Consider the following 72089-nt stretch of genomic DNA (forward strand, 5'->3'; position numbering starts at 1 on the left):
TGGCCATGGAATATATTGTGGTCTTACTCCCCCTTTCTCGAGCAATGGAAATTGGGATGCATAGCCCTCTCTTCTCTCATTGTTCTTCTGTCTATTGCAGGGGTAATATTCCTGCATCACCATCTTCCTGGCAATGTCCTGAGCCTGTCTACATAGGGCGGTGAAGACACCCCCCTCTGACCATGAGATACTTCTTCATGTCGGTCAGACTGTGTGGCTGACTCTGATTGATGCCCTCGGTGCAGACTCGCCAGTGTCTGACCATCTTATTCCTTTTTCCCTGGGGAGTCGTCTTTCGCTCTATCTCTCTTCCTCATTTTCCTCACTCTCCTCCCTTTCCGAGTCAGACATTGTCTGTCCCCAACTAGTGTCACTTCTTGTGTCCTTCTTACTCCTACTTATTTCTAATCTATCCAGGGATAGTTCTCTATTCCTACTACTTCGGGAGACATCCTCAGTGTCGTACAGCTGAGTGCTCTCCAGGCGTTCGTCTTCCCCCTCCCCTTGGGGTGTTTGTTATAACACCATTTCATCATATACTCTATCGATCGTTTCTCCGATGCTTCTGATGTTGAAGTCATCTTCCATATTTGCAGTAGACGTGCCTGGTATTGAATCGTACGCAGGAAAGAATTATTCTATATCTTCCCAGCCTACCACTGGATCAGGTTTTTTAACCTCTCTCCCCAGATATTCAAGATCGCATGCTCTCTGTCTCAGCTTACTTTCTATGTTGTCATCAAATTCTCTGTGCTACTTTCTTCTTCCTTTTTGTTTTAATTTCTACGTTCATCTGCCCTTCAAATTTCCTCATCTCTTCATCTCTTTATTCTTATTCTCTTTATTCTTTTCTCACGTATCCTTTGCTCTTCCTTTAACCTTTGCTGTTCCTGTCTGTCTTGATTATTGACTGCTCTTGGTTTGCGATTGAGCTCTCTTGCTCTTCGCGATATAGCTGTTCTTGCCTTTGTCTGTCTTTCTTTCTTATTCTTTCATCTCTCAATTCCTTCTCTTTCCCCTTTCTCTGTACCTCATCAAACCTCTCCTTTTGCTTTGTGTCATCAATGCCCTTACCATCAAGTTTCAGTAAAATTTGCCTTCCCATCCATTCGTTTTTTGTGAATGCTATCTCATCAGTTCTGTCTTCGTTTCCCTTCCATCTCTTCCCCTCTCCTTGTCGAGAGATGCACTTGTCTGTGCCTGATCTCTTCTTTCGTCATCGTGTCTCCCCTTGTCCCGTGGGACTGTTGAGGTAATATTCTTATCCTTATCTTTCCCTTGATTTTCGTCAATAATTTGCGTAGGTGACTCATATGCTGGGTTGCTGTACCCCGTGGCTGCTTTAAGTTCTCTCAGCGGGTATAATCCCTCGTCCTTACTTTCTTCAACTTTCGTTTCAGATGGTGCTAGTGGCGCGATAGGCGTCTCATCCCCCGCTGTGCATACATTAACTTTCCAATCTATTGGTGGCTCTTGTTCCTTTCCCTGTTCATACATTTTCCAAAGCTCCAGAACAGCAAGGCGTTTTTCTAGCTTAAGTGACATGCAACTTTGTCATCATATGTTGCAAGATGGCTTTAGATAAGGATCCACCTAGTGGCCATGGCATAAACATTTTGTGGGCAGTCCCTTTAACCCACTCTGTGCTGTATTTCTTCAGTTTGGCTGCGTGTTTCGGCAACTGTTTGCATAAGTGTGTCAATGGAGTTATGTCCTCCATGCTCCAATCTGCCTTTTCCTCTTATATAACACTTCTGAACACTTTTGTGTGGCTTAAACAGTTCCAATAATATGAGCGAGCACCAAACACTGCAAGCTCCAATCCAAATTTTTCACCAAATTTTATATCTTCTAATTTACACAAAAAACATCAATTCATATGCGATTTTAACTTAGCTGTTAAATCGTGTAAAATGTAAATAAGTTTTTTCAAAGAAAATTTTTGATATATGATGTGTCAACAAAAAACATATAAGACAGGTGCTTGACAGACTAGACGAACACTGACCAGTCACAATTAACTGTATCTCTAATCATTACCCCTTCATGGAGTCTAAACATACCCCTTTCATGATGTCTTTAACCGTCGTGGTAGTCTAATCGTTCCCCCTTTAGCTGGGACTCTGGGTACAAGTTTCTTCTTGCCACTTGTATTAAAAGTGTAGAAATAAGGCGAATCCTCTCACTTCTCGGGTGTCTTCCCTGGTAACCTCTCACTTCTCGGGTGTCCTCCCCGATAACCTTTATTTACTTAATTATTCTCAAGTCTTTATCCCCTTATATATATACCATCTTCTCTACTTCTAACTATATTTAGTTTTCCCACTTCCCTCCGTTACCTTTTTCCTTTACTTGTTCTAAATCATGCACTTTTGGCAGAACATTTAGTCTTTTTGACTCACCGTTCGAATGTTCCTCTCTGGACCCTCGGGATCACTGCCTTCGTTACCGCCTTCTTTGGTTTTTTGCCCCACTCAGCTGCCCGTAGGAAAGGGAAGGGATGTGTGGGAAACACGGGTCCCTTCAAGCCCTGGTCTGCAGTCTTTCTTATACTACCACTGTCTACAGGGAGCTTCACAGTCTACTCAGCTGAATGGCAAAGGACTTGTGATATTGCTGAAGACCTAGAGTTACTTTATGTCGACGGTCAATGGGTGTCTTATTCTAATCAATAATCGATAATCGATAAACCATCAATCTCTGCTACCAAGTGTACTCTGGAGACCCCCGGCCGGCCCATAGAGCCAAGGTTTGCTCTGAAGTACTTTAAGACGAGATAGCTGCACCCTTGAGATGGATGGGGGTGCAGATTTATTACTCCAACACCAATCAATAAGGACAACTCAATGGTTTGGCAAAGGGAGTCTGTTTAATGACAAGTACAAAAAACGGGAAGTCATAGAAATCAACTCCAATGAACTTCATAAAAATCATAGCATTTATACTGAAAACTCGTCATAATTGATGTATAACCCTCAAAAGTTAATATGCAATTCTATTGGTTAGGAAAAGGTAACTTTAATATAGGTACTATATCTGCATATGGTAACGGAGTGAGGGGATTGGGTAAACACTGTCAGGTGGGCGTCTAAGCCCTTCCTTCAAGTATGACTACTGTAGACGTCACTAAAAGTAAGATGTCCCATTGGTTCCACTAACTATAGGACCCTAGATTATTTGGTCCATTGTGATTGGGTTGGCACCAACCCCATGCATAAATTTCCACTTTGCTTAGCAGCATGCAGAACGGTTAGCCAGGTGCAGGGTGACCCTCAGCTAGCCGGCCTTCCTCCAATTAAGGTTACAATCAATCATCACTTCAGCAACTATGTCTCAATTATTTTACTGTGGTTGGCCTCGAAACTGCATCTTCTGTCTGGAAATGTTCTGATATCTCTGCCTGGGCGGATGCTTAGCGTAGGTATGAACTCGTGATTCTTCTTGCTCAGCTTGTCACGTGCTACCCACACCATGAATTTGTCTAGTTTCTCTCAATTTGTGCATTTAATTCTTATTCAGCTTGCCACCTGCCTACGCCTCCTTATCTCGACCTTTCAAGGACAGGTTATCCTATTCTTAGGTTTCAATTATATGCAGCTACTGTTCATTTCTTCTATTGATATGACCTTGGCTCTCCTGACACGAGTTGCATCTGCTGAGTTTCGATTCAGACGTCTCTTCTCGTTTTGCTAGAATATGAATTTTGTCTTATTTGGCCTCTAGTAACCTGAGTTGATTCTGCTTTTCGTGCAAAGTGGAATTGCACTTATAATACTGTGCTTTGTTTTGAGGTAGATTCTGTATAATGGCACTTGCCGCGTTATTCTTCTACTTAGCATAGCAAGCTGCACTGTTTTCTTAGATTTCTTGCTGTTCCAAGCATATGTACAGGTGTTAGCTGGTTGAATATCTCCATCCTGCTTACAGCTTAAGCTTCTTTTGTATTTCAACATCATTCTCCTCCTTTGGGCTCACAATATCTTTATTCGTGGCGTTTCGTCTCTGTGTGTCATTTTTTGGTTGTCATTTCTTCTATCTGTGAGTCTGTCTGGGCCCTCGTGATGTCACCATTCGTCTTCCATTAAGGCCTTTTTGGTTTCTTCTGGGACGGTTCTTAGGCAATCTTCATTTCGTCGCATATGGTGGTAGGGTTTTCTTAATGGATACCTTACTGTCCATGGTTTTCTTGGTATCGGTACTTCTGATAGGTACTGGGCAGAGCCCTACTGCGGCTCTCTGCTGATTTATCTTCTCATCATAAGTCACATATTTTGGTGTGAACGTTCCTGGTACTTCAAAATGGGCGACTGGCGTGGAGGCTTTATTTGGAACCTCCTCTACACCACTAACCTGGAAACTCACATCTAGGTGTGGTCTTTTAACTGCCCCTCTCCCTTAGACCCACCTTACATAGTAAAGAGGAACACGAAAAACTCTAACCCGATAAGTGGTTTGCTCCCTTGACAAACCCCTGCGAAATACCCATAACCCTAGAACCCTATCAAGCCTGTGATTTCTCCACCACCTAAATCCAACTGCAGCATAAGAGCTCCACAGTCAATCCCCCCCTACCAGCAGCTCCCCACCACGACCGGATTACCACCAATGTATCAAGCCACAATACCACCAAGATTACACCGTTATACCTACCATCACAATGCAAGGAAGATAAGAACTGCCACAATCCAAACCCCAAAAGGTCCTACAGGTGGGCTACTGACCCTGTGACCCACACTCAAACCTCCAGAACAACTTACCAGTAAGGGCCACAACATGCCATGACACAGAACAGGACGACACCAAAGAAAAACAGATCAAGGAACAAACCAAATGGAACCACACCTCCTTGCAGTAGACACTGCCACAAATACAGAACACTCACCAACAAACACTGTGGGCAACAGAATAAACATCATGAGAAAAGTCCCTATGTCTAACACGGTACCTCGCAAACGACCACTCACCTGAAGATCTCAACACCATGAACCTCGCTAGACACACCTGAAAACATACTGGAACCACGCAGGAAAAGAAGAGAAACACCCAGAAGGGAAAAGAACGAAACCGACACCCTCACTCCACATATCAAAAAAACACAAAGACACCTCCACCAACTGCAGCAAAATATAGAAGAGGAAGCGTAAGAAAACAGCAACCCAATAAATAATCTAGAAGTCCATTTCAAACAACGAAACAGATTGGACTAAACTCTCACCACATCTCGGGAGCAACATGGAAGCAGACCAACATAACATCTACGAGACAAAGCCGATGTTAAAAACTAAACTAAACCACATTGCAAGGATCACTACAAACTAATCAATGCAAGATTAATGTCCGAACATGCCACTGAGATCTACAACCTACTTTGCGACAGAGGTATCGAGATCCTATTTGTCACAGAAACATGTCTAGACGACAACTACAAAATCACACTACACAGCTGCCTCCCAGAAAACTTCAAGTGCTCACAGGTAAAGAGGAAAGAAAAAAGAGGAGGAGGACTTGCAATAGCATAAAAGGAGCATTTGAAAATAAAAACAGGTGAACCACTAGACACCAAAAACTGCAAATCCTTAATCATTCATTTGACAGTGAACGCCAAAACAAACCTCAAATTCGTTCTGGTTTACAGACCACTGACATAGGACGCAACATTCGCGGAGACCTTTACAGAAGCCATCACCAACCTTGCCATTGAACATGAACATCTGATAATCCTCAGACACTTCAAAATCTGGTTCGAAAGAAGAAAACTCTAACTAAGAGCGCTAGTTAAGCAACTGATGACCATGAAACTACATGAGTTAGTTAAAGGAACAACACACACATCGGGACACACACCCAATGCAATCTTTGCCAACAAAAAAGTCATCACCACGGCACCACCAATACAGATAATCTGGAGCAACCACCTCATGATCCCATTTGTGATCATGCTACCCATGAAAGCAGCCAAACAACCCAGTAAACTTCTGACTGTCATAAAAAGAAAGTGGAATACCATCAAAGACTGAACTTATTTGAACAACTTGAACTCACAAAACCATCAACCACAAACCAGGATGAAGCCGACCTCGATGGAAAAACAGAACTACTGCATAAATGGAGCACCAAACCCATCGACAATATCTCCAAGGAAAAACCATTCACCCCATCATGCAAGAGAGCAATGGCAAAATGGTTCACCTCCCTCCTCTGCGCAATGAAAAGGACAAACAAGAAGCTAGGAATAGAATGGAGAAAAAAAAGTGACCAGACAAAAAAATTCACAATTTCAACGACAAATCCGTTCATAAAAAATAGGAAATTCAAAAGGCCAAAAAGAAATACTACGACAACCGAATCACCATAGCTGCAAATACCCAAAAGATCTATTCAACATCATAAACAAAATGAGGAACCTACTAGGCTGCAACAACATTACAGTGTCATCACTGAAAATATGAAACGATGTCGCAGACCACTTCAAAAATAAAATCAGCATTATCCACCAAGTCACACAAAGCAGACCAGTCAACCAAAATACACAACCCTATCCCCCAACCGAGGATCGTCAGAACAAACTCCAAATCTTCCCCCAAATACAAGTAGAGACATTCAGCAAGCTGGTATGAAATAGCAACAAGAGTCTCAAAAAATAAGTGGGCACCACAAGGTAAATTCACTTGTATCTGGTATTTCATAAGGTGAGAATAGGATGGAATAAAGTCAGAAGGAATCTTACAGGAGCTGGCTGTGATGAGTCCAGAGACACCCTGACTCGAAAACATGTGAGGCAGGAGACTAAGTAACAAACTTAGTCACACAACCGCTCTCCGTTGTACCCGACCTGGGTAATCTCATTCAAAACAGAGTATTCTTTCTATGTATATATATGCTCTGGGGAGCAGATTGTGTATGATTTCAAAATAATTCTCAAAGTAGATCCGAGTTTTGATGAAGTAAGTAATGTTTTATCAACAAAAAGTTTCAGAGATCCAACACTAATACAGTCTTAGTGAGGATGCGGCTAACACATCTCAAGGTAAGTGTAGACTTTAAGTGCCAATGCATTTCGGAGAAATATACTCCTTCGTCAGGGGAAGTCTACACGATAGTGGTTTAAAAATAGAAATGTATACATCACAAATTCCAACAATTCAAACATAATGCCAAAACATAAGTATAAATAATCATAAAAGAAATGAAAACAATAAAAATAAAAAGCACGTACCGGCAAATGGGTGAGTTCAAATAATGTTGAAAAGCATAGTAGGAGAAAAGGTAATGGGAAAAGAACAATGAATATTAGCACAAAGGAGTGGTGGAAAAATGCATGTAAGGTACGTAACACAGTACAAATTAGGACAAAATGTACCTCTTGAGTAGAGTGTAGACAAGGGTTTAAAAAGCAACTGTATGAGTTGCTGCAGTGTGTGCAGGGAGCACACACGCGATCCAACGGAAGAAAGAAATCCGGTGGCAATCTGGAGATTAAAAGCATGTGTAAGTGCACCTGGTAAATGTGCTAGCCTAAACTGTGGAGGGGACAGAATAAGAGCATACCTTGCCTATAACGCAGCAGCTCCGACTGTCATCTGGACGCCGCTTAGCATCGATGGGTAGAGGCGTTGCTATGGGAATGGATGTAAATATACCCACGTGACCGCATCGCGCCTGGTGAATGGCGCGATGCGGCAGATTACAAAGTACCTCTGCAGGTGAGGTCATGAGCTCAATATAGAATGAGAGAAGGAATTCTATGACCAAAGCACGGTCATGGAGGAATACTGGAGGTAATTACAGGCAAAAAATAAAAATAAAAAATCATAGACATAGAAGAGATACTATCCGTATCAATGTAATGAAAAAATTGCAAAGATGATCATGAGCTCGATAATAAGTGCAAAAAGAAATTCTGTGACCAAAGCGTGGTCATTGAGGAATACTGGGGGTTATCGCCGGCAAAAAATAAAAATAAAAATCATAAACATAGAAGAGATACTAGTCTCATCAATCTGATAAAAAAATTGCAAAGAATAAGTAAACTGAGACACAATGATGCGTGTGTTACACAAATCAATACTGTACAAAATCTATATTGAAACATCCTTGAATAATTAGAAAAAATGAAATCCTGTCGCGGGTGGTGGCACTCATTGAATGCCACCTTGGGTCCCAGACCAAAAAGTCCGGGAGTTGCGACCAGGGTAATCGGGACAGCTGAAATAACATTCAACAACTGGGATTGTTTATACGTGGAACATGGTACATAGGTATGTTGAGTCCACTGCTGAACAGCAATGGAATATTACAAAACTACAAAAATGCAATTTTAGCACAGATGGTGGTGCACATTACATGCCACCTCATCAGTGATTGTCCAATAACCAAACAGCTTGCTACACGCAAAACCAAGTAGACCAGAATCATATTAACGCAGTGTTGGATGAACACGTCTAGTATCTATAGGTCAGCAGTGTAAGAAATGCAAAAGAAATGCAGAAGTCCTCGAAGGTATATCAAAGAAGTACAAAACAACATCTCATTAAAATATAGTGCCCAATATGGAGTCCAAATGTGGAGTCCATCTGGCACTAAGTATAACTGTGATAGTTAATTTCTTCGTTGAGCCCATTAGGATAAAGGCTCCCCAATGTGTCGAATCAAAATGTTTCTCTTCTGTTGAGTCGCAGACCCAAGTCCTCATGTGGATTGACTTTATTCAGCACTTCTAGAATGAGGAACCTAATTTGGGTCAAATTATGGCATTTCTCGTTCCAGTGGCGAGCTACTGCTGAGTTGGGATTTGAATTACGGATACAGGACCGGTGCTCGTTCCAGCGCACTTTTGCTGCTCTTGTGGTTTGGCCTACATAATATTTCCCACAGTGGCACTTGATGCCATATATAATTTTTGCACTATCGCAAAGTCCAAAAGTCTTAAGGAAAATGTTCCTGCCTGTGCGTGGATGGTATACAGTGTCTCCCTTAATTACCATATTACAGTTGGCACAATGCAAGCAGGGATACGTCCCAGTGCATTGGGTGATCGGTTCCTTCTTTGGGGGTCGTGTATGAACCAGTTCATCACGCAAGTTCCTGCTCCTCTGGTATGCGAATACTGCCAGTTGGTCAAACAAATTATGTACCCTTACATCATTCTTAAAGATGTTCCAATGTTTCCTGATGGGATTTTTAATCTTGTTGCTTTGGATAGAGAGCCTAGAGAACTATACAGGTGATTTGAGTTCTCTTTGAGGTTTGGCAGTGTTAGATAACAAAGTGTTACGATCGAGGGCATCCACTCTCTGGGATGCTAAATGAAGTTCTGTTTTTTTGTATCCACGTGCTAAAAAAATTTCTTTCATTATAGATTGTTGAGCTAAGCAATCTTCGGGATCACTCACAATCTTCTTGACATGCAACAGTTGACTATATGGCAAGTTTCTAAGTAGGCTAGGTTGGTGAAAACTCAACCGATGCAGTAGATTATTGTGATCCGGGTGTTTCCGGAACAGTGTGGTGCTGTAGCCCGTCTCACTCTTCATTATTTGTACATCAAGAAACATGATTTTGTCTCTGGATATTTCACTGGTGAACTGGATACGTTGGTCAATGCTGTTCAAGTATTCAAAAAATTGGATGAATGTAGCCTCAGTACCTATCCAAATACCAAAATGTCATCAATATAACGTGACCATAGATGTATACTCTGACTCCATTATTGTTTGTTGAGTACATGATCCATTTCAAATTTGTGCATAAAACAGTTCGCATAGGATGGTGCCATAGTGGCACCCATAGATGTCCCGGAGATTTGCAGAAAGAACCTGTTGTGATATTGGAAATAGGAATTATCCGCAATGAACTGGAGGAGAGCCAATATGAATTATTTTTGTGCACGGACCTGTGGTGTTTCCAAAATAATCATTGTACAGATTCAATGCCTAAATCGTGGGATATGGAAGTATACAGGCTTCTGACATCAATAGTGAACAACAGGTGATCTGGTTGGAAGGTGATAGTGTTGAGCTTCTGTAGGAAATGGGTAGTGTCTCTGATGTAAGTAGAAGTGTTCTAGATTAGTGGTTGGAGAAAGAAGCCAACGTACACTCCCAGTGGTTGATTGATACTGTCCATGCCTGCGACTATAGGTCTCCCTGATGGTTTGGTCGCATCTTTATGGATTTTGGGTAATGTGTAAAAATGTGGAATCCTCGGGTGATTATTGTTCAGAAATTTGCGAGTATGTTCATTTATCCAGTCAAGTTCCATTGCCCTGTCGAGTAGTGTTTCGAGGTTTTGTTTGATAGACATGGTGGGATCGTGATCCAAGGGGGCATAGATGATTTGATCTTGTAATTGCCTGATGCATTCGGCATCATAGTCAGTGGTATTCATTATGACAAGCGCACCCCCTTTGTCAGCTGGTCATATCGTTATATCTTTGTCACAGTAAAAATCCTTGATTGTTTTCATCTCACGGGGGTTAAGGTTCTTGTGAGGCGGGGTTTTGTAGCTGATCCGCTCGAGGTCTCTGGTAACAAGTTTTTAGAAAATATCAATTGATGGTACTGAGATGGGCGGTATGAAAGCGCTCTTGGCCCTAAATTCATGGAAATCAGGAGCCTTCGATGCACTCTCGTGAATTTCTAGTTCTTCAAAAACACTTTAAGTTTGAGTTTTCTTACAAACTTATACAGTTCGATTTTAGTATCAAACAATGTTGTGCTGTGCATAGGCACAAAACTTAGGCCCTTTTGAAGTGTATCTTCTTCCATCTTACTTAGAGTTTTATGAGATATGTTGATAATTAAGTTTTCCTCAGTTGCAGTCGTGTTTGTGGCTTGTTTCTGAGATTTCCTCCTCCTCCTCCTCCTGCGTGTTCTTTTGGGTGAGCGCCTAAAAAATCCAGGGTAATAGGTGTTTGTGTAGATGGAATACCCATCGGACAACACATCTAGCTCTGATTCAGAAGCACAAAAAGACTCTGATGCTCAAGAGGAACAGGCATCCAGTGATCCCAACTGTATGACTGTACAGGAAACCTCAGAAACAAGCCACAAACATGACTGCAACTGAGGAAAACGTAATTATCAACATATCTCATAAAACTCTAAGTAAGATGGAAGAAGATACACTTCAAAAGGGCCTATGTTTTGTGCCTATGCACAGCACAACATTGTTTGATACTAAAATCGAACTGTATAAGTTTGTAAGAAAACTCAAACTTAAAGTGTTTTTTGAAGAACTAGAAATTCACGAGAGTGCATCGAAGGCTCCAGATTTCCAAGAATTTAGGGCCAAGAGCGGTTTCATACCGCCCATCTCAGTACCATCAATTGATATTTTCCAAAAACTTGTTACCAGAGACCTCGAACGGATCAGCTACAAAACCCTGCCTCACAAGAACCTTAAACCCCATGAGATGAAAACAATCAAGGATCTTTACTGTGACAAAGATATAACGATACGACCAGCTGAAAAAGGGGCTGCGCTAGTCATAATGAATACCACTGACTATGATGCTGAATGCATCAGGCAATTATAAGATCAAACCATCTATGTCTCCTTGGATCACGATCCCACCATGTCTATCAAACAAAACCTCGAAACACTATTTGACAGGGCAATTGGAACTTGACTGGATAAATGAACATACTCGCAAATTCCTGAACAATAATCACCCGAGGATTCCAGATTTTTACACATTACCCAAAATCCATAAAGATGTGACCAAACCACCAGAGAGACCTATAGTTGCAGGCATGGACAGTATCAATCAACCACTGGGAGTGTACATTGACTTCTTTCTCCAACCACTAATCAAGAACACTTCTACTTACATCAGAGACACTTCCCATTTCCTACAGTAGCTCAACACTATCATCTTCCAACCAGATCACCTGTTGTTCAATATTGATGTCAGAAGCCTGTATACTTCCATACCCCACGATTTAGGCATTGAATCTGTAGAATGGTTATTATTGGAAACACCAGAGGTCCGTGCACAAAAAGAATTCATACTGGCTCTCCTCCAGTTCATTGCGGAGAATTCCTATTTCCAATATCACAACAGGTTCTTTCTGCAAATCTCCGGGACATCTATGGGTGCCACTATGGCACCATCCTATGCGAACAGTTTTATTCACAAATTTGAAATGGATCATATACTCAACAAACAAGAACGGAGTCAGAGTATACATCTATGGTCATGTTATATCAATGACATTTTTGGTATTTGGATAGGTACTGAGGCTACATTCAACCAATTTTTTGAATACTTGAACAACATTGACCAATGCATCGAGTTCACCAGTGAAATATCCGGAGACAAAATCACGTTTCTTGATGTATAAATAATGAAGAGTGAGACAGGCTACAGCACCACGCTGTTCCGGAAACCCATGGATCGCAATAATCTACTGCATCGGTTGAGTTTTCACCAACCTAGCCTACTTAGAAACTTGCCATATAGTCAACTGTTGCGTGTCAAGAAGATTGTGAGTGATCCCGAAGATTGCTTAGCTCAACGATCTATAATGAAAGAAATTTTTTTAGCATGTGGATACAAAAAAACAGAACTTGATTTAGCATCCCAGAGAGTGGATGCCCTCGATCGTAACAACTTGTTATCTAACACTGCCAAACCTCAAAAATAACTCAAAACACCTGTATACGTCTTTAAGTTCTCTGTCCAAAGCAACAAGATTAAAAATTCCATCAGGAAACATTGGAACATCTTTAAGAATGATGTAAGGGTACAGAATTTGTTTGACCAACTGCCAGTATTCGCATACCAGAGGAGCAGGAACTTGCGTGATGAACTGGTTCATACACGACCCCCAAGGAAGGAACCGATCACCCAACGCACTGGGACGTATCCCTGCTTGCATTGTGCCAACTGTAATATGGTAATTAAGGGAGACACTGTATACCATCCACGCACAGGCCGGAAAATTTTCCTTAAGACTTTTGGAACTTGCGATAGTGCGAACATTATATATGGTATCAAGTGCCCCTGTGGGAAATATTATGTAGGCCAAACCATAAGAGCAGCAAATGTATGCTGGAACGAGCACCGGTCCTGTATCCGTAATTCAAATCCCAACTCATCAGTAGCTCGCCACTGAAACAAGAAAGGCCATAATTTGACCCAAATTAGGTTCCTCATTCTAGAAGTGCTGAATAAATTCAATCCACATAAGGACTTGGGTCTGCGACTCAACAGAAGAGAAACATTTTGGATCGACAAATTGGGGAGCCTTTATCCTAATGGGCTCAACAAAGAAATTAACTATCACTGTTATATTTAGTGCCAGATGGACTCCACATTTGGACTCCATATTGGGCACTATATTGTAATGAGATGTTGCTTTGTACTTCTTTGATATACCTTCGAGACTTCTGCATTTCTTTTGCATTTCTAACACTGCTGACCTTTAGATACTAGACCTGTCCATCCAACACTGCGTTAATATGATTCTGGTCTGCTTGGTTTTGCGTGTAGCAAGCTGTTTGGTTATTGGACAATCACTGATGAGGTGGCATGTAATGTGCGCCACCATCTGTGCTAAAATTGCATTTTTGTAGTTTTGTAATATTCCATTGCTGTTCAGCAGTGGACTCAACATACCTATGTACCATGTTCCACGTATAAACAATCCCAGTTGTTGAATGTTATTTCAGCTGTTCCGATTACCCTGGTTGCAACTCCTGGACTTTTTGGTCTGGGACCCAAGGTGGCATTCAATGAGTGCCACCACCCGTGACAGGGTTTCATTTTTTCTAATTATTCAAGGATGTTTCAATATAGATTTTGTACAGTATTGATTTGTGTAACACACGCATCATTGTGTCTCAGTTTACTTATTCTTTGCAATATTTTTATCAGATTGATGCGAATAGTATCTGTTCTATGTTTATGATTTTTTTTTTGTTGTTGCCCGCGATAACCCCCAGTATTCCTCAATGACCACACTTGGGTCACAGAATTTCTTTTTGCACTTATTATCGAGCTCATGATCATCTTTGCAATTTTTTCATTACATTGATACGGATAGTATCTCTTCTATGTCTATGATTTTTTTTTTGCCTGTAATTACCTCCAGTATTCCTCCATGACCGCACTTTGGTCATAGAATTCCTTCTCTCATTCTATATTGAGCTCATGACCTCACCTGCAGAGGTACTTTGTAATCTGCCATATCGCGCCATTCACCAGGCCCGATGCGGTCACGTGGGTATATTTACATCCATTCCCATAGCAACGCCTCTACCCGGCGATGCTAAGTGGTGTCCAGATGACTGTCGGAGCTTCCGCGTTATACACAAGGTATGCTCTTATTCTGTCCCCTCCACAGTTTAGTCTAGCACACTTACAAGGTGCACTTTAACATGCTTTTAATCTCCAGATTGCCACCGGATTTCTGTCTACTGTGGATCGCGTGTGCTCCCTGCACACACGCCAGCAACTCATACAGTTCCTTTTTAACCCCTTGGCTATACCCTACTAAAGAGGTACATTTTGTCTTAATTTGGACTGTGTTACGTACCTTACATGCATTTTTCTACCACTCCTTTGTGCTAATATTCATTGTTCTTTTCCCATTACCTTTTCTCCTACTATGCTTTTCAACATTATTTTAACTCACCCATTTGCCGGTATGTGCTTTTTATTTTCATTTTTTTCATTTCTTTTGTGATTATTTATATTTATGTTTAGGCATTATGTTTGAATTGTTGGAATTTGTGATGTGTAAATTTCTATTTTTAAACCACTATTGTATAGACTTGCCCTGACGAAGGAGTATATTTCTCCGAAATGCATTGGCGCTTAAAGTCTACACTTACCTTGAGATGCGTTAGCCGCATCCTCACTGAGACTGTATTAGTGTTGGATCTCTGAAACTTTTTGTTGATAAAACATTACTTACTTCATCAAAACTCGGATCTACTTTGAGAATTATTTTGAAATCATACACAAGCTGCTCCCCAGAGCATATGCATACATAGAAAGGATAGATACTCTGTTTTGAATGACAATACCCAGGTCGGGTACAACGGAGAGCGGTTGTGTGACTTAGTTTGTTACTTAGTCTCCTGCTTCACATGAAATAGCAACAGAGCAAGCTCACCCATGGATCCCTGCCCTCCAGACATATACTAATCAATCCTCACACATGGCACACCCCTGGAATGCTACAGAAACCTCTTCAGGCTATCACTCGCAAGAGGAAAATTACTGCAATCATCCAAATTGCAACCAGACTACTGCTGAGACTACCAGGAATGGACCGCATCACCCCAGCGCTAAAAGTGCTACCTTGGCTACCCATCAAACAATGAATAAGATTCCAAATGCTGTGCAAAAGACACAGAGCAATCTACGGCCAAGGAGCAAAAGTCCCAAAAAATAAAAACTATCTACCTACTGGCAAAACCACTCAGATCAAACAACGACATCTGCCTAGCACCAAAACCATTAAAAAAAAGAAAACTTGGGTTGGGTTGTTGTCATTCTACTATCTGGCAGCAAAATCTTGGAACGGCATCTGAAAAGAGATGTTAATGTTAATGTTAAAGGATATTAGTACCGCGCACTATCACCATCGGAGTGGTCCCCTGACATACGCAATACAAAGGATCACCTAAAATTCAGAAAACAACTTAAAACCTGGCTCTTCACCCCAGAATCATATGGGAATGACTAGGAAGAACAAAGACTCAACCGGAACCAGAGCACACCTCAACAAGCATACATGGAAGGAATGAGCCAGGAATAAGCCAGTGAAAGAGCCCAAGACAGAACCACTCCCTACAATACACCACCCTAGCCATTACCCTATAAACAAGAACACCAGCTGCAGATGGGGGGAGCATTAACCAACAACTGTCATCGATGGAGGCGTTAGTGTGCCCGGCCCTCGGTGGATGGGGATCCCACACAAGATACCTGGGGAAGAAACAAAACCCCCCCAACCCTATCCATCTGCAGTGTGGGGGTGGGGAGGGTCCCTCACAACCCCATGCCCACAAACCACTAGAAAATAACAGAGGTAAGCCACCACCATACACAGTACCTGGTGAATAAACCGCTACAAAATGCCCAGCACACAGCACGGACAGAGACCATGAGCAACAAGGTAAGAAAACCCCCATTAACCCAACCCTAAAATCCTCAGCCCTGTTTACAACTCGCAAATGCAAACCAAACAACTTAACCACCTATCTGCACAGCAATCCACAGGCACGTCACCACACTGCAACAGCAAACAAACCACACATCGCACTGCACAACAGCACATGGGAATCTACCGAGTCGTAAATCACACCCAAGCTCGAAAGGTGCAAACTGAACTGGGACTGTCAACAGAACATCACAACTCTCGATCTATCTAATCAAGCTATACCCTACTAATCCCCCCTCGCCCACACTCTTACATTTCAGATCCGCCAGAGTGCCAGGGCACCACTCCGGTGGTGATAGTGTGCGGTATAAATGATCTTTCACATTAACATTACATCACAGCTCTCTTGCTCGTTTACCCGCTCTGTCCTAACTTACCCGCCACCCTCCTTGCTTTACAGATCAGTCTCAGCACCAAGAGACCACGCAGGTGGCAACAGTGTGCGGTATAAGAACCTTTCATATAACATATCGTGACGATTCTCAAAAAATTGGCCATTTGAAAATTGCACAGTGGATGCCCTTTATTAGGTACGGAATTTTACGCAATGCGCATGTCACCTTATTCGCAAATAAGTACTCTGCATTTCTGAGGGTTGGGGGTTGCCGATGGGCACACGATGCACTGGCCAGTACCGCTGCGTACATTAGTGTTGGTAGCACGCTGTCAAAACTAATGGGTATGATCGGTGCCCAGCACTCGAGTGGGTGACAGGGTCACATTTCGCAGTGCCACTAAATGACCTGTCAATGTGGGATGTTGACATTAGAAAAAGCAATGTCTAGCAATGCGTAATAAAAACACAGGCGGGACAGTAGCAGTTGAGGCAGCCGCTGTTCCACTTACAAAAAAGGCATCCCAGAGTCAGAAATGGCCGCTTGATTCATTGCGCATCACTTAATGCATTTGCCAAACAGGCGCAGGAGAATTTTGATTTCTGCCCCTTTCAAAGAGCATCTTGTTTGCGAATTCTGATGCACTTTGAAATGCACAAGAACACCCCCTTCACCACTACGTTTTGCGCATTTGAGATCTGGCCGTGCACATCATATGTGATGCAGGCATTGCGATGCCCTGTGTTTTAATTGGGAAAAGCTTTTCTCCTGCAAGTGAAGGGAATTCGCTTACACCCTTACGACCCCAACTCCCCCACCACAAAAAGTGCCCTTTCCCCTCAACTGCACGTGCCAATCCCATTCTTGTTATATTTATAGGCCTTGTTAGTAGGCTGTGGTCCCGCCTGTGGTAGGCTGCATGCAGTTCTCTGTCATGCCTGTGAGGGCGCTGCCATCTCTTGCATTTGCCCCATTCCTGCTAAATATCTTTCCGCCTCTAGACCCCAGCACGGCGCCGCGCTCAGTGCGTGTTTAATTACAGCCGAGCTCTACCGTGCCCCTGCAGTGATCGCTCAGCACCGCCGTCCCCAGGGTCGGCCGCATTCACAGTGCTCGCTGCTCAGCCACCTCTTGGTGGCAGGCCGTCCATCACCGCTGCTCTCGGGGCTGCCAACATTTCAATTACAAGATATGTACTGTAATGGGGCGAAGGAGGGTGGCAGAGGAAGGCGGGAGGAGAGGAGGGGGGAAGAAAGGAAGCAGGGCTGGTGGCTCTGGAAGTCATCCCTGGGTGAAGCAAGGTGCTTAGAAAGAGGCCTTGCCTAGGTGAGTGTGGGCCCAGGTGAGTGTGGGCCGCAACAAAGAGCGGCAAGAAAAAAAGAGATGAACAGGAAAAATAAAAGGTTGTATTTATTAAAATAAATATATTTATATATATATAATAGAGTACTTTCTAATATAACTATGTAAGCAACTGTTTTAAGCATTATTCATGGATCGCTTATTGTAACCCTCAAGCAAGCCTTCTTAAGTATCCTTCATAGCGCCTCGATGCCCGTGGGCTGTAGTGCGCTCTACAAATCCCAAAAATAAATAAAATAAATAAATATATATTATCACATCGCGCGGGTCCAACTTTAGAACACAAAGATAATTTGGTCAATTAAAAATGCATTTTTAGTTGCAATGGCCAAACATACAATAAAAATGAAACACTTGACAGCGAAGCAAACAATTGATCTCGGCCATACACTGTTTTTTCGGAACTAAATCTAGCACAAATTGGCACGCGGACATCAAAATGTCAGAGGTAGCGGAAGGAACATCACATGACCCTTGACATATGTCATTTGACCCCACCCCAAAGGGATATCACAGCAAGCGATGGAACATGACCTTTCACCCCTTGACAAAAAAGGAAGTGGCATCATATAGCATTGTTCCTAAGTTATCGATGGAAAATATGGTTACAATTGTCAGGTTGTTCTCCTGGCATGCTGCCCACCCACATCGTTATGTTGGTGGACCACCGTTGCGGTCCTTCGTCTTTCCGTGGGCCAGGGAAGTGATGTCGGGGTGGGAGGGGGTTGAGAGGGGTCCGGCAGTCGATGTCGTGTATGTTAATAAAGAGGTTGTTTCTCTACCCCGGCTCCCACATGATCTATCATCACGTCGGTTAGAGGGGCCGAGTAAAACCTCACAACTGGCGACGAGGGGTGTTCGACACCCGCCCGTGCCAGGGAGGACCGCGGTCGAGCGGCAAGGCGCGTCGGCGCTCCTCCTCGAAAAGCGGCCCCTGCTTCGAGGCCTCATTAGGCGCCGCAAGGGAAGCGGGTGAAGGATTCAGAGAGCACGAGCACGGATGTGCTCAGGGGGCCACAAGGCAGCCCCGGGGACAGTGAAAACGTTGCGGGCGGTCGCCCCACCACTCCCCATCACCCGCTACATGCCGCAATAAGGGAAGCTGCACGCGTGAGGAAGCGCGCCTTCCCCCACAACCACAAGGGGCCCTCACATGTTCACCTGCTACAAGGGCAGTAGCACGTGAATCCTGGCCACAATATAACAGCATTCCAGGCACCACAGAGCAACAGGGCAGCGTTTGATCACCGGGCTGCATCAGGCAAACCTCCAACACCATGTCAGCCCCGACAAGCCCAACAGCATCGTCATCAGGAGGCTCAGGAACCATGGCAGTGGATCCACAGCAGACACAAGGACCAGACAATACCTCTCAAAACATGCCTTTACCCGGTCCATTTGATGTCAGGGACGCCAGGGACACATCCAATCTGGGACCCAGGTGGGTCATATGGCTAAGGGACTTCAAGTTTTATGCTGGGGCAATTGGTCTAATTGATGACGCAAGGCTGAAAAACACACTATTTATGACAGTGGGCCCAGCGGTCAGGGACATAGCAGGGGAGCTGCTGAACGTAGACACTGTCACCTACGGATAACTGCATGGGAAACTATCTGAATACTTAGCCCCTCATACCAATATTGACTATGAGCGCCATGTGTTCCATACCACTAGACAGGAAAAAGGAGAGTCGCTGGACAATTTTGTGATGCGCCTTCGCATCAAGTTGAAATACTGCGAATTCCACAGGTATACAAATGAGGAAGCATTGAGATCCCAAGTCATAGCAGGCTGCATATCACAACCATTCAGGAAGCAACTGCTCCAAAAACAAAGATCTCTCGAGGAAATCCTCGCTTTAGCCAGAATGGTAGCAGCAGTGGAATCGCAGCTGGACAGCCTTGGCAAGGTCACCATACAACAAACATCATCCAACTAGAATACCATCTACAAACTCCATGCCGCCCCCTCCTAAAGCGGAAGACGCACAGATGCCACATGCTACCGATGTGGATACGAATACCCACACGTGGGTGAGTGCCCCGCTATTGGACAGAAATGTGCCAGCTGCGGTGGATTGGACCACTATAGGGCAGTTTGCAAGAACGCGCCAGGGCCAGCACCTAGCAGACCAAGACAAAGCGAAAGAAGGAGGGGCTCGCGGCTCAGCCCACCTACCGGAAGAGGGGATGAAGAACAGATGGGGCCACGACGAGAGGACAGGACCCAGAGGAGCTTGTATGCAAGAGAAGACAGAAAATCATCAGACGGATCCAGACGGTCCCAGAGGATAAGATTCGTCCGTTACATCGAAATGCGATCTCCGTCCGCAGTGAATCCCAGTCGTCAGAGGATGATCAACGAAAAAAAGGGTATGTGTGGGCGCTCAACAATGCCATGGCCACCCAACACAGTCCTACGCTCACACTACAAGTTAACAACACCCCACTTGAATTCCTCATTGATACAGGGGCACCAGTCAACATTATAAGCGAACAAGCATACAACTCGCTCAACTGCCCTCCGAAAATCCGGAAAGCAACGGTGGATATTTACCCATATGGCGCCACCACCCCACTACCCTGCAAAGGGACTATCTCAGCATGGTGCGTACACAAATCACACGCTGCAAAGATTCCTTTACACATTCTAAAGACTGAAACCAACAGCGGGTGCATCCTCAGCTTTAAGACGGCTGTCGAAATGGGCTTGGTACACATACTGTATCAACTCATGGCCCACAAGTACTTTGCCAGACCTGAAGCAATAGAACAAACATTCCCCAACCTGTTCAAAGGACTGGGAAAACTGAAACACAGGAAGGTACAGTTGCACTTAAACCCAGACATACCACCAGTCGCCGAACATTATCACGGGATACCCGTGAATATACAACACCAAGTCGAAGAAGAACTGCACAAGCTCATCAAACTCAACGTCATTGAACCGGTCTCAGGTCCCACCCCATGGTTATCCCCCATCATTCCCGTCCCCAAAAAGTCACCGGACGGATCAATACGCCTCTGTGTAAACATGAGGAGGGCTAACGTAGCAATTGAAAGGGAGAGAGATCAGGCGCCCAGGATCACTGACATGATCCACCTCCTCCATGGAGCACAAGTTTTCTCCAAACTAGACCTCACGAAAGGGTATCACCAGATCGAAATAGCGCCCGAGTCCAGGTATATAACGACATTCATCACACACCTGGGTCTATTCCAATACAAGAGGCTCAGCTTCGGGATATCTTCTGCGGCCAAAATTTTTCAGGAAGAAATACATAGAGTCATCAGACACGTACCAAACTGTCTAAACTATTCGGACGATGTTCTGGTCTTTGGGAAGACAAAAGAAGAGCATGACACGGCTCTCCACAGGGTGTGTGAAGCACTGGAAGCGGTCGGATTAACACTGAACAAAGCCAAATGTGAGTTTGGGAAAGGCTTGTTAAGATTTTTTGGCCACATATTCTCCAGTAAAGGAATGAGACCGGACCCGTATAAAGTGACCGCTCTTAACTCAGCCACACCCCCAACAACCGCGACGGAGCTGAGGTCGTTCCTAGGACTGGCCAGCTACTGTTCCAGGTACCTGAAGGACTATGCCACTATTAGTAACCCTTTGCACCTACTAACACGAAAAGATCAACCCTACACCTGGTCCACAGACTGCCAGAGGGCATTCGAAGCGATACGTGATGCCATCACGAAAACGGAGGACATGGCCTACTTCGACGCGGAGCGACACACGGAAGTAATCGTCGACGCCAGCCCCATTGGCCTGGGCGCCATACTGACACAAAGAGATCCGCAGGTACCCACAAATACATACATAGTGGCATACGCCAGCAGGAGTCTAACCCCCACAGAATAGGCGTACTCACAATCGGAAAAGGAAAGTCTGGCGGTGGTATGGGCATGTGAGTACTTTCACCTATTCCTGTATGGTAAGGAGTTCACCATAATAACGGATCACCAAGCCCTACTCACAATCTATGGGGATCCAAAGTCAAGAATGCCCCCGACAATAGCCAGATGGGGTCTGCGTCTCCAAGACTATAAGTTTACCATCAAGCAGCGCCCAGGAAAAGAAGATAATCCGGCGGACTATCTATCACGCCACCCAACCGGCCCCGCCAATACGCAACCATCCATAGCAGACGAATATCTCAACTATGTCGTCCATCACCTGCAACCCTTGCCAGTGGGGTGGGCAGAAATCATCACACAGTCGGAGCGAGATCCGGCGCTACGAGTCATACGCCACTGCATACAAGAAGAAAGTAGAGCACACATGCGGCAACAAGTGAAACAGGAATCAAAAGAGGTACAAGAAGACGTCAAACACATAGACCAAGTCCGAGATGAACTCTCCATAGTTGATGAATATGTCATCTTAAAAGGATGTAAAGTACTCCTCCCAAAATCACTACAAACCAGGGTGATACAAGTAGCGCATGAAAGTCACTGAGGGGTGGTTGCCACCAAGAGGCTACTAAGGCAGAAGGTGTGGTTCCCCGGTCTGGACGCAATGGTAGAAGACATAATTGCCAACTGCCCAACATGTGTACAAATAACACCACCCCCACACCCATACCCGCTACACATGTCACCTCTACCGGGACATGTGTGGGAGGAGCTAGTGGTGGACTCCTTTGGACCTCTGAGAGACGGCACGTACATACTGGTGTTAATAGATGAACATTCAAGATTCCCTGAGGTGCAAATAGTTTACAGCACTGCTGACGCTAGCGTCATCCCAGCACTAGACCGAATGCTGTCCACATAGGGAATACCCCGGATCATAAAGTCTGACAACGGAGCACCATTTATGAGTCAGGACTTTGAGAACTTCTCAAAATACATGGGATTCCAACACAGGAGGATATCACCCAGATGCCCTCAGGCGAATGGCATGGTCGAAAGATTCATGGCCAACATAAAAAAAACATTACAAATAGCGGCCGTACTCAACAAACCTTTTGAGCAAGCATTGTATCAGTTCCTCAGGGACTATAGACATACACCGCATAGCACGACAGGAGTGTGCCCGGCTGATTTGATGTTCAGAAGACCAATCCAAACAAGACTTCCGGAAGACACTCACTCAGCAGAGGCCACACCGCTAGAACAGGCGGCCCGGGCAAAAGATGATAGAGCAAAGGCCAAAATGAAAGTGACAGCTGACCATAAAAGGAGGGCACAAGAGGCAAACATCGAGCCAGGGGATCAAGTATGGATGCGACAACCGAAACAAAGAAAGGAGGACGCCACGTTCGCAAAAGACCCATTGACTGTCACCCAGAGAAAAGGGACAATGATCACGGCACAAAGAATGGACCAGTCCTCAGTGACTCGGAACATATCGCACTTCAAACCCCGAACAACAAGCCAGCAAAACACACAGGACCGAGCAGAAGACAGCAGCGACGACAGAGGTCGGGATGCCCCCTATCTGGGTGACAGCAAGGTTTCTAAAAGTGATGACAGCACCGTGCAACAGGAAGAGATGGGAAGGACACCGCAAAACTCAGGCAGACCTCAGAGAAGCCGCATAAAGCCTCACAGACTCATAGAGGAGATGGAGTGAGAAAGAGGCAAGGACCGTGCATGTTAAAAAGGGGGGAGATGTCAGGTTGTTCTCCTGGCATGCTGCCCGCCTACATCGTTATGTGGGTGGACCGCCGTTGCGGTCCTTTGTCTTCCCGTGGGCCAGGGAAGTGAAGTCGGGGTGGGAGGGGGTTGAGAGGGGTCTGGCAGTCGATGCCGTGTATGTTAATAAAGAGGTTGTTTCGCTACCCCGGCTCCCGCGTGATCAATCATCACGTCGGTTAGAGGGGCCGAGTAAAACCTCACAACAATATCACTATAATGTGATATACATTTCAAACAAGAATGGATCGCCATATGTATCGTTAAGATCAGTGTATATACGCCCATATTACCAAATTACTGTGAATGCAAGCAGACGCCCATGTCCAAATGATAATGATGTGTTATTATATAGCATTAACTCTTAAGCGCTTTACATAGAACAAATATACATACAGTATCACCCAACCTGTGTTGGTACTCATTTATCAACGTCAGAAGGATGAAAGGCTGAGTTGTGATAACAACAGGCTAAATCAGTGACTCACCCCGTGTAGTGTGCCTGAAATAGATATGATATGATATGGCATTTATAACGCGCCTATACACAAGTGTTTCAAAGCGCGACAAGGCAAGGGAGGGGGAACAAAGGGAGGACAGACAACGATCCTACTAGGCCAAATGTCATTCAGATTGCACAAGTGCGTGGGAAGGGACAGTGCAGTACATGGGAGTAGATAATAACAACAAGTAAAAGTAACAGCCAGTGGGTGGCAAGTGCAAGGGTAAGTGCAGACATCAGGTGTCAAGTGCTGGTAGGCAGACTGTAGTGATACAGAAACAGCCCCCAAGTGCGGGGTTGCCAGGCGGGCAGTGCAGGTATGTGTGACTGGCAGAGGGAGGGACCAGGGCCCGCGCTCAGCGGGTGTCCAGGGAACCAGTGCAGTTCCGGTTACTGCCAGGAGGTCAGCAGGGGAGAGGAGGAGAGAAAGCAGAAGCAAAGAGAAAGGTTTTGAGGTGTCTGCAGAACCAGAGATGGTTCTCCTCCAGTTTAAGGGAGGCAGGGAAGCTGTTCCAGAGGGAGGCCCCAGCTGAAGAGGGACCTTTAATGAGACCTTTAATGAGTCTAGCAATTATTGTATAGATATCTAGAAGACACATTATTTGTTATTCCTATTCTTTCTTATTTTTGTCCCTGCTGAAAGTTTTAGACTTGTGGAACCCATGTTTTTTTGTTTTTTTTAAGAGACCTGAAAAAGAAAGCCAGCCACTGCAGAGGCAAAGAGCCACAAGGTGCTGGTCACAGCCCAGGAGCTTGCATAACAAAAATAATAATAACATGTTTCCTTTTTTTAACATTTTTTTAGGGGTAGCAAGGGAGACCACAGGGGGAGCAAGGGAGACCTCAGGGGTCGCAGTTGCGACCCCTGCAACTCCTAAATGACATCCCTGCGCAGACCGGCTGCTGAACTGAGAAGGAAAAAGGATAGACAAAGATTCAAGATTGCCAAAAACTGCAGATAAAACAGCAAAATAATATTAAAGGAAAGAGCCAGGAATGGGCAGAATAAAATAAAGAATGGTCAGCATACGAGGGTATCTTCCTGTTTTAAAACCAAACCTGAAGGATAGTAAATATCCCCCCTCTCTGTCATCCAAAAAATTATCCCCTCACCCCATCATCCAAAACTCCTTGGGAAAGTCGCTGGAAGACATGATCTTTATTTATTTGAAAATCAGTTTATTGTTTTTATTACCACTTACACAACAAAAGAAAAAAGCACAAGAGAAAGGGATTCATCACAAGTTGGGCCATATCCCTTAAATGCGGCGGTAACGGAATTAGCACTGCCAATAACGCTCTCCCTGGATCACGACTCAGTGTAAATACCACCTGACATAAAATGAACCAGCGCTTTTACAGCCAGCGCAAATAACGTCCTCAACACAAAGCGCAATTACAGCGGTATCACAAGTCCATGTGGGCGGAATTAGCACTAACATCAGGTTCCAATACAGCCGAGATGTAGCTGAAGGTAAATGAACACAGGTGCGAGATATGAAGCCACAGGTGCACCCAATGCACTCCATGGGGCTACATAAGGAACGTAAAGAGGTTTGGGAAACCCTCTACCGGTACGAACACAGCCTATTGACCCATTCTTGGGTGCATGGCCCCCGGGAGGGTCTCAACCACACTTTAGCTCACTATGCTTTCCACAGAGGAGACATTTCCATACACATATCAGTCTTTGTCCCCACCACAGGTAGTCCAGCACCGAAATGGTAGGCAATTCTCCTCTGAACAAGAGTACCAACAGCAAACCCAAACACGTGTTTCGGCCTATTAAGGCCTCATCAGTGAGGTGGAGCTGTGCCTCTCTAAGCACAGCGAGCAAGGGATCCACGTCTGGATTGACCTGGTAATTTAGGGTGAGAACGCAAAGTACCCAAAATTAGCATAAAGAGGTCTGGGAAATCCTCTACCGGTACAAACACGGCCCATTAACCTGTTCTTGGGTGGATGGCCCCCGGGAGGGTCTCAACCATGCTTTAGCTCACTATGCTTTCCACTGAAGAGACACATATCAGTCTTTGTCCCACCAATAGGTAGTCCAGCACAGCTCCACCTCACTGATGAAGCCCGACTAGGACGAAACACGTGTCTGGGGTTGCTGTTGGTACTCTTGTTCAGAGGAGAATTGCCTAGCATTTTGGTGCTGGACTGCCCCTGGGCAGGACAAAGACTGAGACTGAGATGCAGGGATATTTCTCCTCTGTGTAAGGGACATTGAGCTAAAGACTTGGTTGAGACTCTCCCAGGGAGGATCCACCCAAGAACAGGTCAATGGGCCATGTTCGTGCAGGTAGAGAGACTCCCAGACCCCCCTTTGTTTTACCTATTAAGTAACTTTGGGTTTCACCCTAAGTTACCAGGGGAATCCAGCCGTGGACCCCTTGCTCACTGTTCTTAGAGAGGCAAAAAAAAAGGCACAGCTCCACCTCACTGATGAGGCCAGACTAGGCCAAAACATGTGTCTGGGCTTGCTGTTGGTATTCTTGTTTAGACGAGAATTGCCTAGCATTTCGGTGCTGGACTGCCCCTAGGCAGGACAAAGACTGATATGCAGGGATATCTCTCCTATGTGTAAGGCACAGTGAGCTAAAGACTTGGTTGAGACTCTCCCAGGGGCCATCCACCCAAGAACAGGTCAATGGGCCGTGTTCGTGCTGGAAGAGAGACTCCCAGACCCCCCCCCCATTGTTTTACATATTAAGTAACTTTGGGTCTCACCCTAAGTTACCAGGTGAATCCAGACGTGGACCCCTTGCTCACTGTTCTTAGAGAGGCAAAAAAGGCACAGCTCCACTTCACTGATGAGGCCCGATTAGGCCGAAACACGTGTCTGGGGTTGCTGTTGGTAGTCTTGTTCAGAGGAGAATTGCCTAGCATTTCGGTGCTGTACTGCCCCTGGGCAGGACAAAGGCTGATATGCCAGGATATTTCTCCTCTGTGTAACGGACAGTGAGCTAAAGGCTTGGTTGAGACAATCCCAGGGGCCATCCACCCAAGAAAAGGTCAATGGGCCGTGTTCGTGCTGGTAGAGAGACTCCCACCCCCGTTTGTTTGACATAAGGAACACCACTACCCCAAAAAACTGTTTCCAACACCATGCTACCATTACTTGCTGCGAGCTGCGACATGCAGCTGCTTATGCTGCTCCTGGAAGTAGAGATGCAGATCAACCAGGGCAGGGACAGGGAGTACAGGTGGTGGGGAGGAGTAGGGTGAGGAGAACCCAAGCAAGGTGTGCACCAATCCCAAGGGCCAGGCTCTCACCCTGAACCCTCACTGACACCCAGTTGGTGACTCTGTACCACCTCAACAGGCAGATCATACCGGAGATGCTCAGCACAATACAGAATGACATAGGGAGTAGGATAAACATCAAGACAGCCGTGCCCCCACTGCTGAAGCTGGTGCCCGTACTCCAATTCTTAGCTACTGGCACCTTGCAGCACTCTGTGGTCATAATGCACTGCATGGCACAGCCCAAATTCTGTGCAGTGTTAGCCCAGGTGCTGGATGCCCTCCTGTGGCACGTGCATCAGCACATTGCACTGCCCACCACCCCCGCCCAGGTAAACGCCATGAAGGCAAATTTGTATGGCATAGCCCAACTGCCAAATGTAATAGCAGCCCTGGACTGCACCCAGGTTTCGTTGGTGGCACCCAGGCCAACAAAGCAGTCTACAGGAATTGGAGGCACTGCCACTCCATCAATGTGCAGGTCACCTGCAACCCCAACTTCTTCATTATGCACTGCTACCCAAGTTCCACCCACAACGTCATGGTTCTACGGAACAGCACACTGATAGGATACATGGAGAGGCACAGGGGACAATGGACATGGATAGTGGGTGAGTAAATCTGCCAAATTGGGAGGGGGGTATGCGCTGAATGGCACAAAGCATGTCCTGAAAAGAAAATGCAAGTATAGTACCTGGGCGGCCCCAGCGCCACCAGAGTACAGTCCAAGGTGCATGTACGTGTTGGCCACACCTTGACGGACATTCTGTAAAACACATACACCATCATTGTAAACCACGCACATGACTACAGTTACCAGAATGCATCATGCATGATCCTAAGCAATACAAAAAACATTTCCTTGCCCAACTGCAGACCTGCCAGTGCCACAGACATGTAAACATGTACACCCACCCTGCAATGTTGACCAACTTCCCCAAGATCATCAGGGAAGGCCGATGGAAACCATGCATGCCACAGGCAAGAGAACAATATGCAGGCCCAAAGCCACCTACAGGAACACATGCCACCAAGAGACACATTACCAACCAACTACAGCAATGTCACAGGGTACATGTGAAGGTCAAAGAATGCATGATACCAGTGACACAGCATGCTGAGATATTGTAGAGGCACATGCCATGTGATGAGTCCCCATATGCATGCACATGATGTCCATTGCCCCGATACAAAATATTAGACCACCATCACACATTGACTGATGTGTGACCCTCTCCCGATGCAGGTGACTCCGGATATCTGTAGCTGGCCTGGCTGATGACCCCTGTGCGTGGTCCACGAACACGCCACGACATGGAATATAACCACACACATAGCAGGACCTGCGTGTGCTTTGAGCAGACCGTTGGACTCCTGAAGGCACACTTTTGCTGCCTAGATCGCTCAGGCAGAGCCCTTATGTATGCTCCTGATACACTAGGCAAGATCGTGCTTACATGTGCTATGTTGCACACCATTTGTGTGAGGCGGAATGTACCCCTACCCTCTGACGTGGACACGCCAACCCCAGAGGATGCTGATGCAGTTCCTGAGGCAGGTGCCAGACCAGGCAACGTCAGACTTGACATGAGGGAAGGGAGACTGGCTCACCAGGCACTGATTGACAATTTCTTTTGAATCATTTCCCTTGAACAAGTTATGCACCACTGTGTGACTGTCACATTTGTAAATAAATTCCACAATTACACAATCACAAATATCCTTGCATTGATGTAGTTCAACTGTTTTATAAGTTCACACTATCCCTCCTACCACCAACTCCACAGCACACTATGCCCCCTCCCCCACCAACTCCCCAGCAAACTATCCCCACCTCCTCTCACCACCAACTCCCCAGCACACTATGCACCTTCCCCCTCCCACCACCACTGCCCCAGCACACTATTCCCCTCCCACCTCCAACTCCCCAGCAGACTATCCCCTCTGCCCTCTCCCGCCACTACAAACTCCACGGCATGGCCACTCAGGGCGAGTGATGTCACAACATTATTTCCATGGCCTCTCCACCCCTTCTGTACCCGGTGATCTGGATCACATATGGCGCAGGGACTGCCACCTTGACATGCTCTGCTGGGAGTCCCCGGTTGGTGTTGTGGAATTGGAAGGAAAGAACCCAGGCCCCAGGAGCTGTTGGCGTTCCAGCTCATTGCTTCGGCGGATGGCCTCAGCAAGTGCTGAGATGCCTTCCGCCATCTCACAGACCCTTTGACCAAATGTCGTCAGTGCTGCCGTACTGGCAATTATCCCCCTCTGTGTCCATGCACTGTCCCACGCAAATATGCGTGTGGCCCCCTGGAGGCTGTCGCGTATGGTCGGTCTGCATGTGACCTCTGTGGGAGCGCCCAATGGCCTCCATCTCCCTATGTCTCTGTTCCATGTGACCAAGCCTCTACAGCCAGCAACATGCCAAGGATGGCTGAAGGCTGTGTTGGAGAGGGCCTGCACTTTGGGGGGGGTGCTGTTGACAGGTGAGCCAATTGACAAGGTGTCAGTGTCTGTCTCAGGTGTATGAATCCTGCGGTGGAGTGGTGGAGGGCTGCAGGCAGAGACTGCAACCACGGGCTGTTGGCACCTCCGACTGTGATGTTACCAGGGTGCTGTCCCCCTGTGTCTCACGGTCACTCTGTTAGGTAATGTATCCTCCGTAGTGGTGCCCACAGCTGGGGTGTGACTGCAGCTGCCATGGCCATGCTTCTGGTGGGCTGGGCGGGGATGTGGGTCTTGTCCTGATGTGATGCAGTGTCACACTGTGGGACATCCACCCAGGCATGCCAGTGTGCCACTTTGAGGGGTGGTGGTGGTACTGGTGGGTCCTGATTGCTGGGATGTCCCACTCCCAGATGGGTCTGCCGCCTTGTCGTCCTCAGATGCCTCTGGCATAGCTTGAGTGCCTGTAGGGGACATGGGTAATGTCATCAGGCTTCATTCCCCCATGTGTATTGGCATGCAAGACATAAATTACATTGTGCTAAGTGGGATCCCCAGGCAAATGGGCTGATGTGCATAGTTGTCAGGGGTGTTTGCATGTGGTTTCTCAATGATTGGGACATATGTGAATATGGGTGTGTTTCACATGGCCAGTTGGTCTTTGCCCTGTGTGTGGGGATGGCAAGGCCTCCGTGATGGGGCAATTGTTATATGGCATGCATGCTTCGGATCCCATATACATACATCCCCTCCACAGGTCCCACTGTAATGGGGGGGTGGCTTGTTACATTGCACTGGCACTGCTTTGCTTCCAGCATGGGTGTGCAGTGCAGAGCACTTGGATGGATCCCTTTTCTCCCCTCCCCACTGTTGTGACTCACAGGGGTGGCCTTGGTGCACGGGCACAAGGCTGCTGAGGTTGTTGATTGATGTGGCACCCACTCAATGCACCCTATTGCCATGCCCAGCTCTGGGGTATGGCCACTAGGGCGTCTTCGGCTAGCCTGTCATTGTTGCATGCACATGTGCTAAGGGGGGTTTGTCTTTCTTCCACCTCTCCTCCCATGAGGTGAGGACCAGTGGCTCCACAGTACCTCAGCCGATTGTCATGCTCTCCCGCCAGTGTTGGGCCAGCAGTCCGTGCACACTGACCCTCAGGTCGTTCCTTTGCTTCCTGCAGTCCCCCCCATCCCGGGGGGACACTGGCTACTGCTGTCACCTTCTGGCTTATGGAATGCCAGATGGATGTCATCTGCTTTTCTGATGTTTGCCGTTGCCTAGGCCCATAGAGTTCATCATGGTGTACTACCACTTCATCTGCAAGCACCACCAGCTCCCCCTCACAGAATTTGTCTTTCCTTCGGCACTCTTGCCTCTGACCCTCTCCCAGGACATCCTGTCTTGTTTCCAGATCTGGATGGATACAGGAAGTGGAGATATTTGATGGAATGTGTTTTTCAAAATGGCCGTTGTGATGCTTCCCGTTCCGGCGGTGGCACAATTTCCACTGGTGCTATTAGCACCGGTTTGCCGGTGATAGCGCTATTAGTGCCGGTTTTTGGGTGGTAGCCCTTATTTCCGTGCAGTTACCGCCAGGCACAAATAGCATTACCGTTCGGAGCTGGGGGCACGTCCAGGCCAGGTTGTGATACACTGTTATCAAACTGCACAGCAGTAACACTATTTCCACTCAGAGAAAAGTGCGTCGGTTTACCACCCAACTCGTGATGAGGCCCAAAGGCAGGAGCAAACGTGTTAACAGCAATTCTTTAGAATCACATCAGTGGGTCATATGATATAAAACCATTATATTAAAAAAAGACAGTCACAAGGGGGCAGCAATTAAACGCAGAGATCTACATGGAGCCCATGGTCCAAACACATCCAATACCTCCCCTTTAGCGTCCAGTACTCCACATAACACAATCCACCCATATTCTTGGTCTGTGGCGACCACAGTGCTTTAGCATGAGAAAAATTGTACAGTTGAAGGCAAACCAGTTCCCTTCACGAATAGTAGAACCCTTTTCTGTCTCCCACACAAGAAAAAATGCTGTGACTGACAATATAGGAAGTCCGATTTCCATTAAAAACTTACATTCCACACACTCATATTTCCCCCCATCACACTCAGCCCTGCTTTGCCAACCCGGCTAGCGATGAAACCCTGCACCCCTTTTTAGGGGGTCTGAGATCGGATAAAGTTTGCAGCAGGTCTCACACCTAGTACCACCAGTGGTCGAAGTGGGGGGAGAGGTTGGGAGCGGTGCTCCTCTACTTTTTAAAATTAAGTTTTAATGTTCCTATACTTTTATTTTAATAAGAAATCATTGGTTTCTTTTAAAACAAAAGTCTAGGAAGAAGTTGAACTTTCTGCACTTTCAGTGCAATGCACTGAACACACACTTAAATTGCAGGCCCATTTGTTTGGGGGTTTTTATTGTGCTTGGGAGGTGGTGTGGCAATTGGATTTGTGGGGAGTTGAATTAGGCCAGTTGGGAACATAGCTCTACTACTTCTTTTCGTACACTTCGACCACTGAGTGCCACACATTGTAGGAACCTGCTTCCCCCTCACCTCCTCGCCATCTATCACACACATCCATCTCTGCGTTAGTCCACTTCTTTAAAATCCCAGAGTCAGTTACTAAACAGCTGTCCCCCCGGCACCATCCAGGCCATTGCAATGACACGTTTAGCAATGATCAACCCCAGGGACAGTACTCCAGTGAGCATGTTATGCCTCTTTCCCTTTTTACAGGCGAGTAAACCCAGAATTCACTGCCGCACAGTAGCCTGTATCGGTTATCCAGTGAGTTCTACCAACTTGCCTAGCATCCGTTCCTAGAATACCTGAATTCCTGCACACCCCCAACACAAGTGCATATTTGTTCCATCTCTCTCCTACATCTCCAGCAATTAGGATCTGACCAGTGGGCCATTCTAGCAACACAACGTGCGTAACGTATGCATGCATCACACATTTATATTGGATACAGTGGAACCATGTATTCTTGCTCCTCGCCCCACCTTCCCCGTGGTCTGGCCGCATCATCCACTCTGGCCCGAGATGGCAGCAGAGCACATCTCTTTTACACGGTGGCCACCCCTAAAGGAATAGTGCGCTCCAAAATATTATTGTCCCGAGCGCTCGGGCATGTGTTTTTAAGCATACGTGGATCGATCGTACAAACATTTCCTATGCACCATACTGTAGTTTTCCTCACTTTTATACATTCGAAATCAGGCAGCAGGGTGCAGCCATATGGTGCTAATATTATCTGTTGCCGCATCGCCCTAAGGTGAACTGCCCTGGCAGCACTAAATCATATCCCCTGCCCCTGAAGCTAACATCACCATTCCTAGAGATATTCTCAACCTATCTCCATGACGTTACTGGGCAGCGTAGCCACATGCTCCCAGTCATCACCTACGTGTTGACGTCAGTTGATGCAGAACCCAGAATATCAACACACATCCTCTCACAACACAGCGTGTCCCAATTTTGAATAAAAAACATTATTTTTAAAGGAAACCACAATACTCTGCAATTTACAATGTGCTTTTATTTCACAATAAACGCTCCGACAACATCCGCCGATTTCCATATTCAACCACGTTGCTAATTTCTTTCTTTGTTCTCGATCCACAAATGTTTATCCTGAGTCACACAGTGTTCTTTTGTGTTTAAGAAGTGCATTGGATGCACTTGAATCGCAAGGCTTCGGCATCAGCTTGGTGCTGGACCACCGTAAACGATGTCAGGTTGCTCCTTATCACTGGTACTGTGAAAGGGCATATCGGCCCGGGGCGATGATCCCAAAACAGCATCATTGTAATACAGCCATGTAAGTGTATCTGCAGCTGCCGGCTGAAGAAGCCATCAATTGGTATCTGGAAGCTATGACATTCACAGAATGGTAGGAGGTAGCTGTGTAGAAAACATAACAGAAATGTGTCTCAGAAGCCACTCTTTATTCTTATTTATCAATTTACACATTAATTCTGCAGCGTGTGAAAATTAATGATGAACACAAAAACGTGAAACAATGGAAACACAGAGAAAACATTGTGGAAAGTTGGAGTCTACGATGTGCTTGAGAGGTTAGTGCTATGGAGTATGTTTAGCTCGCAATGGGATGCGGAAGCTGACAGAAGAATTTGAAGAAGACATAGACAGCATTTTAACAGAATATTAGCGTAGGATTTGGCATTGGTGGAACCCGGGGGAACCCAGATGTGGACTACATGCATTTCAGTGCCGGACTGCCCATTTGACCGGGACAAAGACAAGTACACACAGGCTTTTTTGCGTGTCATTTCAATATGCCACAAACAACAACCCATTACAATGTAAGCCAGCAATTACGGTCAGAAAATGAAACCTTGACTTGTTCGTTTATAACATCGTCTACAGTGAAACGTACATAATATCCGCCATTTCCATTCTCTCGGCATAACGCAGAGTCTCTGTTCAGATCAACACATTTTCATAAAATTAAATCACTTGTTCCTTTGTCCAGTTTTGGAATGGTGAACCTTATCATATTTGATGGTATTACACACCTCCCTTCATTCATTCCATTCTGAATCCTCCCTTTATTCCAAGGACGAAAAACAATCAAACCTTATATTGTGCAGGATGCTTGGGTATGCACATCTCACAAGCAAAATTCAAACGCAGTGACATTCACTTCCATTGGAGAGAATAGCCCTGCAGACCAATGTGGCATTTGAAATATTTTAGAAAAACAAACAAATTGTTTGCTGGCATCCACCAATACCGTGGGAAATTTCTAGTGATTTACTTTTTTAATGAAAACAGTTACAATTTGTTTACTTCCAAATGCCTTAGTTTAGAGTCCCTCTGTCACTCTGTTGAACTGCTCACTCTCCCAGAACCCCACACAGCCAGCCCCCACCACCTGTCAGCTCAGCCCATCTCCTGTTCTCACGGCAATGCAGCTAATCATTTTTGCAAGTAGCGAGTCTCGAGCCCTGAAAAAATGTGCTTGCACGAGAATGTCAGAGCAAGCCCTGCTCCAACCTCATTGCACAATCCGTCTCTGCTCACTGACTCATGCCATCTCCAACTCCCTCCTGCCAGGCCGTGGTCACCTGAACCCATGACCCCTGTTCCCTTTGGACACATCTGTCCCCAAACCCTACTCCCACACCACCTCAAATTCACCTCCCATATCCCTAATAAGGAGTGATCATATATTTTGGTAACACTGACACCTATCCCCACTGCATTTGAAATCGTAAGACTCCAAAGGCTGCAAATCAAAGATCGGCCCCTCTGATAAGGCATCCAATAGCAACGACCCCTAGCACATGCCCCAATAAAAATAGAGGTCAGAATGGACCTATTTCTCACCAACAACCCCCTATCATGCGTTATTTTGCTTACAGTCAGTAGTTCTTGTGTGTTTATTATCTAGCCTAGTTCTCATTCCTTTGTGGGACACGTATTTATTCAGCTATTTGGACACATGCTTGGTAAGGCAACTGAAGAACCCCAAAGTTGGTTTCATGCTGATATCCCTCTGACCCTCCTCCGATCAGTGAAGGACCCACAAGAGCTCGACGAAAGCGGGAAGTGTGAATGCACAGCATTACACTGTAGGGCATCCTCCAAAAGGCACTTCTTGCAAAAAAATTGACAAAGAGAATACATTTCAAAAGACTATTTGGATGCTTTATTTGGACAATATATATAAACATTGTTGAACAAATAAATAGCTGATAATCATTTGAACCGGGAGTGAACTGTTGCAGAAAGTCTGCTTTTGGTGGAGAGGGCATGTTTGCAATGTTTTGTGGGAATGTATGTATCCTAGGAAAAAAATAATGAGCGATTCCATGAGTATGTATATCCAACACAGTCAAAGTGAGATCTTTCACAAAATCGAATTCCATTTCCTGGTATATTGGCTTGACCACCCATTTTTTGATTCTTTTCGGAAAAGCCATTGTGTAACGAAGCATCCCAAAGCTTCCTGCAGTCCTCGATTGTTCTCTCCTCACGGTCTCATTATGTGCTAATACTGCTAGTAATGTTCGATATTTCATCCCGTCTATGCTGAAATGCAATCTCTTGCGCCTGTACTTTAGGCACATAGTGTGGAACACCTCCAGTGTGATGGAATTCTGAGTCCCTTCAGATCTCTTGATAGAGTTTTATCAAACACGCTCTTCTCAAGAGCTTTGTGTGGAGGTGAAGATGGCACCAACCACTTCTTCTTGCGTTCCTGCTCCTTCGATAAAGGTCCATGTGCACATTGGTGAAAATGTAGGTTTTCTGTCCAAGAGTGGGCGTTGGAACAGTGGTGCAATAATGAGTGCCATTTTTCAAGTAGAATTTTCACAGACCCACCGCAAGTTTTGAAGCTCCACCAAAGATGGTTGTTCAAAGACTGGGACCACTGTAAAATATTTTCAGAACCCTTTTTTTTACCAGCAGCTGTGATTTTTTTATTGATTGATTTGGCAACGTGCCATACATCAAATTGATGGTGAATGTTTGGAAACTGCTTTTGCATGGCCTTGGCTATTGAAACATGTCTGTCGGTGGCTAAGAGGCCTACATGCATTCCCCTCGACTGGAGATCTTCCAGGGATTGTATAAAACTATGTTTCTCCATGGCCACTGAGGATTTAGATTTGGACACCTGCACGACCACCTAACGCACAGTTTCCATGTCCTGAAAGTGGTATGCGCAGTACTTTGTTGAAAATCCGAAGCTATCACACTGTCCATCGCCACCTAGCCTGAACCGTTTGTCAGAGAATGTCCTTTCAATTGACATTTGTTCAATTTTCCAAGCTTCACTAATGGCAGGGAATAAATATTCTTGTTGATATTTGTAGTACTGCATTTTAGATAGGAACTGGAGTCCCACAAATTGACAGAAACTGGACAACTTACTAAACGTAGAGCCACTGAAAAGTAAAGCTGCTGCACATAACAGATTTCCAGCTGGCACTTTGCCCAGCATCAGTTGCGTGGACCATGAAAATGTAGCATGGAGCTGGCCACAGGTGGCTTGGATTTTCAGATTAGTGCCTTGTGATAAATGAGTCACATTCACCAATGGCTGCCCACATATTGCCTCCCTCACTGGATGGACACATTTCAGCATCAGTATAATCTCTACCAGGCAGCTGTCGAATACAATGCATTTGTGCTCCTTTATTACACTATCGTCCTGCATGAATGTGGTTTGTGACTCAACTGTGGTGGACATATTGGCCGAACAGGACACACTGAAGTCGAGATCTTTGGCAAGTTCCTCTGTCAATTGCGTTGAGGTTTCAGCATCTGTTATTTCAGCTTGTATAATTTGAACACGAATTGGAGAAACCATCAATGTCGATTGTTTATTGGGTGGCCCTTTTTTGTGGGTGTAGATTGTGTGAAGTGGTCACTAAATGATTCAAAAGCATCTTCCTTATATTCAGTTTCTTCTTCATCTTGTCGAATTCTCACATTGTAGCAATGGTCCAAGAACACTTTGCTTACTTCGTCAGTCACATTCAATTCAGTTTCTGGCCATTGAGCATAAGCATCTCTAGTCTGCTTATAGACTGGACCACGCTGCTCCTCAAATAATAGTTGCTCCATGGTGAAATCTGTTTGGCAAGCAGCATCTTTGGTTTCATTTGTTGTCTGTATCTTCATACTTCTTTTTCTTCTGGGCCTCTAGGAGATGGGTTGTAAAAACATCAATGTAAATCCAACATATAGTATATAGCACTTTAGATAAAAGAAAATTTTATGAAGACAACACCTACCCAAAACACTTTTAGTAAATGAAATTGTTTGTAAGTTACCCTTGTTTTCTTGATTTTCTGAGAAACCGTGCTCTTCACTGTAACGACTGCACCAGCAAGGTGGTCCACCAACTCTGATCCATGTGCCTCCTCTTCTAATTCCCAACCTTGTATACTTTCCTTGAATAGAATATTCATTAAAAAAACAAACTTTTCTTTCATTGAAGGGGACTGTCAGTACGCATATCTCATACTCTGGACCAACTCCAAAGGATGATGTAATTGTAGTCGAAGTACCAGCATCCCCCTGTAACACAGTACTTGTTTTAGTATGGATGAAAACAGTGAAATTGAACAGAGACAATAGGATGCAGACAATGTCACATATAAATAGAAACCCATGAATGAAACACTATGTAAACAAACAACAGGATACGTAAACTATTACATATCATTTATAATTCCATGCGTAATACATTTGCGTAATCGAAAAGCAAAATAAAAGTACCTGATAGACGCTTGAAGTTGTTGCTGACTCCGCAAAAGAATTGGATGCAGAATCTTGCTCCTTCATTTTCAGTGCATTGTCACAAAGTGGTAAAGGGAAAATTAGTTTTGCATTGATATGTGGGAAGATCCAGCTCTCAAGAATATGAACTTCAGCAAGTCTGTGTGGCTCACCATTGGTATACTGGACGTGTCAGTGATGTCGTAACTATCGATAGTATGTGCTTCAGTCAATATGCTCACCTGAAAGAATTGGCATGTGAAGCAACCGATTACGAAAAGATTATGCTTATTTCGAAGGGCACTATAGCATAGTTTTCTGTGTTTATAAATAATTTTCTATGATGCTCCTAAAACCAGGGACAGATGTCTAGCAAAATGGGGTATAGTTATAAAGCAATACCATCTGGTAAATATGCAAAGTTTAGTAAGAAACATTTACACCAAAAGCACCAATCTGTTCATGCAGTTACCTGTTCAGTACCCCAAGGCCTACAGCTAATTCATGAACCGTGACTCACTTGAGACAGCGTGTGCATGAATATAGTTGGAATTGCATTTGAAAGCAATTTACGAGACGTTCTGAATCAATGCTTCTTTGTGTACTGCGATTGGTTGTACATATTCGGGGTAAAGTGCAGGCTGGAGATGCCGAATCGATTGCCCCTCAAGTCCCTCAAGATATCCTGGGCTCTACTTTCAAGCTCATCCGGCACAAATCTGCAATATCTGACCAATTCTCTTATTAGATCTATATTCCTTGGGAATATATGCATTATTGTGCCCTTAGGTTTGGTATGTGTCTTAGAACGGCAACCATAAACCATACCATTGTTGAAAAATCTATTAAAAACAAGTCCACATCGTTAACACATTATTTTGCATGAATGCGTGAGAAAGATGGAATTATATCATACATTTTTCTATGCAATGTTTGTTTTTGTCACAGAAGCAAATCCTGTGTAGTGTAGTCGACTATACACTAGGATAACTTTCATACAGAATTGATTGATCTGATGCAAATCGTAACGTGTTACTCGTTAGTTGAATGTACTTTCATGCATCAAAAAGAAACATGCTTATAGACACGGTCCACGAAGGATGCAGTTCTATCCCAATTGACAGTTATGACCATTGCTATATGTCGAGAACAGAACAAATTAAACACAAGTCAATGGTAATGGCAATGAGATTAATGAACATTACACTACTGGGTACATTTGTTCGAAATAGAAATATAGAGATCAAGAAGATATGATTAGGTGACCTGCCCTTACCTTGACCAACAAACAGTTAGATTCAGCAAGCAGGGTAGTTAGTAGTAGAAGAACAGGTAGTGCGATCACGAGTTGACTTGCAGTGCTCACAGATGTTCTCATGATAAATATCAAGGGGTTTATGAAGAATTAGAGAAGGGGGTGTGTACGTGAATGAGTGACGTGTATATGGCATGGTCTTATGTGAATAGCAGTGGTGAGGACTGCTTCAGGGGAGCCTGCCTGGAGACACTGGGTCTGGGGAGGCCATGTGAACAATGGCCCCTGCGCGTAAGATACCTTTGAAGTGTACATGGTGTTTGGCACCTTGGCCATTCCCATCCCTGCCAGCCCCCTTTTGCAGCGCACATCCACTGGTGCGAACTGCCGTTGATAGTGAAGGGGGGATGGATGGGCATGAGGCATGCAAACGAGGCCCGGAACAGCATTGAAGGGAGAGACACATTTATGTGGATTGCAGGGGCAAGGTCTGCTTCAAGGGAGAATGCCTGGAGACACTGGGTCTGGGGAGGCCAATAGAACAATGGCCCCTGCGCGTAAGATACCTTTGAAGTATACATGGTGTTTGGCACCTTGGCCATTCCCATCCCTGCCAGCCCACTTTGGCAGCGCACATCCACTGGTGGGAACTGGCGTCGATGATGAGGGGGGATGGATGGGCATGAGGTGTGCAGACAAGTCTTGGAACAGTGCTGAAGGGAGAGACACACTTATGTGGATTGCAGGGGCACGGTCTGCTTCAGGGGAGCATGCCTGGAGACACTGGGTCTGGGGAGGCCATGTGACCAATGGCCCCTGCGCGTAAGATACGTTTGAAGTGCACATGGTGTTTGGTCCTTGGCCATTCCCATCCCTGCCAGCCCCCTTTTGGCAGCGCACATCCACTGGTGCGAACTGCCATTGATAATGGAGGGGGGATGGATGGGCATGAGGCATGCAAACGAGGCCCCTGAACAACACTGAAGGGAGAGACACACTTATGTGGAGTGCAGGGGCACGGTCTGCTTCAAGGGAGCATGCCTGGAGACACTGGGTCTGGCTAGGCCATGTGAACAATGGCCCCTGCGCATAAGATACCTTTGGACTGTACATGGTGTTGGCACCTTGGCCATTCCCATCCCTGCCAGCCCCCTTTGGCAGCGCACATCCACTGGAGCTAACTGCCATTGATAATGGAGGGGGGATGGATGGGCATGAGGCGTGCAGACAAGGCCTGGAACAGCCCTGAAGGGAGAGACACACTTATGTGGATTGCAGGGGCACGGTCTGCTTCAGGGAAGCATGCCTGGAGACACTGGGTCTGGGGAGGCCATGCGAACAATGGCCCCTGCGCGTAACATACCTTTGAAGTGTACATGCTGTTTGGCACCTTGGCCATTCCCATCCCTGCCAGCCCCCTTTTGCAGCGCACATCCACTGGTGCGAACTGCCGTTGATAGTGGAGGGGGGATGGATGGGCATGAGGCGTGCAAACGAGGCCCGGAACAGCATTGAAGGGAGAGACACATTTATGTGGATTGCAGGGGCATGGTCTGCTTCAGGGGAGCATGCCTGGAGACACTGGGTCTTGGGAGGCCAATAGAACAATGGCCCCTGCGTGTAAGATACCTTTGAAGTGTACATGATGTTTGGCACCTTGGCCATTCCCATCCCTGCCAGCCCCCTTTGCCAGCGCACATCCACTGGTGGGAACTGCTGTTGATAATGAGGGGGGATGGATGGGCATGAGGTGTGCAGACAAGTCCTGGAACAGCGCTGAAGGGAGAGACACCCTTATGTGGATTGCAGGGGCATGGTCTGATTCAGGGGAGCATGCCTGGAGACACTGGCTCTGGGGAGGCCATGTGACCAATGGCCTCTGCCCGTAAAATACCTTTGAAGTGTACATGGTGTTTGGTACCTTGGCCATTCCCATCCCTGCCAGCCCCCTTTGGCAGCGCACATCCAATGGTGCGAACTGCCTTTGATAATGGAGGGGGGATGGATGGGCATGAGGCATGCAAGCGAGGCCCCCGAACAACACTGAAGGGAGTGACACACTTATGTGGATTGCAGGGGCACGGTCTGCTTCAAGGGAGCATGCCTGGAGACACTGGGTCTGGCTAGGCCATGTGAACAATGGCCGCTGCGTGTAAGATACCTTTGAAGTGTACATGGTTTTGGCACCTTGGCCATTCCCATCCCTGCTAGCCCCCTTTGGCAGCGCACATCCACTGGAGCTAACTGCCATTGATAATGGAGGGGGGATGGATGGGCATGAGGCGTACATAAAAGGCCCGGAACAGCCCTGAAGGGAGAGACACACTTATGTGGATTGCGGGGGCACGGTCTGCTTCAAGGGAGCATGCCTGAGACACTGGGTCTGGCTAGGCCATGTGAACAATGGCCCCTGCGCGTAAGATACCTTTGGACTGTACATGGTGTTGGCACCTTGGCAATTCCCATCCCTGCCAGCCCCCTTTGGCAGCGCACATCCACTGGAGCTAACTGCCATTGATAATGGAGGGGGGATGGATGGGCATGAGGCGTGCAGACAAGGCCCGGAACAGCCCTGAAGGGAGAGACACACTTATGTGGATTGCAGGGGCACGGTCTGCTTCAGGGAAGCATGCCTGGAGACACTGGGTCTGGGGAGGCCATGCGAACAATGGCCCCTGCGCGTAACATACCTTTGAAGTGTACATGCTGTTTGGCACCTTGGCCATTCCTATCCCTGCCAGCCCCCTTTTGCAGCGCACATCCACTGGTGCGAACTGCCGTTGATAGTGGAGGGGGGATGGATGGGCATGAGGCGTGCAAACGAGGCCCGGAACAGCATTGAAGGGAGAGACACATTTATGTGGATTGCAGGGGCATGGTCTGCTTCAGGGGAGCATGCCTGGAGACACTGGGTCTGGGGAGGCCAGTAGAACAATGGCCCCTGCGTGTAAGATAACTTTGAAGTGTACATGATGTTTGGCACCTTGGCCATTCCCATCCCTGCCAGCCCCCTTTGGCAGCGCACATCCACTGGTGGGAACTGCTGTTGATAATGAGGGGGGATGGATGGGCATGAGGTGTGCAGACAAGTCCTGGAACAGCGCTGAAGGGAGAGACACCCTTATGTGGATTGCAGGGGCATGGTCTGATTCAGGGGAGCATGCCTGGAGACACTGGCTCTGGGGAGGCCATGTGACCAATGGCCTCTGCGCGTAAAATACCTTTGAAGTGTACATGGTGTTTGGTACCTTGGCCATTCCCATCCCTGCCAGCCCCCTTTGGCAGCGCACATCCAATGGTGCGAACTGCCTTTGATAATGGAGGGGGGATGGATGGGCATGAGGCATGCAAGCGAGGCCCCCGAACAACACTGAAGGGAGTGACACACTTATGTGGATTGCAGGGGCACGGTCTGCTTCAAGGGAGCATGCCTGGAGACACTGGGTCTGGCTAGGCCATGTGAACAATGGCCGCTGCGTGTAAGATACCTTTGAAGTGTACATGGTTTTGGCACCTTGGCCATTCCCATCCCTGCTAGCCCCCTTTGGCAGCGCACATCCACTGGAGCTAACTGCCATTGATAATGGAGGGGGGATGGATGGGCATGAGGCGTACATAAAAGGCCCGGAACAGCCCTGAAGGGAGAGACACACTTATGTGGATTGCGGGGGCACGGTCTGCTTCAAGGGAGCATGCCTGAGACACTGGGTCTGGCTAGGCCATGTGAACAATGGCCCCTGCGCGTAAGATACCTTTGGACTGTACATGGTGTTGGCACCTTGGAAATTCCCATCCCTGCCAGCCCCCTTTGGCAGGGCACATCCACTGGAGCTAACTGCCATTGATAATGGAGGGGGGATGGATGGGCATGAGGCGTGCAGACAAGGCCCGGAACAGCCCTGAAGGGAGAGACACACTTATGTGGATTGCAGGGGCACGGTCTGCTTCAGGGAAGCATGCCTGGAGACACTGGGTCTGGGGAGGCCATGCGAACAATGGCCCCTGCGCGTAACATACCTTTGAAGTGTACATGCTGTTTGGCACCTTGGCCATTCCCATCCCTGCCAGCCCCCTTTTGCAGCGCACATCCACTGGTGCGAACTGCCGTTGATAGTGGAGGGGGGATGGATGGGCATGAGGCGTGCAAACGAGGCCCGGAACAGCATTGAAGGGAGAGACACATTTATGTGGATTGCAGGGGCATGGTCTGCTTCAGGGGAGCATGCCTAGAGACACTGGGTCTGGGGAGGCCAATAGAACAATGGCCCCTGCGTGTAAGATACCTTTGAAGTGTACATGATGTTTGGCACCTTGGCCATTCCCATCCCTGCCAGCCCCCTTTGGCAGCGCACATCCACTGGTGGGAACTGCTGTTGATAATGAGGGGGGATGGATGGGCATGAGGTGTGCAGACAAGTCCTGGAACAGCGCTGAAGGGATAGACACCCTTATGTGGATTGCAGGGGCATGGTCTGATTCAGGGGAGCATGCCTGGAGACACTGGCTCTGGGGAGGCCATGTGACCAATGGCCTCTGCGCGTAAAATACCTTTGAAGTGTACATGGTGTTTGGTACCTTGGCCATTCCCATCCCTGCCAGCCCCCTTTGGCAGCGCACATCCAATGGTGCGAACTGCCTTTGATAATGGAGGGGGGATGGATGGGCATGAGGCATGCAAGCGAGGCCCCCGAACAACACTGAAGGGAGTGACACACTTATGTGGATTGCAGGGGCACGGTCTGCTTCAAGGGAGCATGCCTGGAGACACTGGGTCTGGCTAGGCCATGTGAACAATGGCCGCTGCGTGTAAGATACCTTTGAAGTGTACATGGTTTTGGCACCTTGGCCATTCCCATCCCTGCTAGCCCCCTTTGGCAGCGCACATCCACTGGAGCTAACTGCCATTGATAATGGAGGGGGGATGGATGGGCATGAGGCGTACATAAAAGGCCCGGAACAGCCCTTAAGGGAGAGACACACTTATGTGGATTGCGGGGGCACGGTCTGCTTCAAGGGAGCATGTCTGGAGACACTGGGTCTGGCTAGGCCATGTGAACAATGGCCCCTGCACGGAAGATACCTTTGAAGTGTCCATGGTGTTTGTCACCTTGGCCGTTCCTATCCCTGCCAGCCCCCTTTGGCAGCGCACATCCACAGGTGCGAACTGCTGTTCATAATTGAGGGGGGATGGATGAGCATGAGGTGTGCAGACAAGTCCTGGAACAGCGCTGAAGGGAGAGACACCCTTATGTGGATTGCAGGGGCACGGTCTGATTCAGGGGAGCATGCCTGGAGACACTGTGTCTGGGGAGGCCATGTGCACAATAGCCCCTGCGCGTAAGATACATTTGAAGTGTACATCGTGTGTGGCACTTCGGCCGTTCCCACCCAGTCAGCCCTGCCAGGACAAGTGAGCGTGTCCTTGATTCACTGAAAAATTGAAACAACCATTCATAAAAGTTCAGTTGTATTTTATTTTGTTGCTGATGTAGATGGCACAAATGTACTACACATTATATACTTCGGGTTGCAGCACAGTGTGGGAAAATCCCCTGTACTGACCGCTGTCACTGGGGAGTGTGTCTCTAATGGCACCAACGACACAGGCTGGTATTACTCGTCGAACGCGGTGTCCGTGCCTCCCATGAAGCCACCATTTAAACGCACGATAGGCCCCCAGCCTGTACAACCAGTGGAAAGGAAAGATACAAACTGTATTTAAATGAACGAGATAAGTGTATCAAACCTTAGCTGAAAATGCAATCTTGTTTCCTATGGCATTGTTGCAAGTACAAATGTTACTTCACAGATCAATCAACTTGGGCTTTAAAGTGTAGACACATTACAAAAGTGAACTATGCATTCACTTACATTTGGGCCACAGAGAAATATTGTTTCTTGGTTGTACACGAAAGACACACAGAAGATGATCACTATAATTTCCCCAAATCGTGAGTGATGTATAGAATTGCAAAACTACATTAATTTGGCAGTGATAGATCAAAGTTACGACAATATAGGTGACAAACATGAAATGTTAGAGGCCTAAGCGACATCACATCTAGAGTACACTTACTCGTTACTTGGATTGCGAGGGCGAACTGTTGCACGAAGTTGATGCATAAGCACCATCATAATCCTCAACACGGACCATGTGAGGCAGGCTGCCCTGAAGTCTTGCATCTTGGTAACGCATTGCGGCCGTGTCTTGTCTTCCGATATGTAGGACAAGCATCCAGAGTTTTCTTGGCAGCAGCAGTTCTCCTCCTCGGTTGACATGACCTTGATATGATATGATAGGTTATTTATAACGCGCTTAATACCCAGAGGTTTCTAAGCGCGGACCCGGGGATCGAACCTGTGGTGCTCTGTGCTGTCTTGTTTCCAAGGCCAGCACGTTGCCTCTGAGCTATCCTCCCGAGACCTTGCATCGATTGCAGGTACACCAGGTGGAGACGTCGTCCATGCAAGCAGGCTCTTGATCTGGTGATTCGTCCTCCCAACTGTCGTCTGAAGCCCCATCGTTTCTGCATCTTTTTCTTTCGAGTAATTCTGCATCGGCATACTCCTGCTCGTACTTTTAGGGCTGTATTGTTGCCATTATGCGAGAAAATAAAAATAGATAGTAATGATAGTAATAGTATCTGTTTGCACGGGCTACGAGCAATGAAGATAGCTGAACATAGCAGAAACGAGCCACAGGATACACAAAAAAAGACAATGAAACGATTGAAAAAGTAACTCTGATGTCTGATGAGAAGCGGTCTGTTTATACTTATTGAGGAAAGAGGCGTCCTGCCATTTCCATGGAGACACGGCATAAGCTGGAGTGCAGAGAACATTGACACGAGACGTGCGTTGGCGTTGTGAAATGGGCCATACGCGCCTAGTGATGTCAGCTTCAGGGGGCGGGGATATGATTTAGTGCTGCTAGGGCAGTACACCTTAGGGCGATAAAGCAACGGATAAGATTAGCACAAAATGGCCGCACCCTGCTGCCTGATTTCGCATGTGTAAAAGTGAAGAAACTACAGTAAGGTGCATAGGAAATGTTTGAATGATTGATCCACGTATGCTTAAAAACACATGCACAAATGCTCGGGACAATAATATTTTTGGGTGCACTAGTCCTTTAATCTCCATAGCGCATCGTTTTTCACATACGTCTCTGGTCACTCAGAGAACCCTTCCCATAAACCTCTAACCTTAGTCATCTACCTGGCAAACTCCCAAAAATTAAGTCTGCACTTACCCATGCACTTGACACATGCTGGCCGCTACTTAATTGTGATCATCTTGCCATGTACTGCACTGTCCCTGCCCCCTTCCCATACTCTTCCACAATCTAAATGACACCTGGCCTAGTAGGATTGTTGTCCATCCTCCCACTGTTCCCCTCCCTTGCCTTGTCACGCCTTGAAAAACTTGTGTATAGGCACATTATAAATATCATATCATATCAAGTCATAAACCCGGATGCTCTTCTCAAAAAGCTGAATATGTGTTGGCCCTATCACCCGTGTGCAAGTCCTCAATCCGAACTCCTTATCCGATATGGTCAATGCTTCCAACCCTCCTCCTATCCACCAGGGGTGTTGCCTAGGTCTGGAAAAGATCAGGGGCTCAGCTAATGGCGGGACTGGCGGGACTCAGGTCTATCTAAAGCCTTTTGGTTGTTGCCCCTGAGCTTCTATCCGGGGCTATAACCAAAAGACCCGGGGCTATTGCCCCCTCAGCCCCCTCCTAGCAGCGCCTCTGCTAACCACTACATACCCTAACCTACCACAAGAAGACACATTTATGATAAAAAAAAGGTAATTTCTGTCCATCGCTTCTGGTCGCATGTTTCCATATTCGTATCAGTGTGGTTACCGGAGAAGGAAGTAGTGGTGGCTAGTATGTATGGGCGAAGAGGCACAGCCCTCCTTCTTCTGCATGAAGAGAAAAGATGTACGTTTTAATTGATTAAAATGTAATCAAAATGTACATCTTTCAGTTTCTCCTAGGGTTTGTGTAGCTCTGCTGAGTGCTGCATACCAGCGATCAGACACTGAGCCATTACTCAAGCAATCACGCTGTTCTCACATCTCCTCTCTTAGGAAAAAATGACACTGGCTCCCCGTAAAACACAGAATTACACACAAAGCGCTCACATTAGCGCACACATCTGTTTCGCTATCAAGCCCCATATATCTATCAGAGCGTATTAAAGTCAAACCAAACAACAGAAATCTTTGCTCCACTGCAGCCACTTGTTCAGCCAAGATCCAAACTAATCAAGTTGGGAGACTCTAGTTTTGACTCTCATGCCCCCACGCTTTGGAATTCACTCCTGATGGCCATACGTCAAATACAGAACTACCCACTTTTCAAAAAGGCCGTAAAAACTCATCTCTTTAATCTTGACTAAGAACATTCTGCCTTAATCTCAACAAAAAACACTCTGTGTTATTTCCCTCTTCTGATCTGTTTTTGTTAGTATGTCCTGTCTCTGTTCTGTGTGCGCCCTGAGGCCTGCGGGCATGTGGCACGTTACAAAAATTAAAATAAATAAACTACATATTAACTGGTGTGGCTTCAGGCCGGATAGAGTAGGGGCGCGTCCTGCTCTAAGCACTTTTCGTATGTGCTGTACATCTAGTATTCTGTACTCCATGCTGTTAGAGTAAATGTTTTGCGAAGGAAGTCGGCGGGGCATCAGTGTTCAGACCCTGCAGCTGCTCTTAGGCTCCACGTAATCCTCGTAAAATGAATGACAGCAGAAACGCACGAATGAAATGCGGAGTTGCCATGAAAGAGGCTGGCCATCCGGCCAAGCCATTAGTGTTTGGCATGGAACCTGCGCTCAGTTGCCATTAGGTAAGTGTAGAACACAAAACTGTAAGTGTTTTTTATGCACCAATAACTTTAAAATGTAGTCCCGTATTGGTGTGCAGTTCTTTAAAGGAATAGCTTCAGAAGTTCGCTATTTGTTGGGAAGTAAGATGTACACATGTCAGGGAACAATATATAAGCAGCCACGTCATTTAGGGTTCGCCAGGAGTCACACCTGTGACCCCTGAGGTCTCCCTTGCTACCCCTGTGGTCTCCCTTGCTACCCCTAAAAAAATAGAAAATATATAAACTTTTTTTTTAGGCTCCTGGGCTGTGGCCAGCAGCACGTGGCTCTTTGGGCCAGCAGCATGTGGCTCTTTGTTTCTGCATTGGCTAGTTTTCTGATAGCTATAGTGGGTAAAATAGCTCACTGGGTTGAGCGCTCGCTGCTGCACTATGTGTGGGTGATCTGCAGCCTTGATTCCCGGCAAGGTCAACTCAGCTTTTCATCCTGATGAGGTTGATAAATGAGTATCAACACAGGTTGGGCGATTTTGTATGCATATTTGTTATATACGAAACGCTTAAGGGTAAGTGCTATATAATACCACATCATTATCATTTGACCTTCGACTGCTTGCATTCAAAGTAATTCGGTAATATGGGCCTATACGCGCTGATATTAACGGTGATCCATTCTTGTATTGTGCTGAGAAACATTGCTATGTTATGCCACTTTTGTCAAAGGGTGAAAGGTTGTGTTCTATTCCATCCCTTCCAGTGATCTCACTTTGGGGTGGGGTCAAATGACATCACTTCCTGTGATGTCATCAGAGGTCAAAGGTCATGTAATGATGTCACTTCTGCTACCCCAGGCATTTTGGTGAAATGACGACCCTGTATATTGGTGGTCATAAAGCGAAGCATAGTAATGGAAAAATACTGTCAAAGATCAAACACAAATTTAGTTTCTCTATAGCACTTAACTGGTGCACTTGGAGGTTTATCCGACAGCAGTGGTTAATTCATCTCTTCTTCCAGCCTTTAAAGAGTTAAGTGCATAATGAGCAGACAGTACAAGCACCTTTGAACTCAGGCTTGTGTGTTCACACAGTAGGGAGATTGATTTTTAAAAAAACAGGCATTTTTTAAATCTGATTTCAGCACCACACTCTGAATGGTGGCGTAGCACTGAAAGTCAATTTATTTTTATAGCAGGCGCATAAACCCTCTGAGTTATCCCTCCAGCTAACCCAATGGATTTATTGGACCTCAGAGTTTAAAAATAACCTCAATTCATGTACCTCATGATCCTGCTTATGATAGATGTGCATGTTGAAAACTGTGCTTTAATATAAAGATTGGGCTTGGGTGCTAAAAGCAAACATTAGGGCATTAGGTATGGCCACAATAATTCTCTCATCTGAAAACAGTGAGAAAGGGATGGATCCCCGAAACAAAATGCAATGAAAACCTGACTTCCAGTCAAACAAACATTGGCAAATCCATAAGGACCGCCTTTATAAATGTACCTTTTGTTTGTGCTCTGGCGAAGGGCAGACTTTAGAAAAACAAATCTTCCACTATACATACAAAAAGCCAGACCTCCTGGCTTTGCTAATGCTGGCTCTCTATTCTGACTTTTCTTAAAGGAAGAATAGCCCACCTCCACCGCAAACTGCTGCTACACACCTCTTAAGCCATGACCCCAAACATGTAAACAGAGAACGGGCATACATATCGTCATCCTTGATTAATCCTGTTTGTAGTTGTATTTTTGCGTGGCAAGTTCCTGTCCCCGGGGCATCTTTCTGAAGGGCTTGGTTACAGTTTTGTTACTTACCCCACTTATGGTATAAGGAGAAATGACCCCCTTTTCCTAAGCAAGGCAATCATGGCTATCAATGTAAAATGCAACAAGCACCTAAAAATGATAAACTGTAGGCTTCGTCAGTGCTTAATTAATTTCAGTGCACAAAAAGTTAGCTTGGTCCAGTCTAGGGGCATAAGTACCCAAAAACTGATCGACCCATGAATATTGCCCAATATCCCCACATATCTTCCATTTGGGTTCATCAGTGTGTCATGTATCGATAACGGCACCAAACCCATAACCCACATAAAACCTCCGCGTGCATAGCATAGGAAGAGAATAATGAGCCAACCACAAGGCCCCTCCACTTCGCAGAGAGTTTACCTAGCTCTGCACTCACCAGGTGAGTCTCCTACAATATAACCAAATCAGCTTTGCGCCTAATCAAATATGAACACATTTTACTTCGATTCACAGCATTATTATTCCCTCACACATTCCAACAAATAATTCTTAGTGTGGCCATGCCCTCGTACCTTGTGCATTTACTGCCCCCACAGCAAAGAATACAAGATGAAGTACCACTTACCCCTTCAACATCTCTGCACTAGCTCCAAAAAAAACAACAAAAAATCCCAAAGACCCCACCCCATACCAGTCGCCTTCCCAAGGGGCTAGCAACCAAGACCAGGGGAAGGGACTATGGAGCGGGCTAGCCCGGAATAGAGAAGAGGAAATAAGACAGCCGAGCCCAGCCCGACCCACCTGCATAAACCATCAACCACCTCCTACCACACCTAAAGAGAGAAAACATAACCATCCCCACCATAATGCCAATTTGTGCATTTATGGCATGGTACAGTAGCGTGTCACACCCTGACCGCCCATATCACCCCACACAACCCCCATCAATATTAGTCACACACCAGAAGAATCCACACGCTGTGACCATATGACCCAGAAGCCTATAATACCACGACCCCCAGAACCTCTCAGTCCTGCTGAGATCAATAGTCCCATCTACATTCACCACCACCCTGCCCGAGGGCGCTCCTGAGGGGAGAGAAGCAGCAGGTGAACATTCAAGCAAAATCCCAAGGGCATCCACCCACCTTCCTCTGTCAAAACATCGCTCTTTACCCGATTCTCCAACAAGGCCCATGCCTCCTGCGGGGTGCAAAAGACAAAGGACCTTTCCTGTGTCAGAACCTTCAGCTGAGCATCATGTATTTAAAGTCTCAATGCCGAAGTTTCCTTTTCACAGCCTCAAAAGACGTCCTCTGTCTCTGCATCTCCTGGGTAAAGTCCAGAAATATCAGAATCCTTGATCCACCTACTTTATAAGAGGAACCGCTCCTAGCATCCTGCAGCACAGCGTCCCTGTCTCGAAAGTTCAAAATCTTTGTAAATAATGCAAGTGGTGAAGCCCTAACAGGCGGCCTCCATCCAGGCACTCAGTGGGCCCTTCCAGTGGTGAATAATTTCGATAGTTGCCATATACCAAATGTATATTCTGCACTGTGTCCTTCCTCACCTTCTGCCACTCCAAGTATCCTTACATTGCAGTGTCATGTGTAGCCCTTTGTATCTTCCGCTATGATTTCCAACTGTCTTGTGATGGCTGTGAGGGCGTCAACCCTAGCCTTTAACACTGACACCAGATCCTCGGTGTTGCTCACCCTCTGTTCGACTTCAGTAACTCTCTCATTCAGCTTTTTAAGATCCGCCAGCACCAGGGAGACTTCACTGCCCACCGTCGGCACCTTGTGTTCCAGTGTGGTCCTCGAGTTGTGGATAGCCGTCATAAGGCACTCCAATATAATTGTGCACAGCACAGGAGCCGCAGCCATATGCTCCTCACTCGGCTGCCCAAAAATTGGTCCAATTTCTGCTGTTGCTTCGCCATCCCAATCAGCCCAGACAGTAGCTGGGTTCTCGGTCACCTCTCCTCCTATATACTGCCTACACGCTACAGTTCACCAAGTGTGGACCCAATGGTGTAAACCAACAATAGCACTATAGACTTAACAGGATAACTTGCATAACACAGCAGCCACAACTTGTCATTGCACCACACAACACTGGCAGCGATGACAATCCTCGGATGTGCATCCAGAAGTTGATTGTTCAACTGGTCTCGCTCTACACCTCTCAGGGTGAGACCACCAAATGGTGGCCAAGTAATACAGACGGGGCAATCCTCATCACCCAAAACTGGTTCCATGACACGATTCCTCCACAGTATCACATCCAAATCATGCCGGGGAGTGCACCTTTGTGAATGGTTACAAACCAGTCCCAGGCATAGTCTGATAGAGGATATTTTTCTGGATTTATTCGGATGGACTGATGGAGGCCATCAAGTTCACATTCTCCTTGTCCGGTGCCAAGCCACACCCCTCCATATTTCTGTCTTTATGATTGACAGGTACGTCATTTACTGAAGTCCCCAAAAAGGCCAGTGGTCTTTTCCTCCTTGTCAATGTCCTCTTTCTGCTACATTGTTTAGCAGCATCCTTTATCAGCCTTCTCTTACTCTCAGTTTTGATGGGTACACGACCTAAGGCACATGGGTATGAGGTCACTGGTGGGAAGTCTAGCGGACCTGCTATGCATGGTCGGAGGAAGTGCAAGAGTTTATGCTGCTCCCAGCAAAGTGCCATTTTGGGACGCCTCATCCATTTGCCTAGAATTGCCTTATTGTGGCACCAGCCCTGAAAATGGTGTCTACTGAATCTCGTTGCTGACATATGGTTGTTTGGAGACCTAATTATTTTGTCATAATTTCCTTTTCAGGCCTTTTACATCTTCTAACTGGTTACTTGCTATGAATGTTGGTTTAATGTACCTTGTTTTCCACTGGGTCTACAAAGTTTCATATCCAAAAAGGCATATGGCATGCATAACTGTATCCAGCAGAAACCCTTAAACTGGTTAACTGGTTAACTGGAGTGACCTCCAAAGGTGGTCTGCCCACTACGTTGTTCAAGTGGAAAATATTGAATCATAATTCTTGTCTTCTGGTTCCTCTGTCTACTAAACCGCATTTCTTCTATAAAAAAAAAAGAGGCACATTTGTTTTATTTGTGTTTTTTTTATGACGCCACAAGTCACTTAGCCGCTTTAGAGAGAGGGTGGATCTACTCTCAGTACTTCTTGTCAGCTTGTCCACCCTCGTCACTCCCCCTCTTCTCCGCTGTCCCTCTTTTCTTGCTAACTCACCTTCAGTTACCCCCTCCCTCTTTCTCCTCCTTTCCTCTTTTCTCCCCCAATGAAGTGACTAGACAAGTCCAATCTATGAAAGCCTCATCAAAACAGGTCCATCCCTGTTCCTCTAAAACCATTAAGGACCACATTGATACCCTCGCCCCGGCCCTTGCTGATTTCTGCAACCTCTCCTTTGCTTCTGGATCTCCCCCTCCCCTCTGAAGCACTCCCTTGTGCATCCTCTCCTCAAGAAACCCACGGCTTATCCTTCTTGTCCGACTAACTATTGCCCAATCTCCATTACTTCCTTTTTGGGTAAGCTCCTGGAAAAGCTTGCCATCTGTCAGCTTTACCTTCATTCTGATTCTGTTGGCTCCCTCCATGACCACCAATCTGGCTTCAGAGTTCCAGAAGCACAGAAACTGCTCTCCTGAACATCCGTGAAGACTTGCCCTCCAACTTTGACTCTAACATTCCCTCTGTCCTTATCCTACTTGACCTCTCCTCTGCTTTCGACACGGTCAACCATACCACCCTGCTCAATTGTATCTGTGACAACCTGGGTATCACTGATCAGGCTCTGGCCTGGCTGACCTCTTTCCTCTTTCCCAGGTACAATTTGGGTATTTCCAATCTTCTATCTCCCTCTCTACCTGTGGTATCCCCCAGGGGCCTAACCTCTTGCCCTGGCTTTTTAACCAATACCTGGCAACTCTCACCTACTGCATTTCCCTTTTCTGCTCAAATGTCCAGTGCTATGCTTATGACACCCAACTTATTTTATGGCTTCCTTCAGCCACCTCCTCTCCTTCCCTCATCTCTGACTGCTTAATCACCATTCAAAATTGGTGTGCCACCAATGATCTTTGCTTAAATGCCAACAAGACTGATATCTTCGTCATTGGTACACCTTCACCATCCTTTCCCCTCACTCTCTGGCGGTTTATCCTCCACCTTACCACCAAACTTTGTGCAGTAGCAGAATTACTACCATGTTAAAGTGATTAAAAGGTAATCCTGCAAATTAATGTGATAGAAATGGGCCCATGCGTGCTCTCCAGTACCTTTACTAACACTGAACGGATGCAACCATGTACCTATTAACATCAGTGAACTCTATTAATTTAACGTATTGAGAAGTTGATGTACTTAGTGAGGAAACCGTATTTCTATGTATAATTCAGCAGTTGAGTAGGGTGGTGTGTTCAGATATACGCCACAGCCTACTACATGCAAGGCACTGATGGCAGTATAGTTTAGTGGGTTGAGGGACTGCTGCAGAGATCTATGTGACGTCTAGGTCACTGGTTTGAATCTCGGAAGGGCTCACACGATGCTTTATCCTTTTGGTATCTGTAAAACAATTACCATTATTTCAATTAATAATGAACACCTATTGATAGCATGCATAGACAACACATATTTAGGGTTTTTGTATGACGGGAAATAATTCTGGCATATACAACTGCAAAAGGCAGAGTGACTGTGTGGAGCCAGGAGCCAGTCTTTCTACTATTGCTTTCCTTTGTTTCTGCGTGCCTTCATAAACCTCCTTCTCAGCGGAGACGAGGCGGCGTGGAGGTAGAGTGACTGTGTGACCGGGTGACCTGTGCACGATGTACGGCCACAGCTCAGGTTGTCTGCTTATTCCATCCGAGTGAGAACTGGGCGGACTACAAATGGAGGAGGAGCCCACTGGTATTTTCCTGGGGGAGCCCAAACTTGTGGACGAAGCTGCGTCGGCGGACAGTGTTCAAGCCGAGCGGAGTCGAGAGAGAACAGCTGCTGTAGCATCAGTGACCAACTCTACGCCCGACCCTACGTTCAGCGAGGCCTGCTGTGAGGATCGGGAGCTCAGGAGGAACTGGACTCCTGCCAGACAGAACACCCACAGCGAGCAGCGGCCAGATGGAAAAACCAGCCTGGCAGCACAGAGGTGAGGCACAAGTTCGAAAACACGACACAAGCCCTGCAATTGACTATAACATCTGTGCCCCATGCTTCCCCATTCTGTGTGGAGGTGAGAATTGGCGGCAGCACTGCAAGCTATATGCAGAGCCTTGCAGTAGGAGCAAGCCATGAGGAAGTGGGGGCGGGGGGGGTTACAACAGCACCCTCAACATGCCCTTCAAGCACTCTGGTTGATCCCAACCCTGAGCCTAGCTCTGAGAACTACACACTTGAGGCGAGGGCCAAAGGGGGGCCTCACTCGACTTGTGAAGAGTCTTCTAAAACATCTGAGCCCCAGCCCGATGAAGAACTTGCAAGCACAATGCTTGGTGCTCCTGCTGTGGCAGATCGCCCAAATTGCCTGCCAAAGAATATGGACGAGCCAGCTGGCGATCTAGAGAGTACTAACATAGGGGACCTATCTATCATGACAATCAGTAAGGCGGGGTTGGACTTCTTACCCGCCGCTCTGATTTCGGGCGATGTGGCATCAAAGTGGCCACTTGGGGGGGGACATGAGGAACGGGATGAGCTCTGATTTCGGGCGATGTGGCATCAAAGTGGCCACTTGGGGGGGGACATGAGGAACGGGATGAACGCCCAGGGTGCAACTCCCCCCACCCGGGTCCGGAGGGGTGAGCCCTCCACTCTCCATCAGGAGAACGTTCATCGAAAGAACTCAGGCATCACAAACCAGCTGGACAAAAGTAGCTGGAAGCCGTGGGGCTTGACACATCATCACAATCGTGCCTCCAGTCCTTTTTCATACAGAAAGTGCTTAAATTTGAAACCAAGTACACTGGCAAACAATACACGGATGATGGAGGAAATTCCTGACTACCTGCTGCTACAAAGCAGGTTAAAAGTCAAACAAGGGGTTTTAACTCATCCTTTGCGTCTGTGGACTCCTAACCATCAAGAAGAAGTTCCACAATGTGAATATAGAACCACCGGCTCTCAGGCCCTAAGCAAAGACTGGCCGATGAGAGGATCCAAAGTTGGTTCAACTAGAGGCTATTCACAGAGTATGTTCAAACGATCCAGATTAGAGCCGGTGGAATCTTTGTGGGAAGAGGAAAGATTGATCCACCACCAAGCCTTCACCCAAACAGAGGGGGCCGAAAAATCATTGGAGCAAGTGGAGGGAAAAACCCTCTCTTCCGCCTATGCCCAAACGGAGGCAACCGAATCAGGGCCGACAGGAGTGGGTGAAAAAAACTGCCCCTGAGAATTGGACTTCCTTACAATTGCAACCTTGTCTTCCATAATGAATCCGTTCATGAAGCTCTAAGAGCAGGTCGCTGAGCAGCTGAGAGACCTAAAACCATGTTAGCTATGTTACATTCCAAAACCATATTTGTGTAAGGCTTCATGACAGGGGTGCAGAAGAACATTGATAACAGCATGGCGCAAGTTGTGGAACATTTGCACACTATCCTGGACCCGATTATTAAAGAGAAGGAGATGAGGAGAGTGTCAAGACCCACTGGAGAGCCAGCCCACGGGCAATGTGTTCCAGCCAGAGAACCCAACTCTGGCAAAGCAATTGGAATTGCCAGAACAACCCCGGGAAGATCCAAAATGGTCAGTCATAGTGATTGAACCAACCAAGGAGATGCAAACTTTAGCCCCGAGTGGGGTTCAGTGATTGAGGCCCGCAGGCACAGTGGAACCAACTATACAGGACAGCGAGACTGAGAAAGCCATGCCTGGTGTATCAACAAACTCAATCCCAGCCCGACAGCTCTGCACGACGCCAACCATCTCGGACATGGATCAGAAAATGGCTACAAAGGATAAGACTGCCTGCCTGGCAAATCAACCTATACCATCACAGACACAAATTTGCCCTATCTTTGCCAGAAAACATAAAGAGAACGCAAATATTACAAACTACGAGGTCTGATAACGACCCAACACAAAAACCAACAAAGGTTAAACTCAAATCACGTGAGAAGAACCTTGTAATGAAAACATAGAACATGAAAATGCCAGCAAACACAAGGTCAATTTCAAGTAGAACCTTTATTAAAAGAATCAGAATTCCAAATCAACGAATCCAAAAACAGGGAATGGCCAACAAACCTTCAGTAGAGAATAACAGTACAATATTCAACACCCAAAGGACCGAATCTCCAAAGGTGCAGGGCGTAAACAACAACGAAGACGGCAAGACCTCACTGAGCCTCCTGGATCTGTCCACCTACTCCATATCGGATGAAGATAACCCTGAAGACAGTGACAAGGGGGTATCATGGAAGATAGCGAAGCAGGTCTGCAACTAAGAGGTGATGAGGTAGTTGGGAAACCAACTTGGAAGGGAGGGCGGTCAGGGCCAACCAGAGCAGTTTCAAATAACAGGTCGACTGCCTCAGGCCCCGGATGCAGCCAGAGGGCCACCCAAATGAAGTCTAATTCATGCATCAGTTAGCAAAAAGATGATCTAATTACTGTAGCAGACGCTCGATCTGATAGCAAACTAGAGTGCCTTGGCTTGGCCATGAACACTTCCAGTTCCGACAGTGGAGCATCTGAGAAGAGAAGGCAACAGTGTCTAACCCCCAACAAGGGAAACAGGCTTTCTTTAAAATAGGGGAGACTGCAGAACAGGATTCACAGGAAGAGGAAAATCAGATGCCACATGGCGGCCCTGACAAAACGCAAAGGCCAACCAAGGAAATTCCAGCTGTGAACAAACACAAGACAGGGACAAATCTAAATGAGGAACCCACAAGACTGAACAGTGATACTGCCCATATCTCTCCCCTTAAATTCTCATCCTTAAAGAAACCACGATATGCAGAAAGATCCAACAAAGAACCCCAGTGGGGGAAACAGGAGAGTGAAAAAAGAAAACAGGAGGGGCGATACCAGTGGTTTACTCCCTTTTGCTAAAATGGGTTGCTGCTCGAGAGGATAGAGCCGGCAGACGATGGGCTAATAATGAATAGGGCCAATGTGGTCCGATTGTTTCATCACGTTCCAAGTCTGCGACTTCTCACCTCGCATGATCTGACCACAGTTGAGTTTTTTGATGAACTTCGTACGGATAGAGTAGCTCTCTACCCATCAACACCCTTGATTATCCAGCTCTTGGCATAACAAGCCATTCGTTGGAGGCCACTGGGATTCGACCTGATGGAATTTAATCCTCCACAAAGTCATCCACGTTTGGCAACTCAAAATAAAAGGATGTCAGTTAGTAAGTCTCAGTCCAAGGGGCAGGACTATGAGCGGGTGAGCAGAAGAGAATCATCGAACACATGGTGTGGGAAACCAAGACTGAAACCTGTGCGACCGAGAAGTATGTCTCGTGAGCGGACTATTCAGAAATATACACCCCGAGTCTGACAAAGATTCAGCATATAGCAGATCAAGGCACCCTGAGGCCTCACTGTCTGACTCAAGACGGGAGAAGTATAAGAGCTCGTCCAGTGCAAGGGATCACAAAGGAACCAACTCAAGAGATCATAAAGGGTCCGATGATAACTGGAAGTGGCTAGTGGTTCTTTTAGCTGACAAAATAAACATGCCATAACTGGACCAGGAGTCAGAGGAGTTCCCAGTAAACTTGGCCAGTTGGAATACGAGGGTGTTTGTTCATTTATTTTCAGGGGGAGACCAATCAATTGGCAACCATGACATCATATGCCTCCAAGAGACTTGGTTGAGAAAAGATCCAATACTACAGGGCTACGTAATATCTAAACCCAGCGACCAAAGGTCCTAGGGGCAGACCATCATCAGGCCTGCTGATCGCCATCAAAGACCGTTTGGGTGTTGAACTCGTCTAATCCTTTTCTCCAAAACCCTATATCCAAACACTGTTTGGCAAGATGACTTTGGATGAACCAAACCAATAAAAGATAATGATCCTTATGAACCTGTACTGGAATCCAGATCGCACAGAGTGCATGGCATTCCCTGACCAAGTAGATGACCCAATTGATTATCAAGGACTGAAGTATAAGGACGCCTGGTTTATCCTCTGTGGGGATCTTATTTGCATTTGTTTTCACGCCAAAGGCGTATTATGTGACCCTGAGCAGATTCGATCATCGGCAGCTAAAGTGAGAGGTCTGAGTTGGCAGCAAATGATGGCCTCAAAAGATTTAACAATCCTGAATGGCAGTATCAAGGAAGATAAACCAGAAAAAGCGACGAGAACTGTCTTCAAACGGGGCCAGATCTTGGATTACATTTGCACATCAACAAATATGGTAAAAAATGTGAGATCCCTGATAGTAACTGTTATGTAGTTACTGACCACACGTCAGTAGAATGTATATAATGGAACACACACAAACGTAAGAGATGAGAATATGAGTGAAACGACCAAGAGAGAGAAGATCTGCTCGGGGCGGTTGTGCTTCGGGGGCTTATAATAAAGCTAAATTATAAAGCTTTACGGGAGATAAACCGGGAAAAGCGCTGAGAACTGTCTTCAAACGGGGCCAGATCTTGGATTACAGTTGCACGACAACAAATATGGTAAAAAATGTGAGATCTCTGACAGTAACCCAGAAGGAATCAAGTCACCATAACTTGCTAAGCATGGTTTGGCACTCTGTCAGCCATGAACGCCAGAGTGAAGTGTACAAAATGCTGGAAATAACACCAGGCAGAAATCGTCTTCGAATTCCTTCCTACAAGTTCGCCTAACTTACACTGCGCCTGGGCGACTGGAAAACCAGCCTGAAATCTAAAAATGGAGAGGTAAGAGTAGACTACACAGGTCTATTCAACGCCTTTGAAGTGAAAAAAAGTAATGTCACGCGACAAGTATTCAAACATTGCCACGTATATGACCAGACCCTTGCTGCCAGGAAAAAGATCATGCACCAGAAAATTGGTCAGTTAAAAAGAGAACTACCAAATGACAGAAGTGAGCAAATTCAGAAGCTGAGGCAGCGGCATGGAAACTGGCTGAAACTACACAAGAAAAAAATTCTTAGAAACAATGCTGAAGATATGCTGGAAAAAATCAAGTCCCAGAACAGTGGTGAAACATGGTCAATACTGAATCGGCAAGAAGGGCCTCAGGAGGCATACCTGATGAACTCCATACCGGTGAAGAATTGGACAGACTACTTCAGTAAGTTCTCAGACAATGAGGTCCTGGACTGCTGAGTAATGGATCAGAGTGACCAAAAGTGGGAGGGACTGGATCTGGTCCCTGATTCAATCATGAAGAGCATCAAGAAATTGAGCAGTTCACGTTCTGACAAATAACATGCTAATAGAAAATCCTACTCAATGGGCGTGATTCTTGTCTGTGTTATACCTCCATATTGTGGAGACCAGGAAAAAACCTTTGAAAAGGAAGAAATCAATAATGTCCCCATATTTAAAAAAGTCTCGAGGTCTGATGTTGCGAACTATCGCCCGATAGCGCTTCCGGATGTGGCAGGCAAACTATTGGCCTCCCTGCTAATGAAAAAAATCCCTAAGGGAATAGGAACAACTTTGAATATTTTTATCATCAACATCTTCAAAGCAAGGGCAGAGAAAAACAGATCTATAAGGTTATACCTGGCCTTTGTGGACTTAACATAGGCATTTGATACTATCAAGCGACCTGCTCTGTGGGCGAAAATGGAGCGATGGGGTTGCCGTGGTAGCTTCATGAATCCCATCAAAGGTTTCTACACAGAGACAACGCTACAGGTAAGAGTCAACTCCTTGGGCGCGCTTTCAAGACCTATATTTACAACAAGTTAGTGTTTTGGGATATTTGTCGGTACAACCTCTCCTGTTGGCGACCTAGATGGGTTTAAATTTAGCCTTTCAGCCGTGTCGCATCCTATGTGGCATTTGTTGGAGGAACCAATCCCCTACCTCCTTGGTTACTAATATGAATAGATAATCTGCCACTCAAGAATTGCGCCACTTCTTGAGTGGCAGATTATCTATTCATATATTTACAACAAAGGGCTTAAAACAAGGCCGCCTGCTGGCGCCGGAATTGTTCAACCTATTCATTTTGGACATCGACCAGGCCTTCGAGGAGACGAGATGTTTTCCCCCCAAGTTGGGAACAGAAATAGTTGGTTGGCTCCTGTTCGCTGACGATATCGTCTTGGCTGACCAGACCCCAGTAGGCCTCCAGAGACAACTTGACATGCTGCAGGAATACATCTCATCTAACTGGTTGCAGATTAATCCATCAAAATCAAGGACAATGAAATTTGGCAACTCACTAATGAAGATTGGAAAAAACAGCACAGACTTGGTACCTACAAGGGGAAAGGATACAAGAGGGTAAATCGTTAACCTACTTGGGTGTTTGCTTAAACACAAGCTCTTTTGATGCCCCCAGAATTGGACTATTGAGAAATAAAGCAAATAATTTAGCAGCCCAAGGTTGGATCATTTGAAAAGGGTCTGTGGCTTTTCCATGATTCCGCTTGTCAGTTTCTACAGGATGATAGTGACCCCTATATTGACGTACGGCGCTGAGACCTCCCTGAACTGCAATATTAAGATCTGGCAGATAATTGCAGGCCTATTCTGGAAAAAGGTGCTGGGCTTATCAAAGAGTATCCCGATCCAGGCCATTAGGATGGAGCTGGGGCTGACCTCGTTAAAGGCCATAGTTAAGCCCTCCAATTGCTAAGAAAATGTATGGAAGAAAACCTAAGGGTGGCTTCAAGACTCTTCAAAAAAGCGTTAATAGCTAAATCTGAGCACTCTCTATTATAATGGGAAAGGGGTTGCAAAATGGCCCTTGATTAAATTGGAGAAACTGTCAACACTCTGATGCAAAAATCTGGACAAAGTAAAGCTGAAATTGTATAGATGAGACTGGATACAGACACATGACGAGGGGGCGGGGCCCTCAAATTGTATGGAAAATCTTGGGGTGAGGAAAAATAGTTGAACGACCTGCCTAAGTACCTGCAGCTTTTCCCTAATTGGTATCTTAGAATGCAATTTCTGAGAATACGACTCAATTTGTTCCCAACTAGGGAAATTTTGATACCACGGAAAGAAGGAGAGGGCCAACTGGGATGTCGACTATGTAAAATAGCAAACTCGTTTGAAACCCTCTACCATATGGTCATGCTATGTCTGGCCGTATCAGACTTAGGGATATCTTTGATGTCAGAGACAATCAACAAATATGGACACGGACCAAAAATGAATTGGTGGAAAATGTTAATATCAGGAGAGCGCATCTCGATCACGTTGGCTTTTGTGAAACTGGTTCTTGCTATTTTTAAGAAGATTGAAGATCCTGTATTGTAACCAAGTAACGTGAAGACTATATGGGAAGGACTCATGGGTGGGGAGATACAGGATTCTAGAGACCCGATGATCTGGCTGAAAGGTTTGATTTGTTGAACCATTAAATGCCAATAAAATAAAAACAAATTAAAAAAGGCTTACTTTCTGAGGCATCCATATACTACATCCAATCAGCCATGCTCATAAGAAAACAAAGAAAGGCAGGGGCCTTCTTGTTAAGCGTTCTGTGATTTTAAAATACATGTCTACAAATATAATTTCATGTTCGTCAAAACAGCGGATGGCTTTGTACATTTTTCAAGTATTTAGTTCCTTTTCTTCTCAATGTAGCCATAACTTTGCTATGCCATGGAAGCGATTTTGCCTTAACATGCAAATGCTGCAATCACATAGTTAACAAACAAACAGCTAAATTCTTGTAGATTTCTTTGGTAATAACACCTTTTATTTCAGTGCTTATAAACTGGAGGAATCTAAATAAGCACTATATAAGAGAAGCACTGCATAAGAATGCACATTATTATTATTAGTACTATTATTATTATTATTAATTGAAAATATTTGCATACAATTGTTACTGAAAATGAACATGCCCTCAACCCTTTTGCCATACATTTCTGCATGCTGGCAGCCCTAAAATAACAACGGAGCTGTGAATTAAATCTTGCAGGAAAACCAACAGAAGGAAAATGTAATTCAAAGAAGAACAGCAAGAACATTGATGGAATCCAGTCATGAAGAGCCCTGGCCCCACGGCACTCCTTCAGACCTGACAAGACGTTGTCACGTATGGTCTTTCCCGTTCTGTAATGGCTTGCAGGCTGAAAAATGATGGTCTAAAGTGCTGCCCAGAGCTGCGCCTGTGGTTATGATTTATTCAAAACCTTGCAGTCAACAACTTTTGGTCTTGCTTTAGTCAACCCGAGTGGGACGGTTTGCCCAGACACGGGTCCCAAGCCTGCTAGGCCAAGAAACCCAAGCTTCTCCTCACTGATGATGCCCAACAAGGTCGAAACATGTCTGGGGTTGCTTGTGGTCTCATGTAGAAGGGATGTGATGTGACCTAGCAGTTCAGGCTGGAATGTCCCTTTCAGGTTGGGCCCAAGCCATATTTGCATATGGTCTGCCCCCTTTTGTAATGGCTTGACAGACTGAAAAATGATGGTCTGGAGGATTGCCCAGAGCTGGGCCTGTGGTTATGATTTATTCAAAACCTTCCAGCCATTAACATTTGGTTTTGCTTTAGTCAATGCGAGTGGGACGGGTATGCCCAGACGTGGGTCCCGAGCATGCTGGGACTAGAGACCCAAGCTATTCCTCACTGATGATGCCCAGAAACGCCGAAACATCTCTGGTGATGCTTCTGGTCTCATGCTGAAAGGATGCGACCTAGCATTTTGTGCTGGACATCCCTTTTGCAGTGGGACCAAGCCTGATTAGCACATGGTCTTTCCCCTTCTGTAATGGCTTGGCAGGCTGCAAAATGATGGTCTCGAGGGTTGCCCAGAGCTGTGCCCATGGATATGATTTATTCAAAACCTTCCAGCCATCAACCTTTGGTTTTGCTCAGGACGTTGTTCACCTGACACCAGGGGAAACATGGGGGATTGGCTCATCCCATATCTTCTTGAAGCTACATCCATGCAGACAGGCGTGATGGACATAAAAATGTGGAAATGCAAAAATTTGTTGTATTGTACATTTGTGAAGTTACTAAGATCTACTGGAACAGGTAATCCCTGTCTCTCTCATCTCACCCCTGTTTCTGCCTGCATTAGTCTCCCACCTCCATCTCAACACTTGTCTTCTTCTCATACTGATCTCTCAGAGTTTCCTTATCACGTCCATCTTTCATTTGTTCACCTCCATTTCTACCTCTATTTCACCCACCTATGCCACTACAACTTCAATCTTCCATTTCTACCTATTTCATATCTTAACCGATCCCGTATTATTATTATTATTATTATTATTATTATTAATATTAGGGTATTTATTGAGCGTATCCTTGGCTTCAGGAAGCAACAGAGTGCTTTACAAGTCAAACGGGGAAGTACACAGCAAGGAAAACAGATTGCAAGGGATAAATACAAGGGAGCGGGTAGTTCACGGGAAAGAGGGAAGGCATGAAATTCGACAGCAAGTGATCTACAAGCAACCTGGTGAGGAAACGAAGAGCAGATTGCCCAGGCTTGGTGGGGAGCGGAGGGACTGTGGACGTAGGTGTTAAGGCAGATCCATTCTTTGAAGAGGAGAGTCTTGAGCTCCTTCCTCAAATGTTTAATCAAGAGGGTGAGTCTGATGTTGATGGAGAAGATGTTCCAGAGTTTGGGGCATAGACATAGAAGGCTATTCCTCTGGTTCTCTTCTTCCTGCCCTGGGGGAATTCAAGTCTGTCCTTGCTTCTGGTGGATCGTAGGCCTCCAGTGATGCTGATCATCTCAGTGAGGTAACTTGGGGAATTGAGAGCAACAGCATTGTAGACCATGCAGCAGGATTTGAAGATGATACGTGCTTCCAGCGGGAGCCATTGCAGTTCAATGTGGGTTGCAGTGATTGGTTGAATTTGCAGAGTCCTTTGATGAGTCATGCTGCAGGATGCAGGACACATTTGAGGGGTGCCAGGGTGGTCACCTGAATCCCTTCCAGAATGGCTTGCCGCCATCCAGGAGGGAAAGGACCAAGACTTGGACAGCAGATCTGAAGTTCGTAACTCTGATGAAGGGCTTGATTTTCCACATGAGGGAAGTTGATACAAAACTGTATGTGCCTTCCTAGATATGCGCTGCTTGAAGGAGAGGTATTTGTTAAAGTAGAAACCAAAGGATTTGACATATGTTATCAGCTGGGGTGGGAAGCCCTCGAGGTTCATAGCAGAGAACCAGGTCTAGATATCAGGAGATTCAGTGATGTTGGTCATCAGTAGGAATTCAGTGTTGTAGGGATTGAGATTCAGGCAAGCACTCGACATCCATAACTGGATCACTGAGAGACAGGCATTGAACCTGTGGATGTCTGCAATGGATGATATATTGAGGTAATATTGTGTGTCAGCTGCGTATTGGTGGATGTTGTATGTAGCAAGAAGGGTTCAGATGGGTTGCATTTAAAGGTTGAATATAAAGGTGAGGATGGATCCTTGCAGGACTGCACAGATGATGGGTGGAGTTGGTGATCTGGAGGAATCCATTTGGACAAATGTGTGGTGGTTAGTGATGTAGGATTTGACCCAGCTGTGGACAGCCTTGCCTTGCTGATCTCCATGCAACATTTTGGAATGTCAGTGAGTGTTTAGTAGTATACTGTGTCGACCGCGACTTAGAAGTCGAGGAGAACCAGGAAACAAGAATGCCATCATTGAGGATTTTACGGGCATGGTTGATCACCTTGATGGTAACCATTTCTGTGCTACATCTGGGTCTGAAGCCAGATTGGTATGCCTGAAGGAGGTTGTTGACATTGATGGGTTGGAAGAGTTGTGTGGCTACTCCTTTCTCAAGGATATCATGTAGAAAGGAAGGCCGTGTGATGGAGTGGTAGTTGCTGAGGTCATTGGGGTCCAGTGTTGGTTTTTTGAGAAGCTGGAAGATTTGTCTGATCTTGAGGGTTGATGGAAGGTATTCCCTGTCTCTATTATTTTCCCAATCGTATCTCTATTTTTTCATTCCCTCACTTTCATTTCTAACACTCTGATCACATAGCTGTCCTTCCCACATGCAGTTTTCCATGGTGCCTCTCACTATAACGTCAGCTTCTCTCATTATCATATCAACCTGGAAGGAAATGTGAGCGCCCCCCTCTGTGTATAACTCCATACGAGTACGACTTGCACTATGTAGTGAGTGGAGGCGTTCCCGCGGTTGTGTACTGCAGGACAGATGAACGATAGAACTACGATCCCCAGAAGCCCATGTGCATGCTGTGCATGCCTCCTGCTCTGCCGTACTATCAGGGATGTCAATGAAGGTCACCAGTGGTCACCAATTTGACCCCGGGCTCTGCCTCTGCGACTCCTTGGGTCTGCAGAGGCAGAGAGAATCCGGAAAGTAAAGAGGGCTCTCATTTGAGGTTAATCTGACTTCAAAAAGAACCATCTGCTCCCACCCCCAAAAGACATGGAAGGCTCTGTTTCCCCTGCTTTGCACATGACAGGAACCAGAGGTGGTTCCTTGCATGCGTGGATCATGGGAGACAGACCTGCCTGTAAAGGAGTTCCTCGGATCAGCAATGGATTTGGAAAAAGGTAAGAACAGTGTAGAGGAGGAGCCAAGTACTCCCCCTCCAACTACCCCGCCCTTATTACCTATAAATTGGGAACCAAAGCATGTGACGTATGCATAACAATTGAATCAGCAGAGAGTAGAGGGTGGACTTGTGCAGTACCGATAAGAGTACCAATACCTAAGAGAGTCTGGGAAGCAAGGTACCCATTGAGAAAACTGTACCTGCATGCAAGACAATATGATGGCCATTGGAATGATATTACCGAAGAATCAGAGCAGATGAAAGGAAAGGAGGAATGGTGATGTCACACAGAAAGAGATGATGCACACAGAAGAGGTGCAGAGATCACAGAATCCAGATATTCTATAGGGCATCAAGAAAGAAGCAAGGATAAGTGACAACTTGGGCTCAGGGTGAAGAAGCTTATGCCGCAGAAACAGAGGAAGATATCAAGCCATTTTATATGTGTACAGATGCAATTGAAACGCGAGCAGCAAAGTAATCTTGAAAGTTATCCTCAAGCTTCATAGTAAATAGTTAGCAGCAAGCACCAATATATACACATATATATATACCTCTGAAATAAATAAAAGATGGATGTTTCCACTTCACGTTGTAAAGCAGTACTGAACATAAACATGGACAAAGAAGGCCTCACTTCATTGTGTCGCAGTTAAAGGCAATTTTAATTACAAATGAATCTCAGCAGAAGTAGTTGAATGAGCCAGGAAGCCAAACGTCTTATCAAACAGGAATTGGCTGACATTGGATACAAATTGTGTGCAGGAACGAGAGGCTCCTGTTCAGGAGGCTTGAGCAAAACAAAATACATCAGAGGAACGTTAAAAAATAATATTAAATACACAAAAAGTTCAATTTTATGGTGTCCAGTCACGTGGAGGAAGAAATTGGACGATTGAGGTGGTCACACCAACGCACAAGGGCTGGCTGTGCCTTCACTCCTTAACAATTCTCAGAGCACAATACAAACTCAAGGCCAAACTTCAAGGCACTAATTGACACTAGACCATTGACGTGACGATGGATTGATATAATAATTGGTGGGAAGTTAGTTTCTAGATGAGTCCACTAACACCTGGATGGTCAGCCTGCGTGCTGCTAAACATGAGTGGAAAAGTACTGATGGGTGTTAGAAGCCAACCAATTGTAGAGGACCGTGTAATCAAGGATCCCATAGTTTGTGTAACCAATGGAACGTCATGTATTCAGTGACATTCGTAGTGGCCATTTTGAGTGGATGGCTTAGTTGCCCCACCTGATGGTAAGCACCCTATCACTTTCTTTCATGGTTCTTTAATGATATGGAACTGATACTTAGCTATTCACTTAGATCCTATCACCTCAGTTTCTACTAAAATGAGTCAAGTAAGAGGACTGAACAACTGCTGATGTTCGTTGTTCTCCCTGTTTTATATACTTGTTAATAAAACGGACTCCCTTTTTGCCAAACTACCTGAGTCGTTTTGATTATTGATGTATGAATAAAATCTGCATCCCCATCCATCTCCAGGGTATTGCTACTCATCTAAAAAAGGCTGGACAATCCAGTTCACTTGGTAGCAGAAAGAGGATGGTTCTTTAAAAAGTCCATCGACCATCAATATAAGTAAACTTTAGAGTCTCGGTAATATCGCATGCCCATTGCCATTTGGTTGACAGGACGTGAAGCTCCCCGTAAATAGTGGTTAGTGTAAAAGACAAAATTCCTTGCAAGGAGGCAGAGCCGGTCTTTGTGTCAGGCAGCTCAGGCGGCTGCCTGACGTCAGACAGGCTCTAGGGGGCGCCGCACGGCTGTGGTCTGCATCAGTGCAAGCCAGGCCAGGCTGGGCTCCCACCAGCTAGGCCTTGATTGTGATGCCCGTCACCGTGTATTAGGAGGAGCAGTGAGCACTGCTTCAGGCTGCAGTCTTTGCCCTCAGGCAGGGCAGGGCAGGGCAGCAGCAATTGACAACTTGTTTGTTGCTTTTTCACTTCCCCCCGGCCGGGCCCCGGTGGTGCTGGCACCAGCCAGGCCCATGGGCGCACGTGCAGCGTGCCCTCAGCAGGCTATGTGCGCATGCGCACTGATAGCTTGATGATTGGGGCTGGCCTGACTGGCGTCGGCCCCCACCATTTGGAAAACAGGAGCGAATGGAGAGGATGCATGCATCATGCATAGCACAATATCAGGTAAGTCATATGTACTGTGTTTGGGGGCGAGGGCGACTGCAACATTTTAGATGTTGATGCAGCAACAGGCACATCCCATCCCGATTCCTTGTGAGCAGCAGCAGCACCGAGCCACGAGACACAGATGCAGGGTGCTGCTGCTGCATACATGGAACAACATGCCCGAGACCACGCAATCCTGCGACGCATAATACATGAAACTAACTGTCAACTTCAAGTGTGTGGGCGTCCACACGTCGGCACATGTATGGCATGCTTGCACATCTTGTCCATGTTACGTATCTTGGTGTGCCACCAAGATACTTAACATGGACAAGATGTGCAAACACGCCATACATGTGCCGACGTGTGGACACACAAGTTGACAGTTTCATGTATGCGTGCAGAGTGATTACGTCTGGCTACATCGAAGCCGAGTTCTTCCAGTGTTTCTGCCCCTGTTTCGGATAACACATTGGGCAGTGGACTGTACGGCGGGGCAGGCCCGTCGCCCCGTTATCAATTTGTGATCGCATGCCATGAACTTAAGTGCTGGGCCCGGTCCCATTGAACAAAATGGGAGGGATAGTGGCGGGGGCCCGGGGCATGAGCAGAGCTGTAAAGTGGCATAGGAGACTGGAGGGAGGGCGAGCAGGGCAGGATTATAACCAGAAATATGGTGGTGAAGAAAAGGGGGGCAACGGGAGAAGGACAGGTGGGTGCATGATTGCAGAGTATTGCAGGGAAAGCCTGGGCGGAGAGGTGGGTGCATTGCAGGAGGCAGAAAGGTGGTGCATGTCTGAGCATTGCAGGGACAGACTGCGGCCTCCTACTTACTACAAATACGTAAATACAAATGAAGGTCTACTTGCTTGGGTGTTTCGCCTGCCTCCGGATTTCCCCAGTATGCATTGCCTGCCACCTCCCTCTGTGCTGAAATCTCTCATTTGAGAGCATGCCGAGTTTCTTCACGGCTCGAAGTGCGGTGGTCAGGTGGTGCAGCAGGGAACTCTTTCAGGCCCAGGCTCTGCGCTTTCAGTGACAGGAAGTCCGCGGAAGCCCCTTCCCGCTCGGGGGTCTTCTGCTTAGTTTGCAGCAGGGTCAACTTGTGTCTCGACTCTTGCCAGATCTAGGAACTTCATCTTTGTCGCCTCTCATCCCCTTATGGACTCCTGTCTTTTCTCAGCTCGGGGTCTCCGCGGGGTCTTGTTCCGTTCCCACTCCGAGGATGTTTCTCGTCGCCCCATTGTTCATCCCAGCTCTTGCTACCCATCTGGTTCTCAGAATGAAAAGTTCCTGTTGGGGCAGGTGATGCTGGAAGGCCCGGGCGCTGTGCTGAAGAGGGACGGCTGGCTTGGGCTCATGTTCACTTTGGAAAAGAAACATGTCCAATTTAGTCAGGCAATAACTTGTCATTATCATGCAAGCATGCCCCTTCAGCACCAGTTTTACAAAGCTTGTTTTTTTACCCTAGGCTTTGCACTTGAAAAAGCACATTTCAGGCACGAAACGTGCATCAGCCAAGACCTTACGAATACAAAGTAGTTTTAGAAGCAAATCTGGAAGGAAAATAAAACAATAAGAAGTGCCCTTGCCTAAAGCAAACCAATACTATTCACGGCATAGGAGGTACGCCAAGTATCTATTCCTCCAACAATCAGTTCAAATAAATATTTTGGATTACGTGATCATTTAAAAGCTGGTAAGATAGCTCGGTGGGTTGAGCCCTTGCTGCTGCGATCTGTGTGTGATCCACAGGTAGCAAGGTTCGAATCCCGGCAAGCCCACCTCACCGTGTCATCCCTTTGAGGTAGATAAATACCAACTTTGGTTGGGAGGACGATGATGTATTTAACTATGTTCTATGAACAGCATTCAGGTATAATCGCTATGTAAATAACAAATCATAACTAAAATGTTCACAGATTACTACTTTAAAATCAACCACACACAAGAAGACCTCTCAACAACAAACATTCCTTGCACTGACCAGAAGGCCTCTGGAACAACATGCAAGTCGAGCAGGTTTATGGCGGGGACCAAATTCACCTGCATTTTCTCATCTACACTAATAAGTCACAGCCACTCGTGATGCCATTAGCACAGACATAGCCAGAGCTGCAGTATATTCAACTACATATCCAAAAAAGGGTCCTACACGCACCCAGCAAGTAGTAGACATTGGTGCAGTTTATCTTCCAAGGATCCCCATATCCCCTTCCCCAGAGTTGATTTAGTCTACGGGTCCTCGTCTAGCACTGGGTGGCTAGTTGACACAGAACCCCTATTCTTATTGGGGATTTACATATCGCAAACCTAGCAACAGAGCACTGTACATGCCGTTGAGGGTATCATGCAAGCTAAGGAGGGTTAACAATATGTGGCATGATATGATGTGATGCCGAAAGGGAAGGAGCCTAGGTAGCACCTAGGTATTGAATGAAGAGTAAGATCTGACGTGAACTGCAAGAAGCCATCTATATTCACATTGCAGAACACAGCAGTGAGTGCTGCCCACAGCTCCCTTACCCCTTAGTGGGACTCACACCGCAATACCACCAAACGGTCACGCTTTCATTTCTTTTAACCTAGAATAGATGCTGGGGCACGTGTGAGAGTCCTGGGCTTGCGATACATATATACACTCTGCGGCTGGCTACCGAGGCTCAAGAGGCACAAAGACAACCTCCTGCAGTGATGCACAAGAACCACCACTAATCTACTTGTTCGAGGGGATCCTGCTTCCGTGCCAGATACCCAGGTTTCTAGGTCTTTTCTATGAGTGCTAAGCTGCGCCCTGCGCAGACACAGGTGCATACAGTTTCTCCCCCCACATTTCCCCCAGTTGGCCCCCAGTTGCGTACACTCCCCTCCATGCACTATAAAGCTATGGGAATCCTGCTTGCATCCCTTATACGCATGTGAAAGCCCGGCCAAGTACACAGCCAGCCTTTCTTTAACACACTCTGGCCATCTCTACCCGCTGCAGGACCAAGGGTCCTGCTTCCATTATCCATCCCGTATACCCCGAGCGGTGGAGCAATGGTACGAGACCATGGATTCAAATGTCTGCACCCAGAAAAGGTAGAATGCACCCCCTGCCCCAGGCTGTGGAGGGTTTTGCTTCCACCCCATGTAGACAGACTGCTGCAGCATGTGTGTGAGAAGTAGACTGCTCCAACACACACACCCTGCATGGTCACTGCAGCCTCTCACTGGCGCACAGACCCTTGCACCCGCTCTTTCCTTTCATCTCTCCCCTATGTCCTGTTTCCATCCCATGTACCCTGACAGTATAGGAGAAGCAGGGACAGCACAGTGCAGGAGCTGCCCTGTGAACTGCGAGAGAGCCCGGGACTGCTGCTGCTGACAAGAGTTGGGTCTCTTCTGCTTTTAAACCATT

This window comes from Ambystoma mexicanum, chromosome 10 (genome assembly GCF_040938575.1).
Source record: "Ambystoma mexicanum isolate Mex_15411 chromosome 10, UKY_AmexF1_1, whole genome shotgun sequence".
Taxonomy (NCBI): Eukaryota; Metazoa; Chordata; class Amphibia; order Caudata; family Ambystomatidae; genus Ambystoma; species Ambystoma mexicanum.